The sequence below is a fragment of the Malaclemys terrapin genome, chromosome 3 (assembly GCF_027887155.1).
Source record: "Malaclemys terrapin pileata isolate rMalTer1 chromosome 3, rMalTer1.hap1, whole genome shotgun sequence".
In the NCBI taxonomy this organism is placed as follows: Eukaryota; Metazoa; Chordata; order Testudines; family Emydidae; genus Malaclemys; species Malaclemys terrapin.
This window is the reverse complement of record NC_071507.1, coordinates 195,030,065-195,102,153: the sequence shown is the minus strand read 5'-3', so window position 1 is coordinate 195,102,153 and position 72,089 is coordinate 195,030,065.

The window sequence follows — 72,089 nt, the reverse complement described above, 5'->3', positions numbered from 1 at the left end:
GTAACAGCTTGGCTTTCAGACCAGGATGCTTACACTTTACACAAACTGGCTCAAATATGTTTTAAAAGAAACAAGACTGTCGTTTCAGATGTGGATGCACAATGGCAGGCAGATTTGGTGGATATGCAGCAGTTCTCCAAACACAATGGTGGTTTTAAGTACATCTTAAGAACATAACATAAGAACATATGTTGCCTGTCTTTTAACCATTTACAGATCCATGAGAGAACCTTCCCTCTTATGTCATGATTGTTTACTTTGCTTAAGAGTCTTTGGTGAGGGACCTGGTCTAAGGCATTCTGAAAGTCCAAGTACACTGAATCCAGTGATTATTTGGCAGGCTTCCTGCTTCTGATGTACTTAAAACATTGCTGTTTAGTTATTGTGTCTTTTGCCTTTTGCTCTTCCCATTCTTTTTGAGCCTGCCTAATTATATTTTTACACTTGACGGCCATCATCTATACTCCTTTCTATTTTCCAATTTTTAAAGGATGCCTTTTTCTCTCTAACAGCCTCTTTTACTCTGCTGTTTACATGGCATCATTTTTGGTCTCCTTGCTGTTTGTTTGTTTGTTTTTTCTTTGGTGTATAGTTTTAATTTGAGTTTCTATTATGGTGTTTTAAAATAGTCTTCATGCAGCTTGCAGGCATTTCACCCTTGTGACAGTTCCTTTTAATTTCCATTTCTCTGGCTTCCTCATTTTTGTGTGGTTCCCCTTTTTGAAATTAAAATGCGACTGCGGTGGATTTCTTTGGCAATTTCCCCCCGACAAGGATGTTAAATTTAATCATATTCTGATCGCTATTATCGACCGTTCAGCTCTATTCATCTCTTGGCCCAGATCCCGAACTCCACTTAGGACTAAATCAAGAACTGAACCCTAACAAATGAAAAGTCAGAAAACAAAGAAACCGAATGCCAACCATAGGAACTGAGATTGAAGTTTAAAGCCACTTTTGGGTCCTCCTGATCATAGGCTGTTCCACTGGATTGAGTGACTTCTGGCATAATTTAGACAGCCTTGGAGGCCTATTTAAGTTATGTCAGCCTCATGGAGATGCCAAATGCACTTCATCCCTATGCCCTTTCTATTCCCTAGTCCCACCCCTGGTATGCCCCCCTCCAAGAGGGCTTGTGAGGGTAACCTCAAAGGAGTACCCTTATGGCTGTCTTCCTCAGTGCCTGAGCTGGGGAAATCCTGCCTCTTTGGGGCTTTTAGGTCTTCTTTTTTGCTCTCCGGTCCTTATACCCAGCATTACCAAACAAGACATGATAGATGTTAGCCATGTTATTTAATGCATGACTGCAAAACACTCAGATACTACAGTGTTTACCCCCATATAAGTACCTCCATAGAATAGAATTTGTCTATGGTGTAAAATTAAATTGATTTTTGTGGGAGTGACCAAAAACACGAGACTGGGACGCAGAAGATTTTGGACATTATTCCCAACTTTGCCACAGAATTCCTGAGCTTCATTAAGTCACTTAATCTCTGTGTGCCTCATTTCTCCGTGTGTAAAAAGAGAAAGGGAGCATTATTATCTCTCTTGGTCAAGTCCATTTAGATTATAAGTTCTTTGGAACAGGGACTGTCTATTACTGTGTTTGTACAGCACCTAGCACAATAGCTCCTTGATCTTAGCTGGAGATTCAGGGATACTGTAAGATACTAACCATTCTTTCCTTTGCAGAGTTCAACTGCATTCCCTTTCAGAATAAGCCATTCCCACGTGTATGCACAGAGACAGTGAATATGACTGACCCAAAACCTGGATGAAAACCCCACCAGTGACGGTTGAGGTGCGGGAGATACGAGTACATAGGAAATCTTTACAAATATTCACGAATTAATCCTCACAACCCCCTTGCAGTTAGGCATTACCATCCCTTTGTTACGGATAGGGAAACTAAAGAAGAATGGCTAGGCCTTTGCTTAAAAAATGTTTAGCTTTTGTTCCATAGTCTATCCATCAGAAGAAGGGAACTGAGTGTTAGAGTCTCCTGAGATCTCCAAACATGGCTGGAAAACTCATGAGAAGAGGTTATTTCATGAGACTTATCAGAAATTTCACAAGAAGAGCCATTTTGTGGTATTTTGTCATTTAGGGCTGTTGGCCCAGACTGAGAGAGCACTTGTTACAGCAAGAACTGCCACCATAACTCCAATCAGCTAGGGTGTTTTCCTCAGAGTCCCTAGAGCTGAAGGGCTGGGAGTTGCTAGCAGGGCATTATCAGCAAAAGGCCTTAAGCTTTGGAGTTTGTCTCCCTCACTTGGTCCAACACAGCCTTAGTCTGTTGACCTGCAGGGCACCCTGTAAAGCTCATCTATGTTCTCAGGTTTTGCCTGAGGAAATGGCAATAGGGAACATGACTAGCGTATCCTAAGGGAGTCTATTTAAGGCTGACATTAGTCAGCATGTTTGCATTTTGTATTTAAATTATGTAGATGTGCTCAGAGAATGCTTGATGGGTACATCCAACAAATAAGTAAATAAAAATAGGTAAAATGGAAAAGCATAAAAATTGAAACAAATTAAGTTGGTATCTCAGGAACTTTACAAAAAAAAGCTCAAAATGGGCAAAAGGTTTGGGGAGGTAGATTTTATTGTTCTTTTTTCCCTACAGACTGGTTTACCCAACCCTGATCCTAAGGTACCCAGGACTGCAGTAACCACAGGGAATACATTCTCCCTCAAGGAATCAGCATGCAGAGTAAATGCTTTAACTGGTGCCAAGGGCTTTGGGGTGCCTTGTCTCTTAGCAAACGCTATTGAAACAGGGATTTTCCAAGCTCTTTTCCAGACTGCTTCATAAGAGAGATCTCCTGTCATTGACTTCCTCGCCCAGTTCCCCAGTCCTCTCATTGCTGTGTCTCCGAATATTTCATTATGGAAACTCCCAGGAGGTGTTCCATGTCCCACAGCTTGAAAAACCACTACTTTTAGAACACAGCAGTACAAAAGTCCTGAAAAGCAGGCAAAAATATCCCACAGTACTGAGGCCTTTTCAATAATTTTGATGCTTTTTTCCAATTTTTTTTTCCATGCCAAATTATTCAAAAGTGACCCTTTCCTGTGAAAATTTCATTTTCAACAAATTGGCATTTTATAAGGAGAAAATGTTTTATTGAAAAAGTCCTGGCCAGCTCTGTTTCACATTTTCAGGCTTGTTCTCCACAATCACAAGACCTAGAAACTTTACATCTTTAAAAAAGTGAAAGCTGAGATTCTCAGGTAAACACCTGACTCCTGGAGCTGGGGCTGTAAGAAAAACACCAAAAATTGCAAGACTCGTGGTGAAATAGCAAGAGTTAGTAGCAATGCACTTCTGAAAATTGGAGATTTGGTTTACATAAGCATCCAAAATCCTAGATAATTATCTGATCCTTTTGGAGTCTCTCTTGATGTTGGGACATGAACTGTCTTTACCGAATGAGGTAATAAATACAGTTTTAACCTAGGCCAGAATATAGTTTCCAAGCTCAGTATAAACATTGTTTCAGCTCATCCACATCGGGCCACCAAACCTTATTCAAACTGAATTATTTTCAAGTTGCATTTTAAAAGGGGTTCAGAAAACACCTAGAGTGGATAGGCCTATATCTCAGGAGTCTGAACAAATGAGATAGAAATCTCACAAGAACAGGCTGTTTTGAGATTTAAAATACTTTTTGCTTCTATCTGCCATCTTGAATACCATTAAAATGGCCTTTCATGTTGTAATTTATCCAGCACCTATGCCTCCAATCCCAGCTGGTACCAGAACATGGAAGGTTAGTAGAGAAAGGAAAACAAACCAACCTAATTAACCAATGTTTGCTTCAAGCCTGGTGCAGTTTTAGGGCAAAGATTTCTTCTGGTTCTTACTTTCTCTACAATTTTAGATTTTGGACATTGTTTTTTCATTTTTTGACATCTGAAAATGTTTTGGTTTTTCACTGAAAAGCTGAGAAGTCCAAAGGAAACTAAATATTCTGCCAAAATGTTTATTTTGGAAAGAAGGCAAATTTTCTTTAAAAAAATTTGATGGAGAATTTTTGATGAACTCTCCTTAATTATTCTGTGCCATTTCTTTTTATAGTATCACTCTCCTAACTCACCCTAACTAAAATTACTGACACATAATAGACTTCCTGCTAGATCCCCATGTGTTGCTGTGCATAAACCATCTAGGTATTCCACCGTATATCTGGCAATTAGTCAACTAACAAGCCCATTAGGCAATAGTCACCTATAATTGTGTGGACACAGAGAGAGTTGAATACTTCCCTAATCTTTCTCACTTGTTCTCTGCTCTCAGTTACCTCTGTGGGGTGAAGCACGCTTGAGGTCTGAGACTCTTTCAACTTTCTTATGGAATTCCCAATTCAGGGGCCCTATGTCATGCTTATTCAAAGCCAAAATTTGTATTCTATTAGGTGAGATTCACCCATGTGCCGTGAATGAGCACAAGGTTGTGCAATACTTAACTCCCACTTATGTCCTCAAAATAGGATTCAAGAGATACATAGGTTTTGCAAGTATCAGAGGGGTAGCCATGTTAGTCTGAATCTGTAAAAAGCAACAGAGGGTCCTGTGGCACCTTTAAGACTAACAGAAGTATTGGGAGCATAAGCTTTCATGGGTAAGAACCTCACTTCTTCAGATGCATGAAAGCTTATGCTCCCAATACTTCTGTTAGTCTTCAAGGTGCCACAGGACCCTCTGTTGCTTTTTTTATAGGTTTTGCACTGGCCTTCTGCACTTGAGGATAATTTCAGCCATTGGGAACATGCCATTTCCCACCTCTCATCTCAACTAGTTTCCTTGAATGGAAGGAATCCTGAATTCTTTTTTTTTTTTCTTTTTCTTTTACTCTATCACCCAGAACAAGTCTTTGGTCCCATTGTCATATCACTGTATCCTGAATTTGAAAAGTTCATTAGAAAGACAACTGAAAAATATGGGAAATTTTCCAGATTTTCTGTGAAGAGCATAAAGAGGGCAATGAATGCACAAAGCAACCTCCTGGGTTTGTATCAAAGCTACTTTCCATATGGAAGTTGCAGGCTAGTAGGTGTGACTCTGACAGCCAGATCAGGTCTGAGTCTCAGGACAATTCTCCTGTGTGTGAATGTTGAAGTGTTAAATGTACCAATTGACGTGTGTTTTGATATAATTCAAAGGAAATTTAATGTTATTCTGCTCACTTATCTGTAAACCTGATGATTGCCATCACCTGATATTATATGTATAGCCCTGTACTTAGTTAGTCCTAGATCATAGGATGTATTAGTGTTTAGATGTCAATTCACTTCATGTGTAAAACTTCCTGAAAACTAATGAAAGATTGTTTGAATGGTTGTAATAAATGCATACTGGTACTGTGCCTGCTTATCTACACCCTATTGTCTAAATTGCTCATAAAAGAGGGATATTAGCTTCAAAGCCGGCAGCTTAGGAAGCCTCAATTTCATTTCAAAAGTCAAAACAAAAATAATTGCAATTTTTTTAAATGAAGTTCTCAGCTTTTCAACTGACCTTGTTTTTTTATTTTTATTATTATTATTATTATTATTATTATTTTGTTGCTGTTTTGTTTTTTTTTTTGCCCTGATTGCTCACCAGGAATAGAGTCGGAATTTTTTGTAGTGCTCTTTTTCTGAGAACTGGTAGCGAACGTTGACACCATGTTGTTCACTAGTTTTGATGAATGGCATTTTGATCACATCAGATTTGGCAGACAGGGAAGTACTCAAATGTAGTTGATTTTACAGGTCCTGATGGTGGGGCCCACATGAATGACTGTGGCTCCCCAATGTCCTTCTTACCTATGATATTGCACATGAGATTTGATCTAGCATTTTGATATTGATCACACTGGCTTGAAACAAGGAGGGCCAGATGCTCAGCTGGTGTAAATGGGTGAAGATCCTCAGTACAGTTTCATCCATTTGTACCAGTTGAGGATCTCGTATGGGAGACTTTTACATTTATCTCATAGAAAGTATGTTCTGAAAACAAAGCAGATGGTTGTGTTTGTTACCAGTGACAGTCAAATGAAACTCTCACCAGATGTGAATCACTAGATTCTTCTACCAACGCACTCACTCTAAATACTCATTTCCCTTAACCTTTCCAAAATTATATCTCAGTTGACTCTTTTGTGTGCGTGTCAGTCTGTCTCAAATGAGCCATGATACTTCAGGAACATTGCAGCATGTTTGGAATGGGCTTTGAGGGAAAAAAGAACGAATCCAGCCAACTGCACAGATTCTGTAGATGGTGCAATGTTGTCCATGCTGTTTCATTTGCTTTATGTCCTGACAAAGACACCATTTATTTCAAAGACGCAGCAAAGCCAATCTAGCCCAACGATCAGGAGACAAAATGAAAAACAAACCGCAAACGTGTAAAACTGAAATACTTGTTGCGTGTGTTGGAGTTGCAGGTGCTAGTGGATAAGAGCTTTCTCACACTTTTATTTCCTGCTCTATTTTATGAAGCCCTTACTCTCAAATATGTAAGTAGTAAAAGATCTTTCCCCCAACTGTACAAAAATCTTGGAAAAAAATAAGTATTACACAGAGCAAAACTCATCAGGTTCCAAGTTGTCTTTCAAGCTTGTATCCCAGCCAAGTTAAGTGAAATGTTTGCAAAGACTCACTAGCCTTTTCAGTGAACTTAGCTCCGATTGCTAGCAAACCTGAGAAAATGAGCCACATGGAGTTTATGGTTGCACCTGACTCTGATACAAAACAAGATGAAACTTGCCATTCTCAACTGAATTTCGCTCTGGGGTTTGGGGTTCATTCAAATATGACACCCAAAGCAAAGTTTCTGGGTGCAAACTCCATGTGGATTGAAACCACAGACCATGTCAGTGTGAATCTCCATGATCCAAAATGGTGGAGTCTTGTAGAGCTTTCATAATAAACCGTTCATGGCTGGGCCGCTTTGGACTGATAGTATAAATTGCCTGGCCTACTAGTGTCTGGGAGACTATGCTCTGAACTCTAGAGTTGCCAGAAAGTTCAATTAACAGGTTTAACCATTCTTCACTTGCAGAGTTTAAGCATCCTTCTGTTACTTTGTATCGTGTACAGAGAATGAGGTACATGTGACTATATGGCGTAAAGCCTCATGAAACAGTCTGAATCAGTTCAACAGTTCTGTACTGAGGAAACAAGACCCTGTCCTCTGCAATTTGCATACAGCTGCTGTTAACTGCCAGGTTAAATGGCTTTACCAAACCCATTAAAAAAAACCAACAAACTTATTATGATTTGTCATGAAACGCACTATGGTTTTTGACTTGCTTTCCAGTGCAACTGTTTATACTGACAATCTGGAGATATATTAACAATTCAGGCATTCGGGAGGCTTTTCTAATCCTCGGCTGCAGTTTGTCAGTGCTTCAGGAATATTCCCTTGCTCCAATCCTTCATCCTTAACAGGAGCTGGATTAGTAACATCAGAGTCTGCAGATGTGCATTGTTCCCCATTAGTCTCAGTTTGAGCCTGGTGTTATGTCCTTTTCATCAGGAACCTCCAAGTCCAAGTCAGTGAACCACAACTAATTATCCCAGCCTTCCTGGGAGACATCAGAGCCGGTGTATGGAACGGCCAGAGTCTTTGCTTCTATTGCTGTTAACCATTTAATGTGCCCCTTAAGCGTCAGACCATTTACTCCCATTGCGGAAGTTTCTGGACCTCTTCACAGCATTTCCAAGAAAATACACTTGAATACCACTTTCACACCATCCCTTTGAATTCTTTACCAGGATTTGTAGTTCCAGATGGCAGGAAACGGGGTGGAGGGGGATTCAATTTGCAAACACCTATTCAGTAAACAACACCAACATGGTGTTGCATGGAATATTATTGGAAGAATGTTTGCACATAAGAATTGTTTGCAAATCATTACTTGGTAGGGACAAAAAATGCCAGCATTCACAAAGGTAATTATTATTCATAGAGGATTATTCAGTCAGCTCCACTCACAATATCAGATCAAGAAATGTTTTAGAAAGGGGCACGTCTGTACATTGTCTATCACCGTTTCCTTGCTAAACTTGTTGGCCTATCCTAGACATCACATTCATCTTTCCATCTCAACATAATGTCTGAGGAGCTCTCTTCTGTACTTAGAAACCCTCCTTTTGATCGGGCAGAGGCTATTTCTGTAATGGAACCAGACATTTGAACCTTGTGCTCTGGACTTTAACATGAGGGTATAAGATTTCCCCTTGCTGCTCTCCCATTTTCACTGTCTGCCTAAAGTCGTATGTTTGTGCTTTATGATCCCTGCTGTGTGTTTTAGTGAAGTTTTAAGAATTTTCACAAGTTCCTCCAAAATCTACACACTGTAATATTTCAGTGAACTCTGTTCCTTGATTTGCCAATCTGTTTACAAGGATTGTAATGTGATGTTGGAGCAGGAGAATTTCACTTTAATTGGCACTGCTCCCAGCTATTTAAGCAATGTGCTGAACTGTCTATCATCTAACTTGGGCAGCCAACTACCCAGCAACTTCATTTTATCTACAGTTGAATACTCCATTTGTAACCCAGATAGAAATCTTTATACAAGGTCTGGGACTTTAGAAATCATTACCCATACATCACCCTCATCCATTGCTTACTCAATGGTTCAGCTAGATACAGCTTATTACTTTAGATTTTCGGTCTGTGATTCTTGCAATAATGGTTTCTGGCATTTGTCGTTGTTGTGAACTGTACTGCAATAGCATCCAGAGGCCCCAGTCTGGACCAGGGCCATTTTGTGCTAGGTGCTGTACAAGCATATAGAAGGGAGAGACAGTCTGGAAAGCTTGAAGTATAAGAACTTGCCCTATTCTAACAATAGCACAAGAAGAGTAGTTTTCATTTTGGATCTGTGGGCCATGAGCCTGATTCGGAGCCCAGAGAAGTCAATGGAAAAATTCCCCTTAAATTCACAGGGCTTTGGCTCAGGCCTTATGGGAATACAAAGTACGTTACACTTTCCAAACTATATACAGCAAACTAATCCCGTTGTTGGAAAAATACACACCATCAGCCAGGCTTGGCATTGCAAAAATACTTCTAAAAGTACAAAGCAGCCTAAGTCAATCCTTGCCTGGTCTTGTCTCTTACCAATTCATCTCTTTGTCTCCTCTGCCATCAATGCTGCACATTTGTCCGCTTCTTCCACAAATCTCACTGTATCTTCTTCCATGCTGACCCGTGTTCATGGAATACCCTCCCTGAACTTCTCTGGGACTTCTCTGCCCTCTTCCTCCTTCTCCCCATTCCTAAAGCACCACTGCTGTTGTGGCACCTGAATAGGGTGACCAGATGTTCCAATTTTAGAGGGACAGTCCCGATATTTGGGGCTTTTTCTTATACAGGTACCTATTGCCCCACACCCCCTGTCCTGAGAAATGGTCAGGAACTCAATCATAGGCTCAGGACAGCTGGGTAAAAATCTGTGTCCTATATTTTCATCTCTTTACGGAAGTCTCTAAATGAGCCTGACTCATACCAACTCCTGTTGCCTGGGGGTTTATTGAAAATGCCACTGCCATTAGTAGCACGGCCCTTGCTGTATTTGCTTTTTGGCGTGACTCCTGATTTTGAAATATCTGTGACCTCAGCCACCACCACCATGTTTTTGTGTGTGTGAAAATTACTGGGTCAACAATGTGTGGAGACACAATCCTTTTGACGCATGATATGATTCTGCTGTAGCTCCTAATTAGGAGACTTCCTCCTTTAGCTCACGCTGTACCACCTTAAGCCCTTAGCTTTTTATCCTCTAATGCATTCGGATCCCCCAACATTCTCTGCTTATTTTTCATCACTTTCTTCCTCCCAAGGGCAGTTTAAAATGTCTCTTAATGAACACAACATGATCAGAGGCCAGCTCACTTATCAAGCATGCATTGAGATTCCATTTTAGACTTTTATAATACCTGGACCTACAAATTTACCCTAATTGTGAACTTAACTGTGGGAAAGTGGGAAAAGTTTATGGAATGTTCAAATCACCTACAGTAGAACCTCAGAGTTATGAACTAGACTCACCAATCTACTAGAATTCTTTGAGGGGGTCAACAAGCATGTGGACCAGGGGGATCCAGTGGATATAGTGTACTTAGATTTCCAGAAAGCCTTTGACAAGGTCCCTCACCAAAGTAAGCTGCCACGGGATAAGAGGGAAGGTGCTTTCATGGATTGGTAACTGGTTAAAAGATAGGAAACAAAGGGTAGGTGTGACGGGGTTGAGACTCACCCCCTGGCGCCTCCTACTGGTTGTCTCGGGAATTAGCTCAGTCCAGTGGAGCGCCCTCTCTCGGTGGAGTCCCGCCCATCGTCTCACCCTTGGTTGGCGTCTGAGCCCACGTCGCTCAGCAACTCGTGGCGCCCCCTTCTGGACCACTGCCCTCCGGCAGTGCCCCTTTGTCCAGCCACACCCCCTTCTGGGGAGGGGTATTGATCAGCAGTCCTCTGCACCCCAGCCACCATGTACAACCACACCCCAAAGTCTAATCCCTCTTGTCAGGGATCTGGCGTAGTCCTTGATGGCTGTTCCCTACGGCCGATGGCTGGGTGTACTGCAAGGGGGGGAAGGGGGGAACCCAGGCTGGCCCACTACTCTGGGTCCCAACCCAGGGACCCTCTAGTGGCAGCCATCCTGCCCTCCTTCTCTCCCTCAGTCTGTCCATGTCCCTGGGCCGCTTCCCCTTCAGCTCCTCACACTGGCTAGGCCCTTCCCCTCTGGGCCTGCAGTCTGATCCTCCTGGGCCTGCCCAGCACTGCACTGTTCCAGGTGCTAGTCTCCCAGCTCTAGAGACAGACCTTCCCCTGTCAAAAGCCTGGGACAGACTGACTGCTCTCTCCCTGAGTAGCCTTCTTATAGGGCTGAGCCTGGCCCTGATTGGCTGTCTCCAATCTGGACCCTGATTGGCTCCCAATAAGCCCTTCCCTTATTGGCTGCCAGGCTACACAGGCGCACTGGTCTGCTGCAGCCCTTCCACCCCCAGCATGGGGGTGGGGCAGACACCCCACCACAGTAGGTATAAATGGTAAGTTTTCAGAGTGGAAAGTGGTAAATAGTGGTGTCCCCCAGGGATCTGGTCTGGGACCAGCCCTATTCAACATACTCAGAAATGATCTGGAAAAAGGGGTAAATAGTGAGGTGGCAAAATTTGCAGATGATACAAAATTACTAAAGATAGTTAAGACCCAGGCAGACTGCAAAGAGCTACAAAAGGATCTCTCCAAACTGGGTAATAGAGCAACAAAATGGCAGATGAAATTTAATGTTTATAAATGCAAAGCAATGCACATTAGAAAGCATAATCCCAAATATACATATACAATGATGGGGTCTAAATTTGCTGTTACCACTCAGGAAAGAGATCTTGGAGTCATTGTGAATAGTTCTCTGAAAACATCCACTCAATGTGCAGTGGCAGTCAAAAAAGCGAATAGAATGCTGGGAATAATTAAGAAAGGGATAGAAAATAAGACAGAAAATATCATGTTGCCTCTCTATAAATCCATGGTACGCCCACATCTTGAATACTGCCTGCAGATGTGGTCGCCTCATCTCAAAAAAGATATATTCAAATTGGTTCAGAAAAGGGCAACAAAAATGGTTAGGGGTAGGGAACGGCTTCCGTATGAAGAGAGATGAATAAAACTGGGACTTTTCAGTTTGAAAAAGAGACAGCTAAGGGGAGATATGATTGAGGTCTATAAAATCATGACCCGTGTAGAGAAAGTAGATAAGGAAGTGTTGTTTACTACTTCTCATAGGAACTATGGGTCACCAAATGAAATGAATAGGCAGCAGGTTTAAAACAAATAAAAGGAAGTATTTCTTCACACAATGCACAGTCAACCAGTGGAACTCCATTGCCAAAGGATGTTGTGAAGGCCAAGGCCATAACAGGGGTCAAAGAAAGAACTAGATAAATTCATGGAGGATAGGTCCATCAATGGCTATTAGCCAGGATGGGCAGGAATGGTGTCCCTAGGCTCTGTTTGCCAGAAGCTGGGAATGAGTGACAGGGGATGGATCATTTGATGATTACATGTTCTGTTCGTTCCCTCCTGGGCACCTGGCACTGGCCACTGTCAGAAGACAGGATACTGCTGGGCTAGATGGACCTTCGGCCTGACCCACTAGGACCATTCTTATGTTCTTATGAACACCAGAGTTACGAACTGACCAGTTAATCACACACCTCATTTGGAACCAGAAGTACATAATTAGACAGCAGCACAAACCAAACAAACAAACCAAAAATAAAGAAAAAAAGAAAACACAATACAGTACTGTGTTACATGCAAGCTACTAAAAAAAAAGAAAAGGGAAAGCAGCATTTTTCTTCTGCATAGTAAAGTTTCAAAGTTTTAAGTCAATGTTCAGTAGCAAACTTTTGAAAGAACAACCACAACCTTTTGTTCAGAGTTATGAATGTTTCAGCCTTATGAACAACCTTCATTCCCAAGGTATTCATAACTCTGAGGTTCCACTATATAACAAATGTTGATGGGGAAAGGTGCAAAAGGGAAACAGAGACTGAAATAGTCCAAACAAAAAGGCCTCCTGATGCATTTCAAGGGCTGAGTTGAGATCATGTTTGGTAAATGAGAGAAATGTGGGACTGGAAATCAATGAACCAAAACTGGTGTGTTGAAAATTAGGCCTAATTGGCAGACAAAAATAATATGAGGATGGTCTAGTCCAGGGGTAGGCAACCTATGGCACGCATGCCAAAAGCGGCACACGAGCTGATTTTCAGTGGCACTCACACTGCCCGGGTCCTGTCCACTGGTCCGGGGGGCTCTACATTTTAATTTAATTTTAAATGAAGCTTCTTAAACATTTTAAAAACCTTATTTACTTTACATACAACAATAGTTTAGTTATATATTATAGACTTATAGAAAGAGACCTTCTAAAAAGGTTAAAATGTATTACTGGCACGTGAAACCTTAAATTACAGTGAATAAATGAAGATTCAGCACACCACTTCTGAAAGGTTGCTGACCCCTCATCTAGTCGACCCATCTATTCCTTCTGAGGACCTTAAAAGAAAAGACTTGAGGGAGAAAATGATTGGAGTGGGAGCACAACCACTGCTGACTTAAAAAGAACAGGAGTACTTGTGGCACCTTAGAGACTAACAAATTTATTAGAGCATAAGCTTTCGTGGGCTACAGCCCACTTCTTCGAATGCATAGAATGGAACATCTATTGAGGAGATATATATACACACATACAGAGAGTATGAACAGGTAAGACAACTCCCACCTGTTCATGCTCTCTGTATGTGTATATATATATCTCCTCAATATATGTTCCATTCTATGCATCCGAAGAAGTGGGCTGTAGCCCACGAAAGCTTATGCTCAAATAAATTTGTTAGTCTCTAATGTGCCACAAGTACTCCTGTTCTTTTTGCGGATACAGACTAACACGGCTGCTACTCTGAATGCTGACTTAAAGACATTGAAGGAGCAAATTTCATGATGGCTGCCGCCCTCACTGTCTTCTGGGACTCCAGGACCTACCGTCACCCCCACTGGGCCCATTTATTCCATCACAATTAATACAGGGCTCAAAACCCTTTCTACAAAGGTGCGTGTGGTCTTCAGCTGACTTGCTTTGGTGGGGATGCTCATGGCGTTCAGTGCCTGGATGTACAATTGCTATGACTTCTCCCTCATCTAGTCTGTGCATAATTCTTCCCTTCTTTTAGGAAGTGTTTGCAATGCAAATGCTATAGGCTTTTCTGGACTGTTTGGCATTATGTGAGAAATCACCACTCCTGACCTCATACTGTGAAGCATCAGTAGTTTAACAGATTGGCAGGGCTGGGAGAAAGTGCACTAAAACCCTGGAGGATGTAAGTGGCTGTTTAGCCAACTTGAAAGCAGCTTGACATTCTTTTGACCAATGCCATTATTTATTTTTCTGTAATAGTTCTGTCACACAGCTAACCATAGTAGACAGATTTGCTATGAATTTCCCTTGGTATTTTAGCATAGCCAGAGAGAATTTTAATTTCCATACCTCTTTCTTTGTACAAGAACCTGTGTAATAGACAGCATCCAACTGCTGCTCTGAAATACCTTTGCAATCTAAAACTTGACTGCATCTGTAGCTTTTCATAACCTCAGATCTTGTTTTGCTGGAGATTCAATGCCACCTCCAACTACTTCAAACCTTTAAGATCTCTCCTAGTAGGAGATAAATGACATGTAATTCACACCTAGCAGAACTCCAAGCATTGACTTATGACACAGATAATGGAAACACTGCCAGGTGTTGTTTTTTGCAGCAATTATTCCAAACAGTTAAATAGTACTTAGAATTTGGGATGAGCCAGCCAATTCTGTGGTAAATGGGTTTGTTAGTTCAGCACAATTTAAGTGGTGTCTAGCTCTCTGCAACATTACTAGACATTAGAAGCGTTAACACACCAGGGCCCCAATTCAGGAAAACACTTAAACCTGTGCTTATGTCCATGCCAATTTAAGAAAGCCTTAACATCCATGCTTAATTTTAAGCACATGCTTAAATTCATAGAATCATAGAAGTTTGAATCATATCAATCAAATGCTAGGCGTTTGTAGATTTTGGAGCCTTGCAGGTCAGTTTCCTATTGGGAGCAGCAATGCGTGTTCGCTTAGTGTAGTTTACAACCAAGCATTTAGTTTCCATATTTACATAAAGTCCACGGTAAGAAATGGCATGCAGACAAACTTGCTTTGGCACCAGTCTGGGATAAGGCAGCATGGCTTTGTCCCAAAGAAGCAACTCTTGTCCTCCACCTCTCTCTAGGTTTCTTCTTTCTCCCCACCTCCTGCGCTTTCCAGCTGGGAAACTCCTCTAGCCCCAAGCAACTTGTCTTGGGCCACATGGCCTCCCCTTTAACAGTATGGCCTTTACAACACAAGGACACTTCAAAGGTAGAATAGCTGCATACCAATCTATTTAAGGGTCCTCTGGCTGCAGTTACTGCATGGCATGGTTAACTCTTCTCTGGGGAGTTTCACCCTGGTTCATTACATCAGTGACCCCTAGTGACAAACCATTGCATTAATGTCATTTTATTATTTATTTGTATTGCAGTAATTCCTAAAGGTCCAAATCAGGGATTTGGTTCCCATTGTGCTAGGCTCTGTACACAGACCCTGTAAAATGCTGGCTAATCATCTAACACTTTTTTTCGGGGGAGGGATAGCTCAGTGGTTTGAGCATTGGCCTGCTAAACCCAGGGTTGTGAGTTCAATCCTTGAGGGGGCCACTTGGGAATCTGGGGCAAAATCAGTACTTGGTCCTGCTAGTGAAGGCAGGGGGCTGGACTTGATGACCTTTCAAGGTCCCTTCCAGTTCTAGGAGATGGGATATCTCCATTATTTTTTTTTTTTTTTTTTTTTTTTTGGTATAAAAGAGAGCAGTGGTTCCCAAATGTTAACAACCCACCAACTCCTTTCACAAAAATATCAAATCTCGCGAACCCCCTCCTAAAAATGAATATTTCCAGGGATTTTCTCCCTTACTTGAGCATAAATGATAGAAGCGGTGATCTTGGAAATAATTTATTTTTTTATTACACGCTTATTACACATGGTTTATTATAACATTATTATTTATCATTACATTATTAATTTTATTACATTATGAAAATGGCAACACTCTTCCAAGATTTCACTTTTGTAGCTCATATCACTTTGATTAAGCCTCCAACATGTTTCATCAAGGAGTACCAGACGTGAAACAGCATGAAGGTATTTAAGAAGCCAACTCAAATAAAGAGTTCCCCCCACAAGCATTCGGGTCTTGAGCAGTCCAGGCAAACAACTCAGGACTACAACAAAGCTTAAACTTGTTCTGCCAGGAAGTCATGGTAACGGGGGTCGGGCTGCCAGCCCCCAGGTCCAGGGTCCCTAGGGACGGCTCTGTCCGTCATTACAGAATATTTTTTTCTGAGAACCCCTGATACATTTCACGAACCCAAGGGTTCACAAATTCCAGTTTGGGAACCACTGGAATAGAGGATAAGTGACTTATATAACAGTACAGAATGAGTCCCAGTGTTAAAAGCCCTGTTCAGCAAAGCACTCAGACATGTGCTTAAACCCCACTGAAATCAAATATGCTTTGCTGAACTGAGTCCAGATCTGGGATTAGAATTTAAACATTCTTAGCTCCCAGATATGTGCTTGACTACACACACCTAACTTTTGCCTGTCTTATGTATTTAAATAGGCTTAAATAGACAAGAGAGGCAAAGGATGGGAGAAAGAGAGATGTGAGGTCTGAACACATGCAATGCAAGGGGTTCTTCCATTGCTGTAGTAGCTCCACCTCCCCAAACAATGGTAGCTAGGTCGATGGAAGAATGCTCCATCTACACGCCTGGGATTTAGGTTGTCATAACTGAAGTGTTCAGGGGTGCGGATTTTTCCCATTCCTGAGCGCAGTAGCTATGTTGACCAAAGTTTTAAGTGTAGACCAGGTTTGAGTTTTCCAGAACTTAGACTTAGTCTTAGACTTTAAACTTTTGGAGACAGGAATTGTGTCTTACTATGTGTTTGTACAGCACCCCACATAATGGGGCCCTGATCTCCGATGGGGCCTCTAAGCACTACTTTGCTACAAATAATTGTGAATAATAACACCTGTGTAAGCTAAAACCTGAAATAAAGATAAGAGATCAACGATGGAGAAGCTCCCTGAGAACTTTTGAGTGGAAGACTAAGTTTAGATCTGTACAGAGCAGCCATCCCTCTCTTTCTTTTTAATTAATGTTTGAATATTGCAAAAGAATACAAAGGTTTGATCTTTGTCACTCACATATGAGTTGCCAGGTCTACACTTGATAGGAATGCAGACTTTCTTCTTTTCTCAACACAAGCTTGGTCAAAAGATTTTATTATTGTTATTTATTTATTATTTTCTGGTTGTTTTCAGGGTAGATAACATGTAGGTGCAGCATGGTCACCATTGCATTTTAAAAGCAAGCTGATGCTCATTTTTCAGACTTGGTTTAAAAACAAAGTCAGAAAGCAATCACCCCATTTCCCAGCCAGTTTTGCTTTTGTTATTAATGTGAGAAAGTTAGTCATATTATTATTATTATTTTAAAATGTTAAGTGTTTGGCAAAAACAGATTGTAAAATCTTGCCTCAAATGGTTAGGGTGGCCAACATATGCAACTAATTCTCAGCGAGGTTTTCTAGAAAACCAGTGACAAGATAGGTACTGTGGGCTAGCCCCAGGCAGTCAGCAGTGGTAGAATGCTTCACACAGCCTCACATGTAGAGTTTCTTAACTGACACAAAGCTTAATGGAAGTGAACCCTGACAATTGTGGCCAATCGAGTGTAAGTGACATCCTGCTTGGCATGCCATTATGCATCCCTTCCCCCCTTGAAAGTATAATGTCTCCTGTGGGAAGCCTTGATGTTAAAATGCCATTGTATTCTTTGTCAGGTGATTTCCCACCTACTAACTACTATGCAATCAATCCAGTGACTTGAGAATGGCAAGACACAGCAGATTCCGTTTTAGAAAGAAGCAAGGAGCCGGAGCAAAGTGCTAGTAAACAGGGTTACTGTAAGTCTGTGTCTTAAAGTGCACTTTGTTTACTATGAAATTATTACAGCAAAATAATGCTATTGGGGGGAGGGGGACGGGACACAGTCATCACAAAAATGGAGAGTGCCAAGAAGATCTTTCACAAGTACTTTGCACTGTATAGTTAAGGTGGGATTTTCAAGATCCTGGGCCCAAAGTGGGGCGCCTAAGTCTATGTTTAGGTGCCTACATAGTGGCTGGGTTTTCAGTGGTGCTAAGCTCATCTCTAGAGTCAGTTTTCAGAGTAGCAGCCGTGTTAGTCTGTATCCGAAGAAGTGGGCTGTAGTCCATGAAAGCTTATGCTCTAATAAATTTGTTAGTCTCTAAGGTGCCACAAGTACTCCTGTTCTTCTTTTTTCTTAGCATTTGTGCAACATGCCTCATTTGGTCAGCTAGTTGGCTCATTAGCTTCCCGGGCCCAAGCCGGGTATTGACAGGGTGTGCAACATGAACGCCGATCCATTTCTCCAGTGTAGGTGACTAAAAATGGATTTTTATACAGCATGAACGTGGCAGTTTCTATTTCTATAGCACTTTTCATTAGAGGATTTCAAAGTCCTTCACAAACATTAGCGAAAGCAGTATGTATAAGATCAGGGCCGCATTACCCCTTTACCATAGGCATTGCATGACTATGTAATGAGACAGCCTCTGCCCTGAACATTTCACAATCTGATTGGATAACACAGGTAAAAGTGGGAGGGGAAACAGAGATATGAAGGGACATATGCAAGGCCACAGACCAGGTTTGGGGCAGGACTAAGGGTACATCTACACTACAGGGGGGAGTCGATTTAAGATACGCAAATTCAGCTACATGAATAGCGTAGCTGAATTCGACGTATCGCAGCCGACTTACCCCGTTGTGAGGACGGCGGCAAAATCGACTTCTGCGGCTTTCTGTCGGCGGCGCTTACTACCACCTCCGCTGGTGGAGTTAGAGCGCCGATTCGGGGATTGATTGTCGCGTCCCGACGGGACGCGATAAATCGATCCCCGAGAGGTCGATTTCTACCCGCCGATTCAGGCGGGTAGTATAGACCTAGCCTAAGAGTAGCAGCCAGATCTCCTGTCTCCTGCTCTGGTAATGTGGATTAGTGGCTAGAGCACTAAACTGGAAGATAGAGGTTCTATTCCCAGCTGAGCAGTTCCATTGAATGAGTTGCTTGCTTTTAAAGTAGGTTTTCTGCCCAGATGCAACAGAGATTGAATCGTTAGAATAATTCAATCAAATAAAGGGGATAGGTGGGGTGGAGGGAAATGCAGTGGCTAGGATAAAAATGGCATGGGCTATCAATTCTCATGCTTCAGGGCATAAAGTGATCAAGCAACTGGGGATCAAGGAAATGGTTCTCATCATGGCATTGTATCGTATCGTTATGGAGAATTTTCTCCTTCATTTGAGCAACTGGCATCAGTCTCTGCTAGAGACTAGGCACTGTACCATAGCAGAGTAGCCAAACTACTGCAGTACAGTAACCTGCTCTTAAAAATCTCCAATGACAGAGATTCCTAAATCTAAGTCTTTGAGAATATATTTATGATTGGTTCATTATAAATGTGTCTCTGTGCTGTGATATTATAAAGAACCGGATCCGAAGCTGTGGGTACACCCCCTCTTTGGGGACAGCTTACCTGGTAATTGCTGTGAGTGTCTGGTGACAGGGCTGGATTCTACACAGAATGCTCTGAGGACTCGGGGGTTGGTGTGTCTATCACTAGCCTGCACAGAAAGGGCAAGAGACCTGGAAGTCAGTGCTTGTGCATGGCCAGGGGCTGTTGGTTTCAGGGAGCTGACTTACAGTAGGTACAGATAAGACTACTTCATGCTAAGGGTAGATAATGTTGAGGTGCCTCCCAACTCTGGGTACCCTTGGGAAGCATTACACAGCCTTACACACTTGTATAACAATGGTTCCTACTGTGGATTTTCCAACTTCAAAATGATTTCCCACTGACCGATAGCAATCCAGCAATACAAGCTTCCAGAATGTGATTGCTACTTGCTTCTCCACCGTCAGTGCAACTCTCATTCTAGCGTCCATGCACTGGAGGGCTGGCGGGAGCTTGGCACTCAGACCTAGGAACGTGGTCTGTTGTACCCAAAAGTTCTGCAGCCACTGCTCAAAGTCCCCAAACTGGATTACGATGCTCAGGCTCTTAGCATCTGAGGCATTTGAGCTCTCAGGCTCAGAAGTGGTGCACCACCATTTGCAGCCGTCTACAAACACCTCCAACAATCTTGAATTGTGTTTTTGCTATATCCCTCAGCAAACTGTCCTCAAAAGACATCCTCATTTCCTAGTTGTAGTATTTCCTACAGGTCTGCAAATACAGGAAAACCACACATATGTGAGAATAGCACAGAGCTGTGCAGATTGATGCTTCTGTCAGAGATGATAGAGACCGAAAAGTGCCACACAGGGTTGTGGAATTTTTGTTAAAAAGACACAGAAATTACAGGAGATGGATGTCATTATGGGATGGATAAAGTTGCATGCTGGGAACTTGCGCCTTGGCTCTCAGAGATCCCTGGGCGAGTCATTTCTGTCCCACCACACATTGTGAAAATTTACCAGACGGACTCGTGCTGGGTGGTGATGTGTGGCGTACTGGGATTCCTACCCGTGGTGCACCTCACTTTACATTGACACAAGCACTCCCGGTGAGTATGCACAGCACTGACACAAGTGACCAAGTATGCACACACACACCCAAACAATATACAAACTTCATTGGGTGTACACTGATATAACTTGCATTGACCTCTGTTTGTAGTGTAGACACGGCCTAGGTTCCAGAAAACTCAGAGGCTAAAATTTGCTTGAACAAACATTTCAGACAATTATGAATAATGAGCAAATTTGTAAAAAATCACCACTTATTTGTGGATAAATAACAAGGCAGAAGAAAACACTGCACTAACCCTGTTCACAGCCTATTACTCAATCAGAAGGTATTTTGCCAGATCCTCAACTGGTGTAAATCAGCACAGGTACACTGGTGTCAATGGAGCTCTGTGCTGATTTCTACCAGCTGAAGATTTAGTCCCTTATTGTTCTAGTTGTTTCATGTCTTCCCTTATTCTGAGCAATGTCACAGACCAGGTGAGCTTAAGGGACAAAAGCAAAAAGGAGCCATGGCGGTGCTTGTTCTCCGGAAAGTGATTGAAGTGGCATTTGAGCAATGACTAATTTATTCAGTATTCAAAATTTAGGGAATCTTTTGTCACATCACCCATCACAAATAAAAAAAAAATTGAAACCTGTTTGAAGCCTCAGGCATATTTTAGTTTGTTGTTCAGGTCAGTTCATTTCAATGCTTAATTTTTAATGGTTCATTTCACGTAGCTGTTTTGACTAAAAAGTATTTCTATATCCAAATTGTTTAGGGGTTCAATACTTGACATTTTAGAACATCTGAAGTTCCAGCTAATGGACAGCTAGAAGTTGGTAGGCTGGTCCTGTGGCTAAAGCACTAAACTGGAACCTAGAAAATCTGGGTTAAATTCCCAGCTCTGCCACAGTCTCCCTGTGTGACCTTGGATAAGTACTTATGCCTTGATCCTGCAAACTCTTCAACACATGAGTAACTTTACTTGCACAGTAACTTCTATGCGTATTTGCAAGATCAGTGTTTTAATCTCTCTGAGACTCAATTCCCTAGCTGTAAAATAGGGATAATAGGAGTTCCCTACCACACAAGTTATCGAGGATGAACTCATAATATTTCTGAGATGTCCAGCTACTCCAGTTGTGATGAACATAGGGGCTTCTAGCTGTATATCTATATTTCATGGGCTGTTGCATGCAGGAGGGTAAGCGCTATTTTATGTCTTATTTCATAACATTGTCATTGGTTTCAAAGACTGTTGACTATGGGTGCAAAACTACTCTTAGACACTGGCATAAGCTCTGTTTTTTTAAACCTACATCTAATTTTTATCATTGTTGACAATGGCATCAGTGGCTATTTTGCTCCTGGAGAATAATTTGCCATGTATTCCACTAATAAGTCGACTGTAGCAATGACTAATGAAAAACTGCACTTATGGGTAAAATGTACAAAGGCGGATAAGTCTTATTGACTTTAGGGAATTTTACCCACAGGGCTAAACTTTTTCCTGCGAGATTTTCATTGTAGTTTTCAATGCTGGGAAGTGGAAACTATATATAATCAATAAATATATTGAGGATTAAAATTCACTCCAGGCCTTCTGATGCCCCAACTGTCTGGGTAAATGAATTAGTAAATAAGGTATCTGAATGGAAACAAACAACAGACCTGCTGTCAGCAGGGTTAGATACCAAAGTGTTACAAGAACTTGCCAACCTCTGCATAGCTGAGCTGGTCTTAACAATGGTGGGAGGAATGGCAGAGGCAGGTGAAATGACTTGCCTAGGGGTACCACCAATGGTCAGCAGAGATACTTCAAGCTTCTGTACTGATCCAGCCCTTTTCTGTTATTTATATCAATTTGGGATCACTTGTAGGCTACCAAGATCGTATCACTAACCTCTAGCTTGTCCTGTGCAAATGTGTTTGTGGTGGAACTGGTCTCTCTTGTGGAAAATAATTGTGGGGAGGGAAATGAAAAGTTCATATTTTATTCAAAATATTTTTTTGTGGGGGGCGGGATTTTCTTTGAAAAAAAAATTGCAATGAAATTTTTCATTTTGTTTATTTTGGTGGGAGAAATCCCACATTTCAAATGTCTGTCTCTTTCTTCTAGTTGAGAAAGTGGGGACAAAATGACCCACTCTCACTTCTAATTTGTTTACCATGGAGGGGAGAAAAGTGTTTTTTCTGTCACTGAAAGCAAGAGAGAGAGTTAAAATGAGAGCAAGTGTTGGGGCTTTTAAAAGTGAAAGTGTTACTTTGATGGTAGCATTTTTTACTGTAACTTCAACTTTCCTAGGTTCCAAGGCCAGAAGGGACTATTCTGATCCTTTAGTCTGACTTCCTGTATAACACAGGCCATAAAACTTCCCCAAAATAATTCCTAGAGCAGATCTTTTAGGAAAAAAAAATCCAATCACCATTTAAAAATTGTCAGTGATGGTGAATCCACCCTGCCCCTTCGTAAATTCCAGTGGTTAACTACTCCCACCACTAAAAATTATGCCTTATTTCCAGTCTGAATTTGTCTAGCTTCCACTTCCAGCCATTGGATTGCATTATACCTTTCTCTGCTAGATTGAAGAGCCTATTATAAAATATGTGTTTCCCATGTAGGTACAGATAGACTGTGCTCAAGTCAATCCTTAACTTTCTCTTTGTTAAGCAAAATAGTTAAACTCAAGGAGCTCAATTGCTATAAGGCATGTTTTCTAATCCTTTAATCATTCTCTTGACTCTTCTGTGAACCCTCTCCAAATTATCAATATTTTTCTTGAATTGTCATCACCAGAACTTGAAAGAGTATTCCTGCAGTGGTCGCACCAGTACCAAATACAGAGGTCAAGTAAACTCTCTACTCTGACTCAAGATTCCCCGTTTATGCATCTCAGGATTGTATTAGCTCTTTCTCATAGCGTCACAGTAGGCGTTTGTGGTCAGCTGATTATCTACCATGATCCCCAAATCTTTCTTCTGACTCACTGCTTCCCAAGATAGAGTCCCCCATCCTGAAAGCATGGCCTATGTTCTTTGTTCCTAGATGCCTACATTTACACTTAGCCATATTAAAACTCATGTTGTTTGCTTGTGCCCAGTTTACCAAGCGATCCAGGTCACTTTGTATCAGTGACCTCTCCTCTTTATTATTTAATACCCTCCGTTTTTTTGTCGGCTGCAAATTTTATCAGTGATGATTTTATGTTTTCTTCCAGGTCATTTAATAAAAATGTTAAATAGTGTAAAGCCAAGAACCAATCTGTGCAGGATCCCTGAAAACATACCCACTCAATGACAATTTCTCATTTACATTTACATTTTGAGACTGATCAGTTAGCCAATTTCTAATCCACTTCATTTGTGCCATGTAAATTCAACATCGTTCTAGCATTTTTATCACAATGTTGTGCAGTATCAAGTCAAACACCTAACAGAAGTCTACGTATATTATGTGAGCACTATTCAGAATAGAGAGGTCATTTTACCTCTGTATCTGGCACTGGTGTGACCACTCCTGGATTACTCTCTCAATCAAACTTTTACTCTCATACAAAAAATAAGTTTGATAGGATCTATTTTGTATAAAACCCTGTTGATTTGCATTATTTACATTACCTTCCTTTAATTCTTTATTAATCTAGTCCTGTATCATTTGCGCCATTATCTTGGGGATCGATGTCAGGCCTATAGCTACCCAGGTCTTCCCCTTTATCTTATTTTAAAAATTGGGAAAACATTAGCTTTCTTCCAGCATTCTGGAGCTTCCCCAGTGCTCCAAGACTTAGCAAAAATCAACATTACCGGTTCAACAAACTCCTTGGCCAACTTTCTGAAAACTCTTGGATAATTGTCCTTATTATACGGATTTCTATCCTGTCTAGGAGCCCCGTCATGGACCAGAATCCCACTGTGCTAGGTGCTGTACAAACAGAGAGCAAAAACATGGTGCTTCCCAAAAGGGATTATGCTTTAAGATCGTGTCTATGCAGAGAGCTCGTGCACGGAAAGCTGGCGTGTAAATCTATAGGGCTCTAGCAGGCTGTGCTCTAAAAGCTCCGTAGTGTGCTTTGAACTATTGCTGACTACTGCTTTGAGCCTTCTGCCCACTCTTTCCACCATTGAGTCAAAAAGACATTTTTTGTCAAAGACATTTACTGAAAACATTCAGCCCAGTCCTACATCTGAGCCTTAATTCCTGTTTGTAAAGCATCCTGCGCGCCTCAGATGAAAGGCTCTATAGCCATAGAAAATATTGTTTAATCAACCCATCGCCTGGTTTGCCTCACTCTAACACTGGAGATGAGTTTTTCAGGAGAGGTGGCAATGGGTTCCTGTGTGTGTATCAGCTTAGATTTGAGCACACTCTGCTTACGCTCACCGAGCTGTGCACTGAATATTTCTTATTTAGTCAACTGTGCTGCCAGCTCCTTCGGCGCTCTCTACAAAGCAGAAGCACAGCAGTGGAGGTGAGGAAGGTTCCGTGGGCTACAGCTTGTGACAGCTGCCCCCAGCTCTAGGGAGATTAAATGGCCTCAAAGAGAATAAGCAATGGGCAGGGTCCCCCTCTGAAGGCAGTAAAAGTTCAAGCTCACTCCAGTACCTCCCACTGACGGATACAAATCACTTGATACAGAAATCTGAAATCTCGGCAACCTGCAGAGGGGGAAGAAAAATCTTTAAGGAGCCCTAAAACTGCCCTTGGGCAAATTCTTTTTTCATGATCATAATAATAATTAATGAAAATTCCATGGTTTTCAGAAAAAGACGCAGCTTTTAATAAACAACACCCACCTCCAGGCTGACAATTCTATTTATAAATTGTCACATCCAGTAACATCACCCAGGCTACTGTGGCAATCCTGGGAATTACAGGCCAGTAACCCTACTTCAATACCAGGCAAATTGGTTGAAACCACGGTAAAGAACAGAATTATCAGACACATAGATGAACAAAATATGTTAAGGAAAAGCAACATGGATTTTGTAAAGGGAAATGGTGCTTCATGCATTTATTAGCTTTCTTTGAGAGGGGTCAACAAACATCTGGACAAGGGTCAGCCCGTGGATATAAAGAAGAACAGGAGTACTTGTTTCAGAGTAACAGCCGTGTTAGTCTGTATCCGCAAAAAGAAGAACAGGAGTACTTGTGGCACCTTAGAGACTAACAAATTTATTAGAGCATAAGCTTTCGTGGACTACAGCCCACTTCTTCGGATGCATATAGAATGGAACATATATTGAGGAGATATATATACACACATACAGAGAGCATAAACAGGTGGGAGTTGTCTTACCAACTCTGAGAGGCCAATTAATTAAGAGAAAAAAAACTTTTGAAGTGATAATCAAGCTAGCCCAGTACAGACAGTTTGATAAGAAGTGTGAGAATACTTACAAGGGGAGATATTCAATGTTTGTAATGGCTCAGCCATTCCCAGTCCTTATTCAAACCGGAGTTGATTGTGTCAAACTGTCTGTACTGGGCTAGCTTGATTATCACTTCAAAAGTTTTTTTTCTCTTAATTAATTGGCCTCTCAGAGTTGGTAAGACAACTCCCACCTGTTTATGCTCTCTGTATGTGTGTATATATATCTCCTCAATATATGTTCCATTCTATATGCATCCGAAGAAGTGGGCTGTAGTCCATGAAAGCTTATGCTCTAATAAATTTGTTAGTCTCTAAGGTGCCACAAGTACTCCTGTTCTTCTTTTTGCGGATACAGACTAACACGGCTGCTACTCTGAAACCCGTGGATATAGTGTACTTGAACTTTCAGAAAGTTTTGTCAAGGTCCCACCACCAAAGATTGTTAAGCAATGAAAAGTTGTAGGATAAGAGAGGGGAGGAATAGCTCAGTGGTTTGAGCATTGGCCTGCTCAACCCAGGGTTGTGAGCTTCAACCTTGAGTGGGCCATTTATGGATCTGGGGCAAAAATCTGTCTGGGGATTGGTCCTGCTTTGAGCAGGGGGTTGGACTAGATGATCTTCTGAGATCCCTTCCAACCTTGATATTCTATGATGTGCATATGGGGGGTAGCTCAGTGGTTTGAGCATTAGCCTGCTAAACCCAGGGTTCTGAGCCCAAGCCTTGAGGGGCCACTTAGGGATCTAGGGCAAAATCAGTACTTGGTCCTGCTAGTCAAGGCAGGGGGCTGGACTTGATGACCTTTCAAGGTCCCTTCCAGTTCTAGGAGATAGGATATCTCTATTAATTTATAAGAGGAAAGGTCCTCTCATGGATCAGTAATTAGTTAAAAGATAGGAAACAAAGCATAGGAGTAAATGGTCAGTTTTCAGAATGGAGAGAGGTAAATAATGTGGTCCCCCAAAGATCTGTACTGGGACCAGTGCTGTTAAACACAGTCATATGTGATCTGGGGAAAAGGGGTGAACAGTGAATTGGCAATGCAGACAATAGACAATTACTCAAGATAATTAAGTCCAAAGCAGACTGTGAAGAGTTACAAAAGGATTTCATAAAACTAGGTGACTGGGCAACAAAATGACAGATGAAACTCTGTGTTGACAAATGCATAATGGAAAACATACTCTCAACTATATATGCAACGATTGGGTCTCAATTAGCTGTTACCACTCAAGAAAGAGATCTTGGAGTCAGCGTGAATAGTTCTATGAAGATATTCACTCAATGTGCAGCAGCAGTCAAAAAATGTAACAGAATGTTAGGAACCACTAGGAAAGGGATAGGTAATAGGACAGAAAAATATAATAATACCACTACAGAAATCCATGATACACCCACACCTTGAATACTGCATACACTTCTGGTTGCCCCATCTCCAAAAATATATTCTAGACATGGAAAAAGTAGAGAAGGGCAACAAAATGATTGGGGTATGGAACTGCTCCCATAGGAAAGAGATTATAAAATTGGGAATTTTCATCTTGAAAAAGAGATGACTGAAAGGCGGGGGATATGATAGAGGTCTATAAAATCATGCATGGTGTGGAGAAAGTGAATAAGGAAGTGTTATTTGCTGCTTCACAAGAAGTGGGGTGCCATCCAGTGAAATTAATAGGCAGCAGGTTGGAAACAAATATAAGGAAGTACTTCATACAATGCACAGTCAACCTGTGGAACTCCTTGCCAGGGGATGTTGTGAAGGCCAAAAATATTATTGGGTTCAAAAAAGAATTAGATAAGTGCATGGAGGATAGGTCCATTATTGGCTATTAGCCAAGATGGTCAGGGATGCAACTCCATGTTCTGTGTGTCCCTAAACCTCCAACTGCCCGGAGCTGGAACTGGACAACAGGGGATGGATCGGACAATAACAACCCTGTTCTGTTCATTCCCTCTGATGCATCTGGCTACTGTCCAAAGACAAGATACTGGGCTAGATGGACCATTTGTGTGTGTGGGGGGGGTGGGGAGGTGGGGTGTCTTTTGTCTGCATTATTGAACCATATAAGATTTTTAGAAAATTTCCTAAGAGATCTCCACATGATTGTACACATTTTTGGAGGTGTTTATACCTGTGAATCAACATTTTATCATTTAGAAAGCCATGAGTGCAGAGGACTGGACTAGATGACCTCTCAAGGTCCCTTCCAGTCCTATGATTCTATGATTAAAACTCCTTTTTCATGGATTTTTCAGAGATAGTTACTCCAAAGGGGTCAGTGAGCCAGCAATGAAAACTTACTACACTTATGATTTAATATAGCAATATGTACTTTCTCTTTACTGTGTTGATCTTCCTAAATTGAGTTGTTAATTTCAGTGGAAACAGCCTTCCTTAGAAAGGTAACTTTTTTTAAAGCAAAGAGAGCTGGGGAAATAATGGAGAAAACTATTTAATGGACACTTTGTTGAACTGATAAAACCAGACTCTGATTTGCCACGCTTGAATTCTCTGTTGGCAAAACTTTGTTCAGACCAGCCTTTATGGAACTTCTAGGCCTGCAGCCACAATTTGTTGCATGTCTGGGGCAGGCTGCCATTCTCAAAAGGCCATGTCCACTGAGTTCTTCTAAAACAAAAATTACAGCTCATCTCCCAAACATTCCTCCAGAGAACCCAGAGAATCCATAACACATAGACAGAGTTCTCCCAAAGTATGGGAGTGACTACCAGCACCTCCCTCCATCGTCTTTCCCTCTTAAGAAGTTAGAAGCTACCTATATCCTGCCCAGGCTTTCCAGCATGCCTTGCTGTGGAAATTTCCAAATGCCAGCAGCCCTGGGACTACATTTCCCAGAATTTCTCCTGGTTGAGAGATGAGCTCAATTTTGACTTGCCCATGCTTCAGGGCTCAGTCTTGTGCCCCAGAGAGAGTTGACAGTTTGGGTTTAGTTCCAAACTGCCAACCTAGGAACAACCTAGGACCACTTCCTTTGTCCTTTGACTTCCATTCTTAGTCTTAACAGGACAATATATACCCCGTTACAGTGCCAAATCCTAATTTGTTTCAGGTACAAGCAGTAGTAGCTGACTTCCTGCTTTTCCCAACCAAACTGTGCCCATAAGGATGCTGTTTTTTTCACAGCAGAGCACTATGGCTTGCCAATAGCAGCAGGATCAGGTTGCAATACCAGTGATGGCCAGCTTGGGACTGTCCTCTAGTCTCTGCATGGCCATCCAGTCCCTGCACAGGGCTCATTTGTCTCTTTTTGGCAAACCTTGCTGACAGGCAGACTAATGCAAGGATCCAATTACATCCATCTTCACTGGGACTGTCCACTTACACCCACGCTGTCGTGGGGGATGTTGCGTTGGGTAATTTGCTTGTGACAAAGATTGTGGTGTAGGAGAGAGAAATTTAGAAGCTAGTAAATTCCATAAGTGCACTTGGTAGATACTTAACATTTTGCTATACAATGCTCAGCAACATCACTTCCATCACCCACAGGAGCGACTTTTTCCTCAAATACCATGCCACAGCCCTAGCAGTGTTACAGTTAAACAAGAAGAACAAGTGTTTGACTGCATCCTTATGAGCTAAGGAAATTGATCACAGCACCTGGTCTCTCTTCCATTAAAGATACACTCATTTAATCAGGGAAGGCAAACAATACCATGCAACTATCGTGATCCATCACAGAATGGTAACTAATTCCTAGCTTCAGAGGGGTAGCCATGTTAGTCTGGATTTGTAAAAAGCAACAGAGAGTCCTGTGGCACCTTTAAGCCTAACAGATGGATTGGAGTAGTCTTAAAGGTGCCACAGGACTCTCTGTTGCTAACTCCTAGTTCTGATCATCAGGCTCAAAGGAGGTCATTGTCATTAGCTTTGAGGTACAGACAGGAAAGTGATTCAGGACAGGGACTGGGCTGGGACTAGAATCCAGGTTTCCTGAGTCCCAGCCCACTGCTCTATCCACTAGGTCAGTGGTTCTCAAAGCTGGTCTGCCGCTTGTTTAGGGAAAGCCCCTGGCGGGCCGGGTCGATTTGTTTACCTGCCGCGTCTGCAGGTTCAGCCGATCGCAGCTCCCACTGGCCGCGGTTCGCCGCTCCAGTCCAATGGGGGCTGCGGGAAGTGGTGGCCAGCACATCCCTCGGCCCGTACCGCTTTCTGCAGCCCCCATTGGCATGGAGGGGCGAACCGCAGCCAGTGGGAGCCATGATTGGCCAAACCTGCGGACGCGGCAGGTAAACAAACCGGCCTGGTCCGCCAGGGGCTTTCCCTGAACAAACAGCAGCCTGGCTTCAAGAACCACTGCACTAGGCCACACAACCTTGGCAAATACAGTTCAGACTGAAACTTGTTGACACACAATCTTCAATAATATACAATTTTGTAATAATCAAAACTCTGAAAATTCTCAAAAAGTTACAGTGGAGGTTTTTACATAAGTGAGGTGAATTTGATTTAAATACACACCAGAAAAGGGGATGGAATTATTTGTTTGCTACAAATGATTTGCTCAGCTCTGCTTTTTACTTACTGGAAAACCTAAGCAGTAAAACTTTATCCTGTTCAGGGATTGTTTTCATCAACAGGGGAAAATGGCTGCAATCACTTTCCCCCCCCTTAACCAGAGACAACTCTGTTTTTCAAGCCTAGTTTTACAAACAATGGTGGGTCTCCATTAATTGTAACACAGAAGATAAACATGTCCTTGTGTCCTGAGGTTAAAATATATCACCCTCGATCTTGTCGAAATTTGCCTGCCGAGGGATGATTTATAAATCATTCAGTAACAGATGATGTTATAACTAAAGCAGTGGGAGTTTTGAAATACCTACATCAGATTAGGCTTGTGTTTATTTCAAAAAAAGCTCTGATCTAGCTTGGATTTTTGGCAGACTCAACATGAGCCCAACATGAACTACTGTAAATCAAAGCTTTTTTTGAAAGTCAAACTTGGAATGCTTCCAATCCCAATTAAAAAAAACAAAAAACAAAAAAACCACACACACATTTGATGTCTTTGGGACTTCTATTGTTTAAAATCTTTTCTTTCTCACCAACCCTGCTCGGACCTGTTCATAACAAATCAGTGCCATTAAGAACGAATGAAATGGCAAATACTTTTATGGCTTTTTCTGTTTTTTTAACGGCATTTTTCTCCTTAAAATATTTTTTTTAAAATAAACAAATCAGAAAAAGGGGGAAAAAAGCATCCATGCTCTTCCAGTCTAGATTAAGTAGGATTAAGACTATAAATGCAATAAATAGCTAATCCCAGACAAAAATAATTGCAGGAAAGAGCAATCGGACAGCAATTAAAGTGAAGGAAGTTACTCAAGGGGAGGTTTCATGCTTTTCCCTCTCTTCCGGCCCCCAGAGATTTTGTTAGCAAATTTATTTATGATTAATACCTTCTCTGCATGAATAAGTCTCATAAATACGGCCCAGTAAAAACCCAATTAAATATGCAGCCTAAGTGGTTTTGTATTTTGAGGTTAAATAATTCTGTTCACTTGGCAATGTATTTCTTTTTTTAATGGATGTCAGTTCTAGTAAGGGATATATACATGCAACTGTTTGTTTTTACAAACAAGTCAATTTAATTCGGTCTGAATCTACTACTACAGATTACCACTACAGTAAATCACCTTTGCCATGTGCTCACCATTCTTATGCCTTTTTGGGCAGATCCTCAGCTATTATAAACTGTTAATGGGCCTATGATCACTTACACCAACTGTGGATCTGCTCCCTTATAGTCATGACCTCATCCTATGTTCCTGTCACATCAAAAACACTACCTCTCAGCCTGCCAGGACCCAAACGTATGGTGTGACATGTGGGAAAGACCCCACACTGAGAGACCCGAAAGAAACTTAAAATGCCATGGAATTCATCCCCTTATTGTAAATAACGCTAGTTTCATGAGTCTTTATTTCCGGTGTAAATAATTTTGTATGTAAACTATGGGCTTGATGTACAAATTACTGGGCGTGCGTCTCTGATTTTTGTTTGCAGAGCAGGCGAGATGATCACAGTGGTCCCTTCTGGCCTTAGTATCTAGGCATTTTCAACAATCAAACTGAAAAAACAAGTCTGGTTTTAGTACCTGTGCGGGGGAACAATAACTCCCACAATGCTTATCGCTTCATCAAATAGTTGAAGCTGAATGTGACTCTTAAATTATTATTTTTATTGAGTTCCTTTATATTATATTATATTATATTATATTATATTATATTATATTATATTATCATAACATACTGGCCACCAAACAATTCCTTCCTCCCCATCACCCAAATAGACAATCTCTTTGGCTTTCTGATACCTCACGCCAGATGAAGAGAGAGTTCTGGAAATTTGAGCACTGATGGCAGGAAACAGGTTGAAGCATAAAGGATTTCTTCAAGACTATGCTGAGGCTGTATCACAGGCTAGGAGAGCCTTCCTGACCGTCTCCATTGCAGCTGCCCAGTCCCACCCCCGGAGCTATCCATTTGTCAATTTTGATTCAGAACGGAGCACCAAGCACTGCAAAGAACTACCACACTACTTTGATGAAGAGATTCCATACATTTGGGAAGGCTTCTCAAACAGCATGGATCGGAAGCTAATATCCTAGACCTGGCACAATATGAATTCAGCCCAGGACATGAGTGGAAACAGCCTTGTGTCCCTGATGGATGATCTCCTGCTGTCAGTGGATGGTGGATATACACTCATTCTCAACCTTCTGGACCTCTCTGCATCTTTCAGTGCTGTTATCCATGAGATACTGCTGCCCTAATGGACAAAGGTGGCAGCGATCCAGGCGGATGTGCTAAAATGGTTTGAGAACTTGCTGGAGGGATACACACAAACTGTACCTCAACCACTCAACCCCCGCCCTCGTGGAGTTCCACAAGGAACGGTTCTCTTGTCAATCCTACTCAATAACATCTGCATGCAGCCGTTAGGTGAACTAGTCAGACAACATGGACTCTAGTGCCAATAATAGGCACTTGATGGTGGGTCTGCCTGCTGGGTCTTGCCTACACTCTCATGGTTTAACTAATTGCCATAAACGGAGTCAAGAAGGAAATTTTCCCCAGGTCAGATTGGCAGATACCGGGAGGGTTGGGGTTTCATCTTCATCTGCAACACGGGGCACAAGCCACTTGCACATTTAAACTAGTGTAAATGGTGAATTTTCTGTAATGTAAAGTCTTTAACCCGTGATTTGAGGACTTCAGTAACTTAGCCAGAGGTAAGGGGTCTATTACAGAAGTGGGTGGGTGAGGTTCTGTGGTCTACAATTTCCTCCACACTGTTCTTTGGCCTACTCCGGCCATAGGAGTGTCCTGGCCCACTAACCAGACTACTTTACAGCGTTCCGGGGCCATAAGTCCTTTACCAAAGTCCTGAAGTAATGCATACTAAAACAAAACCTCTCACAGAGAGGGAACTCCCCACTTCCTCTCCTCTGGGTTTCCTCTCCCCAACTGGGCTCTCCCAGTTTTTTACGGAAATAAGCCCTGCTGTCCCCTGCTGGGCTTTATTTCTTATTAGTCCTGGTCCACTCTCCAGGTGCAAGCAGGCAAGTTAATGGCCCTCTCAGGCCCATATTAACCCTTTCTCAGCACATGGGGGGCAAACACCCCATCACAAATCCCAGCAGGATTTTATAACTGCATTACCTGGTGGAACTCCAGAGGGAGATTGGTAGTTATACCTGGGTGAATATTTTTCTGAGAGCGCTAATCCCAGGGAAACAAAGAAGTGTAAATCGAACCTCTTTGTGTAGACAGGAGTGAATCTGGCTCTTTCTTTGAAAGGTCTATGAATCAGTGGAAGCCCTGAACAATGCAGCTCCTTCCAGCAATCCTTCCAACTCCCTCTTATATTTTCTATCATAACAAGAGGAAATTCCATCTGAAAAAAAAAAATGTCAGTGGCTCATTAAAGTATGGCTTCGAAGCTCTGGTGCACATGCTAATGGTAAATCAACTTACCACATGTAGGCAGCATAAAAGAGATGAGTGACAGTAATCATGGACCCCTCTCTGCTCCCCCATGTCTACTACATAGTGATATTTCAGTGTAGAATCATATTTCAAGGTTGTACAGTTGAGCATGCTGGCTGGGATTTTGGAAGCAGTCTATTAACTAACTTTAATGGGTACTGGACATCTAAATGCTTCAAGTATCAGAGGGGTAGCCATGTTAGTCTGAATCTGGGACCCTCTGTTGCTAAATGCTTCAGACACTATTGAAAAATGTCTGCCTCCAAAGCCAGGAAATGTCAGCGTTAAGGTAGTATGTGTCCCCTGTCCTCCACTTCTGACCATGTTTATGAACAAAGAGACAGGGCAAAAGTGTTGCTCTGTTGAAATCAATGCATTGACTTCAATGGAGCCAAGATTTGACCTGCATATTGGATGGGAGTATGCACACAAACATCTTACAGGATGTGACCCTTTGTTAGACACAGATCAGGCGTATTATATATACAATAATGGTCAGAAGTGCAGGGTTCTGTTTGTTTATTTATTTCACTTCATTTGATTTGCTTTTACTTTTCTAAAGAACTTTTTTTTGGTGCAGTGTGTATAAATTGAGAGTAAAACATTACCCACGCCTCAACAAAACGAGAGTATATACCCTTACGTATTTGATCAATGTGTCTCAATGCTTTCTACTAGAGTTACAGCATTTTGTGACATGCAGTACACCTTCTCAGTGAAGTGACTGTCACATCAGTTCACTACCTCTTCCTGACTGCAATGCCCATGCCATCTAGCGTGTGACAATCCTCCATCAAACAACAAAACATGACTGTTTAGTCGATAGGCAATACAGTGCAGTATAAGAAACCGCATAAGAAATGTTGGGTGTTCTCATACATGATGTCCCTAAATGGAAATATGAAGCCTGTAATGGCTGAGATTTCTGAGGTCTAGTAAGGAATTTAGATCCACAGTTGCCATCAGTTTCAGTGGGTGCTGTGGCCAACACCCCAGGTGGTTTGGAAAACAACAACCTGTCTGCATATTTGTTAGCTGTATTGATTCATTCATATGTGTATAGAATTCAATGGTACCCGAGTCTCAGTGTTTGAACCATTATGCTGCACATTATGGGATTGGAAGGATAGTCTAATGAATGGAGCACAGGACTGGGAAGTCAGAAGCCTCAGTTCAATTTCTGGCCCAGATGTGTCCTTCCTGTTATCTTTTTTGTGCCTCATTTCCTTATCTGTAACAAGGGGTAATAGCACTTCCGTACCTCACAGGGGTGATATGAACTTCAATGTGTTTAATGGTAGTGAGCTGTTCAGATACTATGGTGATGAGAGCCATAAAAGTACCTAGAAAGAGACGATAATCTGGTGGATGAATGAAATGGATGGGTTTTTATAAACCTCAGATCTTCTTGTAGAAGGTCCCATAATGTTTCCAAGTGTTGGATTTGTCCAATACCTTAGATGAAAGATACAACTAGACTGCACGCTCCTGGTGGCAGTGTTTAAAGTACGCACACTATGCACCCTCCAGCAAGGGTAGACATAGCAGTGTAGACGGTGAGGCACAGCTTAGGTGAGTAAAATAAAGACACTCAGGGTATATACCCTACAAAGCTCTCTACTTCTTCAAGCAGTGTCTCCCCTTCTACGCTGCTATTTTTAACTGCCTCCTGGCTGTTGGAGTCTTTCCCTGCTACCTCTCCCATGTCAAAACCTTTCACTGACACGTAGCTACACACCACAGCATGGATGCAGCCTGCTTTTCACTGTGGCGTGTAGCTACACATGCCCTACATGCCACTGCAGACAAATCGCTCCATTCAGATCAAATGTTTAAGGAAACACATGTATGGTTTATTGTAGCAAATGTCTGGAATGCATTGTTAGGAGCGCTGTGCATGACACCTTTTTTTTCCCCTCCTGACACAAAATGAAATGAGATGAATAAATGAGGTAGTCAGTAGTCTACCATCTACAGCATATCAGAACATAATCATCTTGAGCTAGGCTTAGATGATTGGCTTTGGTGAGCACCTAAATCTCTGAATGCTTATCTGTAAAATTATGCAGGAAATTTCACGAGAACAGGCTTTTTCAACAGACTACCAATAGTTTCTGCTTTTGGTGATGTGGTAAATATGTCAAGAATAGCTTTTCCTGCAGTATTTTATTAATTCCTAGGCCAGTCTTGGGCAGACGCAGGAATGAGTGTAGGGGGAAAAAGTTAACCAATATTTAACTCCAGAAATCCTAGCCAGGTTCAGTCTGTGATTTTTCTGAAGGATCAGCTTTATCCCAATTCTCTGTGTCTAGGGAACACACTCTCCCTTTCTCAAGTTAAGTACTTTACATTGAATGCAGTGTTGTTGTTGCCACGCTGGTCCCAGGATATTAAAGAGACAAGGTGGGTGAGGTAGTATCTTTTTTGGACCGACTTCTGTTGGTGAGAGAGACAAGCTTTTCAGCTACACAGAGCTGAAGGAGAGCTCTGTGTAGCTCGAAAGTCTTTCTCTTTCATCAATAGAAGTTGGTCCAATAAAAGATATTACCTCACCCGACTTGTCTACTTTATATTGAGGCAGTTGACTTTCATATTTGGCCTAATAAACTTCTAAGAAAACAAGAGAGTCCTGGTGCAATAGCATTGTCATGTAATTGTCTTTAAAATATGCTTTAAAAAAATATGCCCATCTACTGCCCTGGGTGCATGTACAGTCTTTTGAAAACTGCATAATTACTAAAGCTAGTTAAAAGAAATTAATGGGGAGGGGAGAATGTAAATATTATTTTTAAATCTTTTCCAAAATGTTGTTGAAATTTCTAAATTAATAAAAATGTTGGTCCACTCTACTATTTTTAATAAAATAAATAATTAAAAGTTTTTCCTATTTTTCCCCTCCCCACATTTCAAAACGTTGACAATTTCAAAATAAATAAAAAACAAATCTACTAGCTCTAATAATAGTTCAAAGTGACGATGTCCAAATGAAAACTCTTCCGCCCTCCTTCCCAAATGAAGAAAAACCTCTTGTGACGACATCATTCTGTTCACGTATCCCTCCCCGCTAGAGCCAGAACTGAGCTTTCATCCTTGTGAAAGAACTCGGGGGTGGAGCTGGGTGAAATATTTTTGGCAGATAGTACATTTGCTGAAAAAATTCATTCTTCTGGACATTGAAACTATCCATGAATTCAGGTCAAATGTGGGGAATAATTTTGGTAAAAACAATAAATAAATAAATTTCAGAAATGTCAAGTCAGTTCATTTCAAATTGTCCCAAATAAATTTTTTCAGCTTTTTGTTTGGCGAAGAAAAAAACTAAAAAAAATATTCAGTTTCAGTTCAAAACAAAACTTTTTTTTTTTTTTTGGTATAGTCACCAAATTGAAAGATCATTCATTCGCTCAAGCTTCCTCCCTTCAGGTCCACTGGATTTGTGTAGATTTATTATCACAGCTAAGGATCAGGCCCTTTGCTGTTAATATTTACTAGGGCTGTCAAGCGATTAAAAAAATTAGCCATAATTAATAGCGCAATTAATCTTGCTGTTAAACAATAATAGAATACAATTTCTTTGGATGTTTTCTACATTTTTAAATAGATTGATTTCAGTTACAACACAGAATACAAAGTGTACAATACTCACTTTATATTTATTTTTATTACAAATATTGGCACTGTAAAAAAAAGAAATATTGTTTTTCAATACATTTAATATGAGTATTGTAGTGCAATCTCTTTATCATGAAAGTTGAACTTGGAAATGTAGTATTATGTACAAAAAAAATCCTGCATTCAAAAATGAAACATACAAGTCCTACTCCTTGTTCAGCCAGTATCTCAAACAAGTTTGTTTACATTTGTAGGAGATAATGCTGTCTGCTTCTTCTTTACAATGTCACCTGAAAGTGAGAACAGATGTTCTCATGGCACTATTGTAGCCGGCGTCGCAAGATATTTACATGCCAGATGCGCTAAAGATTCATATGTCCCTTCATGCTTCAACCACCATTCCAGATGACATGCGTCCATGTTGATGACATGGGTTCTGCTTGATAACAGTCCAAAGCAGTGTGGACCGATGCATGTTAATTTTCATCATCTGAGTCAGATACCTCCAGCAAAAGGTTGATTTTCTTTTTTGGTGGTTTGGGTCCTGTAGATTCCGCATTAGAGTGTTGCTCTTTTAAGACTTCTGAAAGCATGCTCCACACATAGTCCCTCTCAGATTTTGGATGGAACTTCAGATTCTTAAACCTTGTGTCAAGTGCTGTAGCTGTCTTTAGAAATCTCACATTGGTACCTTCTTTCCATTTTGTCAAATCTGCAGTGAACGTGTTCTGAAAATGAACATGTGCTGGGTGATCATCCGGGACTGCTATCACAAGAAATATATGGCAGAATGTGGGTAAAACAGAGCAGGAGTCATACAATTCTCCCTCAAGGAGTTCAGTCACGAATTTAATTAACTCATTTTATTTTTTAAATGAGCATCATCAGCATGGAAGCATGTCCTCTGGAATGGCGGCCAAAGCATGAAGGGGCATATGAATTTTTAACATATCTGGCACGTAAATACCTTGCAATGCCAGCTACAAAAGTGCCATGTGAACGCCTGTTCTCATTTTTGGATGAGATTGTAAATAAGAAGCAGGCAGCATTATCTCCCATAAATGTAAACAAACTTGTTTTGTCTTAATCATTGGCTGAACAAGAAGTTGGACTGAGTGGATTTGTAGGCTCTGAAGTTTTACATTGCACTCAAAAACAAAACAGTTATGTAACCAAAAAGATCCACATTTGTATGTTACACTCACACGACAGAGATTGCACTTCATTACCTGTATGAGGTGAATTGAAAAATACTATTTCTTTTGTTTATCATTTTTACAGTGCCAATATTTGTAATCAAAATAATATAAAGTGAGCACTGTAGACTTTGTATTCTGTGTTGTAATTGAAATCAATATATTTGAAAATGTAGAAAAAACATCCAAAATATTTAATACATTTCAATTGATATTCCATTATTTAACAGTGCGATTAAAACTGCGATTAATCATGATTCATTTTTTTAACCGTGATTCATATTTTTGAGTTCACAGTCCTAATATTTACATCAGGCCTTTTTCATGTTATTGTCCAATTTTTTCTGAGTTGTCTTGTCTCCTGTTTCCTCTTCTTGCCATTCTCAGCATTGCTTGGCTGGAGTACCATTTACATCATTTATTAGAACATTACAAAAGCTGTGGGTAAAGAATTAGAACAAGACAACGCCAAATAACAATTCCCATTTGTGGATACAAACCATCTTAAATTGCCATTATATATTTTGATGATTTTATAGCCTGTGGGTAATGATACTATCGCTTACAATGTATACGTTTTAATAAGTCAATTATAAATCTAACGTATGCTGCAAATCTCACTACAGTAACTGCTTAATAAATGGGGCGTTTTTAAAAGCTTGTCCTCAAAACAGAGTTAATGTGCCATTGCCCTAATTTATAATCAAAGTGCTAAACAAAATTCAGCTTAACAGTTATAGCGTATCTAAAGGGTTTCATATCATTAACTTCCCACACCTGAAGGCAAACCTGTTTTTTTTTTCTAACTGCAATAATAATTGTAATATGTATATGATTGTGTTTATGTATATAGTGATCTGTCTCTCTCTCTCTCTCTCTCTCTCTCACACACACACACACACACACACACACACCTGTTTGTAGGGAATACATGATGCTCTGGTATGGCATACATGTTTTATCAGGATGTGTTTGGGATGTCTACATTACTCCGGCACAAAGAAGTCACGAGTGAGTTATGAATGTGATAAACTCCTCCAGAATGAGGACCATGCAGCCCATCTGGCATATCAAACTGTCGGAGGTGTGATTGCAGCATGGGTTAGCATACCCACACTAGCTGCAATCTAGTGAGCACGACTAAAAATAGTGGTGAAGATCTGGCAGCATGGACCCTGGCATGGGCTGGGAATGCGAGTACGTACTCAGAGTCCTAGGCGGGCTTGTACCGTCCGTGCTGAAGCCTGAATCACTGCTTCTTCACTGCTATTTTTAGCCCTGTGAGCTGAATTAAAGCTAGAATGGGAATGTCTACCTGAGTTGCAGTGTAGACATACCGTATGAACACATGCTATTACAGAAGTATGAGAGTTTAAAACCCTTTTCTTGAGATGATTTTTTCCCATCATTCCAGTGGTAAAGCCAGGTGCCTTTATTGCCATTTGTCAGGTGAACAGAGCTCAGAAAGAGCCTGAAAATGACCTAAAATCATGTTCCTGTATTTAAAGAAGTCACTACCTTACCTCCAGTGTATCAAGCCCTTCCAGGGCTAGAGGTGAATGCAGTGTCCAGTTTGGAAGCTGGTGTTCTCCTTTTCATTAATACGAAGTTCCTGTTTCTAGACCTGCATAAACCTATTTGGCTTTAAAATGGTGATCTGTTATGTATAGAAAAACTGTTATTGAGCCAGCTCTGAATCTGGATCTTGCATAGGGGTAATAAAGGAAGAGAAAATTGGGGGAGAAGGAGGAAACATTTATTTGGCAGATTCACTAAAGAAATAATTGCATCTGTTGGAATCTGCGCAAGGGTTGGAAGGGCTAGAATGTGTCCTGGAGAGATGAGTTAGTGAGCACAGGTCAGGTGAAAGGTGCATAGTAATATATTTATCGTATGGCTTTGCAATTATCTCGTGGGCATCTCCTCCAGATACCTAATACATGTAAAGTTGAACAAGGCCAGGACTCTGAATTCATCCTGCAAGCCGTGCATTCCCCTCTGCACTGAAACTTGTGGCACTGAGCTAGTGAGTGAGGTGAATTGCTCAAAGAGAGGAAGGCAAGGGTAGTTGCTGACAGGAGAGGTTGTGGAAATGATTCTTTGTATTGTATTATAGGTATGATATATCCCTGCCTCAGGGAACTAACAAAGCCAAGGGCACAACCCTACAATAGTTACTCATACAAGCAGCCTCTACTTACATGAGTAGTCCCATGTCCTTCATTGGGACTGCTTACATGAGCAAAGGTTGCAGGAAAGGGCTCTCTACCTGATATAACAGAGGAAGAGTAGGCAATGAACCAGGCTTAACAGCTTTGCGGGAAGGATCATCTGAGGCCAAGGGATAAAACAATGAGAGATCAGGAGGTGCCTATTGTCACAGAAGCAACTTGGACTCAGTCCTGAAAGGTGTTGAGCACTTCCTGAGTGGTGCTGTGCCCCCTTAAGTCCACTGAAGTCAGGACGAGATGAATGCACAGAACTGTGCAAGGCTGGATGTCTACATGAGAGCCAGCTAAATGGTGAAAAAGTCTGTTGGCAAAGAGTTCCTTGAATTGCAAGCCGAGTTTTTTCATTCACAGCTGTTTTCACCATTTGTAGACATTGGTACAAGTGGATCTTTGTCCAAATGTTCCCTGAAAGTGAATTGGGGCCTGTAACTGAAGTTCATTTAACCACAAAGTGAAACAAGGTTTGACCAAACAAAATTAATTTCTCGGGTGGAAGAGCAAGTAACTTGTACAGACTATCATCCAATCACAGCAGATATTTACCATGTGACTAACGTGCCCAGCCACCCATCAAATGCTAAATATCGAATGAGAGCTTTCATACTCACTACCCACAGTCTGTGAATGATCCACAACTTGAATGTTCATTTAAAAACAAGTGTTGTTTAACACTTCTGAATATCAAACAAACTTTTTAAAATTGTGATCTATTCAGAGACAATTCATGTACAGAAAAAAGGGCTGAATTGTTTGAATGAATTGTTCACAATGTATTATTCAACCAGCTCGAATCCCTTCTTAATTCCTCTTTACCATATAGGTGTATGCATACAGATATATGCTTTGTCTATACTGTATATCTACAGCATGTATAAACATTGGAAGACAGTGATATGAAGTTGAGGCTGGAGGTTCATCCAGAACAAGAATACTGCATTGTGAATATTTACTCTTAATATTGTCTTTTCCTATGTCTGATCCCAATCTTACTCCCATTGCTGTCCGTAGCCAAAATGCCACTGACTTCTATGGGAGTAGGTTCTGTCCAATATAAATGATGAGTGTGGGAGCATGATTGTCTGACAGAATATTAATGCATGTGTGAGGGTGAATGTTTGCATGTCTGACTGTGCAAGTGAGTGAACCAAGAGCCAGGCTGGCCTACTATGGTGGAGACAGATAGAGTCTATGGCCTTTCCAGGAGAATGGGAGAGGGATGGCTGACACACAAGCACTACATCATGGTAAGGCTTTCCAAGGACATCTAGAAGAGGTGAGACGATTTAAAAGTAACAAATGAAGGCTCCCACTGTTTGAGATGTTAGGGGAGAGAAGCCAATGCACCCACTGAGAAGTGGGGGGGGACTGCAGCCATTTTGTCTGTTGCAGACCAGGCATGATGCCTCCCCCAGTGCTTCAGCCCATGTTGTACCCTTTGAAAAAATATATCTTATTTCTCTCCTGGTGCTGTCCAGAGAGGGGATGGTGGGTACAATTTACCTCCCAACATGTTCCCCCAACAGCTGCATATAGGTGCTTTAAAAGACTGGAGGAAAGACCCTGGTCTTATAGGACTCCACAGCCAAGCATTATGGAGCTGGAGGAATATTTCCCTACCATCATTCTCTAGGAACATTCAGAATTAGAGGGACCATGTCTTCCTATGTTTTTGTACAGCAAGTAGAACAATGGGGGCCTGATACAGCCTGGAGTCCTTGGGTGTTTTTCCAGTGGCCCCTGGTATGTCAATGAAGCAGGGCCAGCTCTAACTTTTTTGCCGCCCCAGGCAAAAAAGAAGAGCACTGTCCTGCCGTAACCGCCCCCTCAGCCCGAGCGCCACGCCGGGCTGCCCAAACCCCCGCACCCCCCCCCCAGCGCCGCACCGGGCCCCCGAACCTCCCCCCCAGCACCGCGCCCAACCCCCCCCGAGCACCGGGACGGGCCGCTCAAACCCCCGGAGCGCCAGGCCGGGCCACCCAAATCCCTGGAGAACCGGGCCAGGCCGCCCAAACCCCCGCCCCCACCCCGAGCACCGCGCCGCCCAAGCCCCCGCCAGCGCCGCGCCACCGAAGCCACCACCAGCGCCACGGAAACAAAAAACAAAGAAACAGCGAGTGCCCCCCACCACCCCAACATTGGCGCCCCTTCTAAGGTGCTGCCCCAAGCACGTGCTTGGTCGGCTGGTGCCTGGAGCCGGCCCTGCAATGAAGTGATAAGGCAGCACACAGTGGTCAACTTGGATCTGTCTGCAGTATTGGATCCTGACAATGAAGGAGGATGTTGTCCCCCTTTCTGAGGATAGAAGGTCATCTATCCACACCATCAGCACTGTCTCCCGTCATGCATCTCTTCTGAAACCAGCTGCGAGATTGGCACTGCTTCCTAAAGGTCTGGATTTGGCCCATGTCATTTCAGATCTTGCCATTCAGATTTAGAGAGCCCTCAACCAACTCTCATTGGGGCCCAATGTCCCCTCACTTACATGGGCACAACTCCCACTGAAATAATTTCAATTCAGTGAGACATTATTGGCATGACAAACTATACACGTGTTACCAAAGTGCGAGGGGAAAAGACAGACATGGAGGTGTCTGATCCACCAGGCTAGGACTGCATCCTGTTTTGTGTTTGAACCGTGTGTCCCTTTGTTGTTATTGTCCATCCCTGATCCCTTGTAAGGGCCCAGATATTATGCTGACGGATGCAGTATAAAAATCTAGACAGATACGTGAGGGCACTTGATTCCCTCCCCTCATCCATTTCTCTCTCAGCTCACCCAAAGTTTCCACAAAAACCTGGAGACCTGAATCACAAAGAATCAGAGGTAATTATTTCCGACACTTGCAAAGCGTGACTTGCTTGCCGGACAAGATTTCCTAAGTCTGCCCTGTTCTAGATATGAAACCCTCCTTCACTCTGCCAGTACCATTCATAGCCAACAAGGAAGAAATAGGCATTACACAGTACACTTTCCATTTGCTGTGCCATATCTCATTTACTCTTGCCCATTGAGATACACAGCCTCTAATTAGCTCTCCCAGTTCCGCTCCCCTGTTTTTTTCCAGGGGAAAAGGCATTTATTACCAGCTACTGTTCATTAAAACTTGTAACTAGTTTGTTTATTTAATCCAAACGTCATCTCTTCCTCCCCTCCCCCACCAATCTGTCACCATGCTGGATATACACGTATGGAGCGTAGGTAATTATCCAATGCATTTCAAATGAGCTTTTAAAGCAGGGATGCAAATTAGGAATGTAAATGTGCCTTTTCTAAATTGGCTATGTTAATACAAAATATGATTCTTTCTAATAGAGGGGAAGTAAGCCCCAGTGGTATTGATCTTTCCCTCTTTTCTTCAACCTCCCCACCCGCAGTTAATCAGCACCATAGCTTTTCACCTCCCCTCACCGAGACTCATCTGGTCAAGTCGAACTCTTTCCCCTTATTTTCCTGTGCCGAACCATGAGCACTAAATGAAGCGAGTAATTCGGTGCATTGTTGGGGGGGTAGGATGGGGAGGGGGGCAGCTGACAGTGAATGGTGTCAGCTGCAGAGGCAGCAGAAAAAGCCGACATCTTAATAAAACAGCCTCGGGCAAAATCCCATTAAAGCCTTCAGAAGCTTGTTTCCCTGCAGTTGAGCAGGTAGGCGTCGTGCACTGCGTGGCAGCCCTGAGTGCTCTCTGGGAGCCCAGTTCAAAAAAAAAAAAAATTGAGTGCTTCCCCCCCCGCCCCTCCCCATCTAAATCATCCGCCAGCCTCACTCCTCAGAGTCATTTGCAAGGCAGAGGGGGGAGGAGAGGAGAGAGTGTCTGCCTTGATGTGTAGGGACTAAAGTGCCTGTGCAGTGGCAGGAGTGGATGGCGAGCCGTGCTCTTCCATTAACGATGTAGTGCAGACCTCGGCCTGACCTTTGCAGAGAAGAGGGAACCGGCAGGGCCTGGGCAGAATGACAATGAGGCATGGGGCACCCATGTGTCTCATTGTAGAGCTGCCTCTTTCGCTGTGGGCACAAAGTTTGCTTTCAAATAGTAGCACCTTTTTGAGCATGGCGACAGCTTGGCTAGGCCGGTGGGGACCACAGCGTGTGAGTGCGCTATGATTTGGGGAGTAGGAGAAGATGAAGCGGTTGTGTCTCCAAACTGCTGCTATCATTTCCAATTAATCACAGACACACACACAATCTAGGGGTAGACAGATCCATATGCATACCTTCCTTGATTGTTGTCCACAGCTTATCATCTGGCTTGGAAGAATTAGATTTTTATCTGTAAGTGTCGACCAAACCCACCGAAAAACCCACCAAAAAATATGTCCATCTGCAATAACAGAAATGTACAAATTGGCAAAGGAAGAAAGACGCTGCTTGAGAACATATCAGGGTTGGACTGAAGGCTATTTACTTTGTATATTTTGACACATAATGTTGGACAATTTGTGTTCTAACAGTTATAAAGCTTTAACTTTTTGAGTCTCAACATTTATGGTCACTAAATAAATATTGTCTGATAACCCCCCTCATAATTTCCCACAAGTGTGAAAATTTAGATTGATAACAATAAGAAAATGCTTAGAAATAAACTTCAATAGCAGCTGAAATTATAAGAAAATAAAAACTGAATTCTGCCTACTTATAATAAACTGCGCAAGTTCTTTGTCCGTGTAACTTAATACATTATTCATTATTTGTATTGCCCTAGCACCTAGGCCCCCTAATCATGAGCCAGGCTTTCATTGTGCTAGGTGCTGTACAAACATAGAAGAAAGAGTCACTGCCCTGCACAGCTTGCAATTTAAATAATCATAATAAAAATAACCCTTTTTCTCCCATTAAAGTTATTTCAGACTATGTGACCACTGAGCCGCGCAGTATGAAATTAACTTTCCTTTCGTGTATTTGAGTTCAATGTGCAAAAATTGATTTGAGAATCTTTTGGGACATTGGAATTGGACCATCTTTGTGTGTGAGCTTGTAGTACCCAGCAAGAACTCATTTGGAGAGTGAATGAACAATGCCCAGTTCACCATGTGAACATTTTTTATCCTCTCCCCCCAAATTCATAGCTTATCGGGTTCTTATAAAGTGTAATAGACTATTATAGTCTAATAAGCTGTGGCACATTGTACATTTAAAAGATGAGATAAGCTTCTTTAATTTAAGAAAATGCACATATTAATATACCTTAAGGAACTGAACTTTTCCATAGCATTTTGAACAGTTGACTAGGCACTTAAGGGAAAGAAATGAGGATTTCTTACATTAAGGGAACTTAACACATCTTTCAAATGTTTTGTCTAATAAATCATTCTGTGCTACAGCGATGCCAAGGGCTATCTGCATGGTACTGGGCAAGTAGTTGTTGCTCTCTGCCTCAGTTTCCCCATTTGTAAAATAGGAAAAATAATACTTGTGCACTTTGCAGGGGTATGGTGAGCTTCTATTAATTAGTCAGTGTTTATATAGCTCTTCGAACACATCCATACTATGTATTACTATTATTAAGTGAAAATAGATTTTTTTCCCCATTAACTTCCTAAAAGCTAGGCAAAATTCAGACTGGAAATACGATTCAAGCTTTTAACAGTGAGAGTAATTAGGCATTGTAACAATTTACCATGGTTTGTGGTGGATTCTTCATCCATGGACATTTTAAAATCAAGATCAAATGTTTGTCTAGAAGATGTGTTCTAGTACAATCAGGAACCATTTTGGGGATGTTCCTTGGCCGGCGGTGTACAGATCAGATTAGAAGACCACAGTGGTCCCTTCTGGCCTTGGAGTCTGTGAATCTATAAAAAAACACTTTCCATGTTATTTCCATTTGCAATTAGACTGAAAGACTCTTGCTGGTTGTCATGACAGAAATATGTTTGTTTCAACCTCCCATACTACAGTACACCCATCTCAACATTCCCCAGGATAGTATGTTTGATAAATCTAATTAATAAAGATCTCTCCTGTGTGGGGTGGGAGAAGTCGTAGACTATACCTGAGGATTGCATCTTCTGCTACCTTTTGTATAGCATTGAACATACTGTCACACTTAACAAATGATCAATATTATAACAATTTATAACAGCTCTGAAAAAAAACCTATTCACACTTCTAAATTACTCTGGCTTCCCTGTGCTGTTATGAGACCACATTTAAGCCAGGTGTAAGTGAATGCAAGTCTATTGACTTCAATGGAGTTTATACCAGATCTGAGTTTTGCTCCCTCTCCAGATTGTACAATCTCAAATTGTACTTGTTCTGCACATTTTCCAAAAGGTTTTGAAATTAATTCCAGAACCTTCCAAATTTCCCTTACCACATTTCTTCTTTTTTCTGTCCTTTCCCCTGCCTTCCTTCTTCCTTCTTCCTCTCCCCTCTATCTTCTTGTCTTGCCTTTCTCATGTTATATTTTATACTGTGCTTTTTATTCAGATGAGTCCCAAAGCACTTTACAGCCTGCATAGATAAAGTCAAATTCTGTCCTGCATGCATGTTCATTGGCAGAATTTGAACAAATGGGATCACTCATCCACCTCTGAGATGCAGCCACCTCTGGAATGGAGCAAAACAGCCATTCTGCTTAGCACCATTGTGCCCTGGTTCTCATGGGGGAAATGAAGAATAACCTTCTCACTTGAAAATGCCTCTTTAGATAGGCTAGCTCGTTGGTTTAGAGCTCTTCTTTATAGAGGTTCAGTTCTCTAGCAAGGTGTGGAGTTTTTTTGTTTGGTTTGTTTGCTTCTTAAAGACACCTGTGCATTAACAGAAGGAATGAAAACTACAGGGAGAATGGACATCATTTAGTAGGAAGATTTTGATTTTGGCCATGCCCCAGGGTTATCATTCCTACTGTTTTTGGAAAGGTCTGTGGGTCCTTTTCATTATCAGAAGCAGTCAAGATCTTGGCTTTATGTTCCAGTTGAAAAAGAGTGGTGTTAGGATCACTGTTAATCTTGGGCTTTGTTCCAGTACTGACCGAGGGGGCAAACAGCCAGCCCCACCTTGGGCTCTTGTATGTTTTCAGGGAAAGCTGCAGACCTGGCTCAAGTTGGCTTAGTACATGAGATTTCACAAGGCCACACCTAAATCTAGTTAATAATCTCACACCATTTCCAATTAGAGTGTCCTAAAAATAGATCCACTTGGACATTAAGGATGTTTGAATTGCCCAAAATTATAAGCAGTGTTGTTTTCCCACATTTCTCTAATATTGTGGAATGGTCTCTATTAAGGAATGACCAGAGAACACAGGCAAAAATCTTCACAACTTTGATTGATTCAAGTCTTCCAGACTTTTTTTTTTTTAATATCTGCCCAAACAGTGCATATGGAAAGATTCTTTGCTTGCATCCGATGAAGTGGGTTTTAGCCCACGAAAGCTTATGCTTAAATAAATTTGTTAGTCTCTAAGGTGCCACAAGTACTCCTCATTTTTTTTGCTGATACAGACTAACACGGCTACCACTCTGAACTCAAAGATGTGTGTGTAAAACTGTTTTAAAAAATGAAGGAAGAAAAAAATGTTTGCGTGTGTGTGTGTGTACACATATATATAGTGTGCATGTTTGAATCATCCAAAGTTGTGTATATGTGTACATAATTTTGCGTGATTTATATGTGTGTGTATACCCAGACCCTTTTTCCCCCTTAATCAGATTAAAAAAGAAAAAGGATGGAAACAATTTCTCTGTTTTTGTGGTGGTGGAATTTTTTTTTTAATTATTATTTTTTGGTGAGAAAAGACAAACCAGTGCTTTGACCATTTTCTTTTTTAGGTTTAATCAGTGAAGCAAACTAGCAGTGTTTTTTGCAATTGCTTAGATATATTGTAGGAATTACTTGACAGGAAGCACACCACACTGATTGCCTCTCCAAAACATATGCCATCAGAAGGCTTCATTCAGAAGCCTACACATTGTGGGGAAAGCACATTCTGGACTAGTACTGACCCTCAGAGTTTGCAGAAGCAGCAGAACTCCTAAAGAAACAAGGTAAAAAAAACTACTTTTCAGGAGTGTCAATAAGAATGTGAATTTGGGCAGAAGGCAAGGTCCTCAGCACTTCACAGAATCAAGACCCTTATTTTAACTGATAAATTAAGCAACCAAAATCTACATATAAAAAACAAACATCAGATAAATAAAAGGAACTAGCAGCAAGCATTAAAAAAGAAAAGAAACCCTACAACTACTTCTGAAAAAGAACTGTGGGTAAGCACAGACAGCTCAATGAAACCTCTGGTTAAAGTGTAACAGTGATCAGTGCCCCTAACAAAATGGTAGGATGTAGACAATGGGGTAGACAATAACACTTAATATTAAGGCCCCAATTCTGGAAAGCCTTATTCATGTGCTTAACTTTACACACCGTAGATAAGATTTTTCAAAAGCTCTCATCTGTTCCCATTGAAGCCTTGCACTTGCAATATTTTTAAACTTCCCACCCAGAGTAGTCACACTGAAGTCAATAGGAAAACACGCATGCATAATGTGTATACATTTTTTCAGGATCAGGGACTAAGCAAAGATATCCCTTTCCATGTAGCCTCTTCCTGCTTCAGAAAGCAAAGCTGACTTGGTGAAAGAGGAAATTCCCACTATACCTCTCCACTTGCATTCAGCAATGAAATCCTCATTCACGCAAAAGGACATTAGTCATTGTGCAGAGGAAGGTGAGAGAGAAATATATAAACCTACCTGAAATGTTGTTTAGTCTCAGAAGAGACCTTGGGGTTTGTTACTAATAATCCCCCAGGGTTTATTTTTAACACTGCAAACACAGATTCCTCTCACTTGGTAAATATTTTGGATTGTGTAGCCCCAACATGAATCTATCTCCTTAAAACTCTTCCCTGCTGTGATGCCTAGAAAAAACTCTGCAGTGGTGAGACAACGGGTGGGTTATGACCACTGCTCCATTTTGCTGGCCAGTTTAGTCTCACTGTTATATTGAGCTCCACTTGTCTGCTTGTATCAATATCTTCTCTCTTAGATTCTAAACTCTTTGAGATCAGGATGCCTTTTTTGGGGAGTATGAATGATGAATTACTCTGGCATAATTCATCATGCAATCAGTAGCATCAGAGAAGGGATGAATTTACCTGTGTCCATACATACTATTGCTGTATATTATAAATATGTTTATTACAGTATTGGGAGGGGGGGTTTCAGGGGTATAGCCAACCAGCCTACAGGGGTATGCATACTCTTCTAAGCAATAACCACACAGTAACTGTAAAACAGTCTTGTGTTTTGCTCAATGTTCCCTCTAATTTTTTCCATCCGTGTGTGGAATGAATTTTGTTCTGTGCAGCACCAATATTGAGGTAATGTATGAATGTGCGCCACCAGTAGAAATAAAAACAGAGATATAATATATATTTTTAAAAAGTTATAACCATAACGAAGCTGAGGCAGCCCAAGAGAGAAAAGGTGTCACACTGAAGACCTCTGAGGTGGCAAAATGACACTAGTGGGAGCTGTGGTCACACAGAGAGATGAGCAACAGAGGGTCCTGTGGCACCTTAGAGACTAACAGAAGTATTGGGAGCATAAGCTTTCGTGGGTAAGAACCTCACTTCTTCACTTGCATCTGAAGAAGTGAGGTTCTTACCCACGAAAGCTTATGCTCCCAATACTTCTGTTAGTCTCTAAGGTGCCACAGGACCCTCTGTTGCTTTTCACAGATTCAGACTAACACGGCTACCTCTCTGATACAGAGAGATGATTCTGTCACCTACACTGACCTGGGATGGGGACTCACAAACCCTGCAGCAAGGGGGATGGGAGGGATAGGTTGGAAATTTGAAGGGGCACCCCCCCCAGTTCTGGGGCTGCGGCGAGGAGGAAGGACTCCCCCAAGCCCTCTCTCTGCCTCAGCCCCAGAGCTGGGAGAGACAGGTATCTCTCTCCACTGCAGCCCCAAAGCTGGAGAATTCCTCTTCCTCTCCCTACTGTAGCGCCGGGGCTGGGGGAGAGGCGACTCTCCCCAGCCATCGCAGTCCTGCACGCCCCAGGATCCCCAAACCCCACCTCACTCCATTGCTGCCACCCACCCCGTTTTTCCTCCACCTCACCTTCTTACACGTCCTCTCCAGGGTTCAGACACGCCTGTGGCTGCAGTCCTGCGCAGCTCTATTAATTAGGTATGCGGCCCTGGAAGCTCTCTTATGAGGCCACACAGGCGCGCACCTTAGAGGGAACACAGGTTCTGATTGGTTGGGGCAATTCCATTCTGGTATATAATGTCAGTGGAACGGAACATTGTCCTAGGAGAATGGTCTCCCCTTGCTACATAGTTTTAAGCACCCAAGGAAAATGAAGCATATGTTACGTCTTGTAATGTATTTCTCATTCTTGTATTCTTACACTATTTTCATTGTCATAGTGATCCAGTGTATCTTTATCAACTTAGACTTTTTATATAAGTTCTTTTCTCTCTAAGGTTTATATTTTAATAATTTAGCCAGCAGCCATGTACTATATATTTTCTCTTCACCCAGAAGCATAGGCTTTCTTAGCTGCAGTTCAGGGAAGATAGTTTAGCTACAAGTGTAACTGGCCTACATATGACACAAACTTTGTGTTGCATACTTAATATGTGCTATGTTCTGTAAGTACCATTCACTGTGCAATTTTCACACCAATGACTTTCATGGACTTCCGTTCTCTGGCATGCACAGAGTTGTACGCAGTACTACAGGACATTAGGCATGTGTATATAAGGGTTCAGGGAAAAATGTGTGATATTTTATTGTACGAATTAAGAAATCGTATGATCTCATGTCATCATAGGCTGTAGAGAGGAAGGGTATTCTTATGGTTAAAGCACTAAGCAGTGACTCAGAACATCTGGATTTATTTCCTGGCTTTGTCACCACCAATCCTCGGTTACCTTGGCCAGGTCCCTTAATGATTCATTTTCCCTTTGGTAAAACAGGGATAATGCTATTTCCTTTGTGCATCTTTTCTATTTAGAATGCAAGCTCTTTGTGGGAGACTCTCTTATTTTGTGTGTTTGTGTTTGTGTAAACGTGTCATGTGTAACTTTAACTTTAGCACTTTTTGATTGATCATTGAATGCATATCCAAGCAATGGAACTACTGTCCTGCTTTTTGTTATATATATCTACCTCGATATAACGTGACCCAATATAACACAAATTCGGCTATAACGCGGTAAAGCAGTGCTCCGGGGGGGCGGGGCTGCGCACTCCGGTGGATCAAAGCAAGTTCGATATAACGCGGTTTCACCTATAACATGGTAAGATTTTTTGGCTCCCGAGGACAGCGTTTTATTGAGGTAGAGGTGTATATATATATATGGATAGATTCTGTCTGCTGCAGATGTCTCCAAGATGTGTTGCTGCAAAATCCACTTTAAAGGGAGTTCAAAGCTCTCTATTCTGGATCTTGTTCTTGAAGTCGTCACAAAAATAAAATTACAACATTGAGCAAAGAATATTTGGGCTGAAGATGAATGGGAGAATCTTTTCCAAACTCCAAGGTCTGTTTGATTGGAATGTACTTTCAAGAGGAGTGTTGGGATCCCTGATACTTGAATAATTTCAAATTAAAGTAGACAGAGTATTGGAGAATATCCTTCAAGGATCAATCCTGTATTGACCGGGGATGGACTAGCTGAACTAGTAAGTCTTTTTCATCTCTAATTTGTGTGATTCTAAGAAAGGAAAGAGTTTGTTTTAATGAATGCTGTTATCTCATGGATACAGTGCTGGTAGTAGTAGAGAGGCTTCTGGAATTGATCCTTTTAACTCAGGCTGGAATTTTAAATAACTTATTTTTAAGCATTATGTTTATTTGCTGATTTCACTACTTCACTTAACACATACTACCTTGGTTTTTATGGATCTGTGCACCCCTGCAGAGCTCATTTTGTGATTGAGTAACATCTATATAGATAAATTTGGGGCTAGCCTGTGCCTGTAAGCACATTAGCAGTGTTTTGACAGGTGGAGTGGAAGTTAAAACTCTGGTGATTCACCTGAGGCAGCTATGACATATTCCGTTTGAAGAGCAAGGACCATCCCATCCTACTACTCCCTTTTTGGGGCACCAGCATCACATCCACTTGAGTCGAGCTCAGGTGGCAGTAGCTCCAGCAGTAAGCCAGCTCCTGTGCAGATGTACTAGCCAGAGCTGGCAAAAGACGCTCTCTTAGCTCACTTTTCCCCTTTTCTTTGCACAGCTCTGCAGGAGAATCCATGAGCTGGCCACTTGATTCATCTATGAATTCAGTCAAAGGCAACTAAATGTGAAACTATTTTAAGCCAGTGTATTTTTAAAAAAATCTAAGGCTTAAGCCTTTGACTTATACCTGCTAGATTTTGTTGATGTACAGAATCCAAATCTGGATTCTAATATTGAAAATGATCCTTATTTTGTGGGCTGAATCACAGATTCACATACATGCTATAGCTATGTCACTTGAAGCATGATAGCACAATGGGGCCTGAATCCTTGAATGAGCTTCATAAGTACTACCATAACATTAATTATAATAAATATAACAACAAAAATCCTAGATCCAAATACCCCTATATGTCAGGGTTTCACCATGATTAGGGGTCTGGAGCACATGACTTATGAGGAGAGGCTGAGGGAACTGGGATTGTTTAGTCTGCAGAAGAGAAGAATGAGGTGTGATTTGATAGCTGCTTTCAACTACCTGAAGGGGGGTTCCAAAGAGGATGGAGCTCGGCTGTTCTCAGTGGTGGCAGATGACAGAACAAGAAGCAATGGTCTCAAGTTGCAGTGGGGGAGGTCTAGGTTGGATATTAGGAAACACTATTTCTCTAGGAGGGTGGTGAAGCACTGAAATGCATTACCTAGGGAGGTGGTGGAATCTCCTTCCTTGGAGGTTTTTAAGGCCTGGCTTGACAAAGTCCTGGCTGGAATGATTTAGTTGGGAATTGGTCCTGCTTTGAGCAGGGGGTTGGACTAGATGACCTCCTGAGGTCCCTTCCAACCCTGATATTTATGATTCTATGATTCTATGCTCTAGAGCTTGCGTTTGCTGCCTCTGCTATATCTAAGTGCATTCACCAAGTGCTTAATTTGTAATGAAAGAGGTGTCCAGGCTCAAACAATTAAATGCTGGGGCTCAAGCAATTTTTCTACTTTCATAACTGACACAGCAAGCCCAGAGGTGTAGGGGCTATGAGCTGTCAAGCCTAAAAGTGCCAGGGCTCAGCTCTGGCAAGCTCTGGCACAATTTAAGCCCTGCATTCACTGCTCCGTTGTTAGCATCATCAATAATTTTAATAAGATGATAGCTTGTTTTGCGAGTAACTTTGCCCCAATAAAGTTAGTTGTGGCGGAATGTTTTGATGTAGTGAAATGAAACCAGGTTCCCAAATCTGCCCAGACACTACAGATGTTCAGACAAAGAGGGAAAAAAATATTGGTCTCCTCTTCTTTTCTCTCTCACTTACTAATTTAAAGATGAATGATTTTGATGTTGAGTTCTGTGTAGTGGAGATGAAATTAGTGGCAGACAATGCCCACTTGCCTTCTGTCATTATCCCTAGAAACTATTATCAAAGAACAAATATCTTTGCTCTGTTCTTTCGTATTTATATACCTACTGAAAGGTAAATGACATCACTGTCAGTGCCAGGTTATGAAAAAGGAAAGCAGTTACAAGCTGTTCAGAGCTCAACTTCCCCAATGCACCTTCCCCTGCTTCCAAAAAGTGTCTTCTTCAAAATGTAGCTCACTGTCACTAACTTCTGGAGGCAGGTTGAGTTGAGAAACAACTACAATGATATTCCAAGAAAGAACTTGAAGTCATTGTGGATAGTTCTCTGAAAACATTCACTCAATGTGCAGCTCCTCTATAGGCAAAGCACCCCGATCAGACTACATTTCCCATAATGCATTATGGCCTCTCCTTTTGATGAAGGGAGGTAGTGCATCATGGGAGATAGTCTGACTGGAGAGCCTGTCCGATAGAGAGTTGAGTGAGAGCCTGAATGAGAGTTGAGTATCTATCGATCTCTCAGGGTAAGCAATGTCTTTCTCAATCAGGATAACACCCAGATGTAGGACTCAGTCCAACACCTATTGAAATCAATGCAAGATTTGCACTGTATTCATTGTGCATTGGGTTAGATTCCTAGTCCTGTAATTTTCCACAGAACAATTACAGCAGTAGCTACCTCAGCCTTAACCTGGTGGGGCCACCTCTAGGAGCCTATTCATTTAAGATCTTTGCCATTTTGAGGAGTTTGTCAAGCAGGGTTACCCTTTTAATGGGTTGCTGAGCTGTGAGGACAGGTCTTCACTACGGGGGGAGGTCGATTTAAGATACGCAAATTCAGCTACGCGAATAGCGTAGCTGAATTCGACATATCGGAGCCGACTTACCCCGCTGTGAGGACGGCGGCAAAATCGACCTCCGCAGCTCCCCGTCGATGGTGCTTACTCCCACCTCTGCTGGTGGAGTAAGAGCGTCGATTTGGGGATAGATTGTCGCGTCCTGATGAGACGCGATAATTCGATCCCCGAGAGATCGATTTCTACCCACCGATTCAGGCGGGTAGTGTAGACCAAGCCTGACTATGGTAGAAAGACTGGTAAATGTGTATACTTTTGGCAGTTTGAAGTGTTGTTGGAGCCATATTGGTCCCAAGGTATTAGAGAGACAAGGTGGGTGAGGTAATGTCTTTTATTGGGCCAACTTCTATTGGTGAAAGAGACAAGCTTTCAATCTTACACAGAGCTCTTCAGTTTTCTTCTGTAGTTGTGGCAGGTCCTTGGTGAATTATTGAATTTTGCAAACAGTTGTATGAAGTATGGAGTTCTGATAGAAGGCATTTTTGAGGTTGATAAATTCTCTGTGGAGAACAGGCTGATGGTAACGTATTTTGTGTGTTAGACAAAGTGTATTGGAGTTATGCAGATCCAAAGTCACTGTGAATGACCAAAGTGTGGATTAGGTTTTATTCTAGTTGGTCCAGCCTGGCGCTCCTTTCACAGGGAAAGCGTGTATTGTAGATATTTGGATCTTTGCCTAAGAAAGGAGTGCATGATTCAACCATCCCCTGGTACTCTTTAGTTGAGTTGGGCAAAATGTTTCAGCTGAATAGCTTATTCACTGAAAAATGTGGTTTGAGGTTGATTGAAACTATTCGGAAATTTTTAAGTGGAAATGTTTTATTTCGACATTTTCAAAACAAAATGTTTTGACTTAATGTTGTCATTTTGAAATGATGTTTTGTTCTAAAACTTAACTAGATTTATTTTTTTTAAAAAAGAGAGTAAAAATCCCCAACCCTCCAAAGAAGGAAATGTTCGACCCAAGATTATTTTTTCTGTCTTGTTGAGAAAAACCAAAGAAAGAAAGAAAAAACAAAAGGAAAACCAAAAGAAAAAACAAAGAAAAATTAGATTATTTTAGATTATTAGATTATTTTTCTGACTTGTTGAGAAAAAAACAAAGAACATTTTTTTAGTCAACTTTTTTTTAGTTTCAGTCACAAATTGAAAAATTATTCACCCAGCTTTTTCTTTTCAGTCATAGTAAGCACCCTTGTTCTCCCACACTGTTAGATATATTTTGGTTACCTGGATGATACAAGTGTAATTTCATCTGGAGGTTAAAGCAGATTGAAACAGGAGTGAGACCTCACACTACACTGGCCAAGGAGCAGTGGTGGCTTTGGAGCAGGGCTGCTTACCTGAGCTAGGAAGAACAGAGAAACTCCTCTCTGGCATCCTTTACTTTTAACCCACTAATGCAGATTATTGGAAGGTTAACTGGATTATGTGTTACCCTTTTATTTCATATTTAATACAAATATTTTCAGTAGGGCTCTTAACTAATCACTGTTTACACGCGCAATTAACTCAAAAAATTAATTGTGATTAATCGCAGTTTTAATTGCTCTACTAAACAATAGAATGTCAATTGAAATTTATTAAATATTTTGGTGTAGATTTTTTTGTTACATAACTGCTCTAAAAAAACCAAAACAATGTAAAATTTCAGAGCCTACAAGTCCACTCAGTCCTACGTCTTATTCAGCCAATTGCTAAGACAAACAAGTTTGTTTATATTTACAGGAGATAATGCTGCCCTCTTCTTATTTACAATGTCACCTGAAAGTGAGAACAGGCATTTGCATGGCAATTTTGTAGCTGACATTGAAAGATATTTATGTGCCAGATATGCTAAACGTTCATATGCCCCTTCATTCTTCGGCCACCATTCCAGAGGACATGCTTCCACACTGATGACGCTCGTGAAAAAAATAATGCATTGATTAAATTTGTGACTGAGTTCCTTGGGGGAGAATTTTATGTCCCCCACTCTGTTTAACCTGCATTTTGTCATATATTTCATGTTATAGCAGTCTCAGATGATGACCCAGCAGATGTCATTCATTTTAAGAACACTTTCACTGCAGATTTGACAAAATGCAAAGAAGGTACCATAATGAGATTTCTAAAGATAGCTACAGCACTCGACCCAAGGTTTAAGAATCTGAAGTGCCTTCCAAATTCTGAGAGGGACGAGGTGTGGAGCATGCTTTCAAAAGTTTTAAAAGAGTAACACTCCAATGTGGAAACTACAGAACCCGAACCACCAAAAAAGAAAATCAACCTTCTGCTGATGGCATCTGACTCAAATAATGAAAATGAACATGCGTCGGTCTACACTGCTTTGGATTGTTATCGAGCAGAACCTGTCATCAGCATGGACGCATGAAACTTTAGCACACCTGGCACATACATATCTTGCGACACCAGCTACAACAGTGCCATGAGAATGCCTGTTCTCACTTTCAGGTGACATTGTAAACAAGCAGTGGGCAGCATTATCTCCAGCAAATGTAATCAGAATTGTTTGTCTTAGTAATTGGCTGAACAAGAAGTAGAACCTAGTGGACTTACAGGCGCTAAAATTTTATATTGTTTTATTTTTGAATGCAGTTTTTTTGTACATAATTCTACATTTGTAAGTTCAACTTTCATGATAAAGAGATTGCACGACAGTACTTGTATGAGGTGAATTGAAAAATACTATTTATTTTGTTTTTTTACAGTGCAAACACTTGTACAGTGCTCACTTTATCTTTATTTTTGATTACACTTTGTATTCTGTTGTAATTGAAATCAATATATTTGAAAATGTAGAAAACTTCCAAAATATTTAAATAAATGGTATTCTGTTATTGTTTAACAGTGCAATTAATTGCAATTATTTTTTTAATCGCTTGACAGCCCTAATTTTTAGAATCAAAGTACATTAATTTCCCACTGCAAGTACACTTGAACATTTAGTTATGCTTCTAGGTATATGAAATTAGTGGTAATTACAGGTATAAATAAATGCTACCACACTGGAATAGACAGTAGGTTTAACACACACATAGGGAAGCACCCCATCTCTGAACTGCAGAGCCATGTAGACATAGCTGTACTTAGTCGAGCACTGAGCGTGATGGAAAATTCCATCCTGGAACAATTCCCGACCCCTGTTGACTTGAGTGGGAAAAGCTGGCCATTCAGCATATCTGAAAATGATGCTATTCTTTTAGGTGCCTAAATATAGATATAGGAGCCTAACTTCAGACCCCTAGTTTTGAAAGTCTTACATCTAGATTGTGGATGAGTTCTTCACCCCTTCTCTGGCTCTTTTATGTAACATGAAAAGACCAGAGTGGCATACAGGGGCACTAAAAGCCCCAGTTCCAGCCCAGGGAAGCTGCCATAACTGAGACAAATCCCCACAGCTATCTAAATTACATTGGTCTTTCCAGCCTCCAGAGCAGTGCAAGATTGGGAGGGTGAAAAGGGAGCTTAAAGCTGCTTTAAAGTTCTGTGTTGTGCCTCTTAGAGGGGCAGCCTGGAATCTCACCCTCGGTTTTTATCTATCTGTATTTGTGAGTGTCTCTATAGAGTTACCAGATGGAGGAAGGCTGGGCACTGAGGAACATGGCCTATTTACTAACTTCCCATCAGGGGCTCGTTCACCTGCACATCTACCAATGTGATAGGCCATCATGTGCCAGCAATGCCCCTCTGCCATGTACATTGGCCAAACTGGACAGTCTCTATGCAAAAGAATAAATGGACACAAATCTGACATCAGGAATCATAACATTCAAAAACCAGTAGGAGAACACTTCAACCTCCCTGGTCACTCAATAACAGACCTAAAAGTGGCAATTCTTCAGCAAAAAAAACTTCAAAAAAAGACTCCAACATGAAGCTGCAGAACTGGAATTAATTTGCAAACTAGATACCATCAGATTAGGCCTTAATAAAGACTGGGAGTGGTTGGATCATTACAAAACCTAAACTTAACTTCCCCAATACTAATTTCTCCCTACTGTTACTCATACCTTCTTGTCAACTGTCTGTAATGGGCCACTCTCTTACTACTTCAAAAGTTATTTTTCCTCCCTTGGTATCCTGCTGTTAATTGATTTATCTCATTAGACTGATCTAACACTTGGTAAAGCGACCCCATCTTTTCATGTATTTATACCTGCCCCTGTATTTTCCACTCCATGAATCTGATGAAGTGGGGTTCCAGCCCATGAAAGCTTATGCCCAAATAAATTTGTTAGTCTCTAAGGTGCCACAAGGACTCCTCATTTTTTCCCTCTGTAAGTCTCCAGTTGCAGGGGAGCCACTCTACAAGCAGAATAACTGCAACAGGAAGGTGTCTGTCTTTGGCACAGTTTCTTTTCACTTCAGTTACGACCCCCCACTCCTCCCCCACACACACACAAAATCCAGCCAGTCTCGCATCTAACCTTTCAGAATGTTACTGTGGCTTGAACTACTTGCAGCTTTGCATTCTGGGATGTACAGAGGGTGTCCTAAATGTAGGAACTGAGTCCTAATTTGGAGCGACATTTTCTCCTGATTAAACTGCTGATAATTTGGTACATGAGAGCAGTAGTCCTGTGAAAAAGAGGCACTCCGCCTGCTCTCCCCCCAGCACTACAAAGCTTGCATTTTTCACAGTGGATTAGCAAGTCTAGACATCCCATAAAATGTCAATGAAGGTATGGATCTTCAGTGCATAACTCTCAGGAGAGCTACGCTTGTTTGCAATGCTGCTCTGTCAGCCCAATCAATACAGCCACAACAGCCTTGTGCGTTTTCTGACAGAAACCAGAGCCCCCAATCGTTGATATCCCCCCTCCTCCAGCCCCAAGGCAGTTAATCAAATACTGGGGAAGGGATTCGGGTAAAAAGTGATATCGTATCCTGAGTACCCAGGGAAGTTGTGAATAAAGTATTTTATTTTAATTATTATTACTAGCCACTATGAGAAGAATTATCATGAGGAAATGATACCTCTGGGGCAAGACAAGGATTGGAGAAGAGGTGGGAAAGAAGGCACAGCTGAGTGTTAGAACCCCCACAGGATGTGATTATCTCATGATAACAACATCCCTGAACTTATTGCTATTATGAAATTTCTTTTTCCCCTTTTTTATATACACAGATACATATATAAATTATTTAGGTGATGTATTTCAATTCCCTGCAAACTGCAAGTTTGCATTAAAATATTTCAACGGTGAGATTCCTAGATATATTAATATCCACTTTTTTTAGAATGTTGAGCAGTCCATCAGAATGAGCTCTTCATCCTTGTCTGTTTTATGATATTATTACAATGTATTTCAGTTGTGGAATTGCAGGGAGAGCAAGTTTTCAGAGAAACAGGCTTGTTTGGGTTCCATTGGGTTGCTGGAGGGGAAAACTCTACATAAAATAACTCTTGAAGCTCAGTAAGGCATCCTGCTTTCTCATTATTATTTTTCTCCCCCAGCACAGCTCTATTTTTTTACTCCCTTTTAGAAATCAAAAGTTCCTGCCTCACTAGCTTAATAAAAAGTGAGAGGATAGTGCAGCCAAAAACTAAGGGGGGGGGGGGGGGGGACAATCTTTAGGTTCATACTAGGATTAGGATTTTGCATCTTGTTGTTCAGGGTAATTACATAAGAAAGTAATTGGAGAGGTAAAATGTGGTGTTTTAAACATCTGATTCATGAACACTTGGTAGTTTAAAATATAGAGGACTGAGAGCAAATAAAAAATGAAGTAGGAACGCTCTGAGATTCTGCCCAGATTCGCTTTTTACTTCCTCAGGTTTTTACACCATGTTAATACCATTCATTTCAGCACAGTTAATGACTGATTCAAAGCCCTTTTGGCAAACCAGCAGGGGCAGTGCCATGCCTTCTCCACAACAATCTTGAATTGCCCATAGGCTATTGTTCACAGCAATGAACCCTCAACTCCTAGGACCTGATCTAAAGCTCATTAGAGACTTTCCATTGATTTCAATGAGCTTTGGATCAGTCACTTAAAGATCAGAGGCCACTAATCCAGCAACTGACTCCACACAAGAAGGATCATTACAGCCATGTGGAATCCAATGGATTGCCCATACACAATCGATTGCAAGATCCAGGGCCTTAGGTTGTTCCCTTGCCACTTGTTTCTACACAAGAAGGAATTGTGTGGACTCTGGTCCTTTCTTTCTCCTGATTTATTTTCCTGATTGCCTTTAATGAAACTTTCTCTCAGATTGGCCCTTAAGAAAAGTCCTATATATTGGTCTAAATCAAGAGAAATAATGCAGAAATTAATAGAATGTGTTTCTATAGAAAAGTCATAGGGTTCTAAAGAAATCACTCTAAAAACCTAGAGAATTAAATACTTTCTATAAGGGGGGTGTGTGTGTGTTTGTTTTGAGCCATACATAAAATTCTATAATAAGGGGAAGTTCTCTGTTATCCTATAGGATGACTTGTGAAATCTATAGAAAGTTGATAGATTTCTGTTAACTTCTACAGGGGTGGGATAGCTCAGTGGTTTGAGCATTGGCCTGCTAAACCCAGGGTTGTGAGCTCATTTTTTGAGGGGGCCACTTAGGGATCTGGGGCAAAATCAGTACTTGGTCCTGCTAGTTAAGGCAGGGGGCTGGACTTGATGACCTTTCAAGGTCCCTTCCAGTTCTAGGAGATAGGATATCTCCATTCATTCATATTAATTTATTGACCTGTAGAATAATACTCCTGCTTTTCCCCTTCCATTAGAAATTGTCCTAAACCAAATTTTGAGACAACACCCATATAATCCCATAGATTTCTATTTTCATGGTCTCCCTTTTACCGCTATGTCTTTTTTCTTAGATAGTATCCAAAACTGAATCCTACTCAAGGAGAGGAGACCTTCATTTATATAATGAAATTATAATATTTATTTCATGCTGGGTAATTCTTTTTGCCTAAAGCAACTAATTGACTTTGGAGCCTAAGTCTCACTGAAGGTCAATGGGTTTTGGGCTCCTTGGGGATTTAGAGAATTATGGGTAAAGGTTTTCAAATCTCCCTTCATAATATTTTCTAAATTCTTAATCACACTTTGACCACTGCTGCTCATTGAGCAGACATCTTCACTGAGCCGTCCATGCTGACTCTCAGAGCTCTCTAGTGATAGAAAGTCATTAGTTTGGATCCCATCACCACATATGTATAGTTTTTAGACTGTTTTTCCCGATGCACATCACCTTCCACTTGTCTATGTTGAATTTCATCTTCCATTGTGTAGCCCGGTTACCTACAGTAGTTTTGTTAGGTCCAGCTGGAGTTCCTAACAATCCTCCCCGGCCTTGATTAACCTACATCATTGTAAGCCTGTGTCGTCATAACCACAAAATAATCCTGTGTTAAAACAATTTTGTAAATTTGTATTTCAGCATTTGGCCTGAGTGCGGCTGAATGAAACTCTCTGTGGATAGCTCAGATCTTTCTGCCTCAAGGACTCCCCTATTGTACACCTGCTCTTGACAGATTGAGGCCTAAAACAGTATAGCTTAGTCACTTACTAACCAGCATGAAGTAAGTCTCTGCCTTTTATTAATGCCTGCATACCAGCTCAGTGTTTAGAATTCAGTTCTACCTATAAATCAACATCAGAGCATACAACCCAGTGTGTTCAAGAGCTTTGTTTAAACATCAAAAGAAGAACACAGACAAGCACTATGATAGAAATATAACTAATCACTTGCAAATACATCTTTCCTGTCAGTAGGAGCTTAACCTTTTTGTTTAATGTTAGAATGGAAATAAGTGCATTTTCCTCCAGTATCTCTTTTCTTTAAAGCTATATACAGGTTTGCTGTGAAAAAAGGATCATATTTGTTCTTAATGTAACACAAGCCCAGGCAACTGTATTTTAGAAGTATTCTGTTGAAGCACGATAGATGGAATCCTATTTGCAAAATTTAAAGGCTATACATAGGATGATTAATGACGGGCACAAAGCACAAGATTGCCAAACATTTCTAGATAACCCTTCACTTGGTAAAGTGGCAGTTTATTAAGGAGGGAGAAACATCTGGGGCTGTAGCTTGTTTGTTGACTAGCGATGAATACAACATGATTGCATGTGGCACATTGATTGGATCAATTTAACTTCACACTCTGCTTTTGGCTTTACTTGTTCCTGAGGGACACTGGAAGGATTTAGCCAGGGTGTGCAGAAAATCCTAGAATCTATAGACCATTCCTTTTAATTTGAATGCTGCAGATTATGGATGAAAGTTTGGTCACCTGTAGGATTTAAGACTTCAAAGCAAATGAAAATAAAAAGACACGTAGAGGAGAAAAAAAAACAAACAAAGAACCCCTTGGAGAAAGAGGTGGAAATTCAGCCTTTTATGAGATGCAGGAGGTGGTTCAATATAGCCATTGGAACTGATTTTCCTCACACTCAGATTGGTTATATGCTGCTGGAACTCCATTGACTTCAACGGCATTATTCCTGATTGATTCTGGGGTAAGCAAGTGCAGAATAATGCTCATTGTCTCTAATCTAGTGTAACCTACTCCATGAAAATGGACTTGAAAGTGGTCACTACATTTACTGCTGTTCATACATCGTTAGGGCTTGGTCCTACTTCCATTCCAGTCAATAGGAGCAGGATCAAGACCATTATATTCCTCATAATTCATTTACTAAATAATAAAAAAGTGCATTTCTCAATGGATATGTTTTGTAACACTTTTATAGTCGCTATGAGGCCAGAGCCTCAGCTGGTACAACTTGTCACAGCTCTGCTCAAGTATAAACTCCATTAATGTGGGTGATCAAATCCCTAGGACTAAAAATCTAAAAAAGAAATATAAGGCTCAGTTTTCAATCTCAGGTACCTAAATTGGTTTCTCAGTGGACTCCCCAAGTCCCAGATCATCGGACATCAGATGGTAATGAAAGCTGCTTCACCCCTCTCTCATACACACCACAAAGAACAGCCACCTCACCCCCATCCTCTTGGTTTCATCATCACATCAGGTTTCATTTCTAAACTGCCCTCCTTGTTTGCGACAGTCTCCATTAACTTGCTCGATCATCTCAAATGGACCTTATCTCACAGTGGTCACTCTAATCACTTAAAGCCAAATGTCTACCTACTTATTTAAATCTGGGTATGAAGGTTGCAGATCTCTAGAGACATCTAAACAGGCTTATGTGCAGAGCTGGGAAGGAGTGATGACTGGAGGATAGCTAATGTGATACCAATTAAAAAAAAAAGCTTCACAGGTCATCCTGGCAATTACAGGCCAGTAAGCTTAACTTCGGTTCCAGGTAAATTGGTTGAAACTATAGCAAAGAACAGAATCGTCAGACACCTAGATGAACATGATTTGTTGGGGAAGAGTCAACATGGCTTTTGTAAAAGGAAATCATGCCTCAATCTACTAGAATTCTTTGAGGGTGTCAACAAACATGTGGACAAGGATGATCCAGTAGTTATAGTGTACTTGTACTTTCAGAAAGCCTTTGACAAGGTCCCTCACCAATGGCTCTTAAGCAAAGTAAGCAGTCATGGGATAAGAGGGAAGATCCTCTCATGGATCAGTAACCGGTTAAAACACGGAACACAAAGGGCATGAATAAATGGTCAGTTTTCAGATTGGAGAGAGGTAAATAGTGGGGTCCCTCGGGGATCTGTCCTGGGATCAGTGCTATTCAACATAATCATAAATGATCTGGAAAAAGAGTTAGACAGTGAGGTGGCAAAATTTTCAGACAAAACAAAATTACTCAGCATAGTTAAGTCCAAAACAGACTGTGAGGATTTACAAAGGAATCTCACAAAACTGGGTGACTAAGCAAAAAAATGGCAAATGAAACTCAATGTCGAGAAATGCTAAGTAATGCACATTGGAAAACATAATCCCAACTATGCATACAACATGATTGGATCTAAATTAGCTGTTACCATTCAAGAAAGTGATCTTGGAGTCATTGTGGTTAGTACTTTGAAAACATCCACTCAATGTGCAGTGGCAGTCAAAAAAGCAAACAGAAGATTATGAATCATTAGGAATGGGATAGATAATAAGACAGTAAATATCATGTCACTATATAAATCCATAGTATTCTCACACTTTGAATACTGCGTGCAGTTTTGGTCAACCCATCTCAAAAAAATAGATTGGAATTAAAAAAGGTGAAGAGAAGGGCAACAAAAATGATTAAGGGTACGGATCAGCTTCCATCTGAGGAGAGATTAAAAAGACTGGGACTTTTTAGCTTGGAAAAGAGATGAGTAAAGGGAGATATGATAGAGAGCTATAAAATCAGGAATGGTGTGGAGAAAGTGAACAAGGAAGTGTTATGTACCCTATCATATAACACAGGGGTAGGCAACCTATGGCACGCGTGCCGAAGGCGGCACGTGAGCTGATTTTCAGTGGCACTCACACTGCCTGGGTCCTGCATTTTAATTTAATTTTAAAAGAAGCTTCTTAAACATTTTAATAATCATTTTTACTTTACATACAATAATAGTTTAGTTATATATTATAGACTTATAGAAAGAGACCTTCTAAAAACATTAAAATGTATTACTGGCACGCGAAACCTTAAATTAGAGTGAATAAATGAAGACTCGGCACACCACTTCTGAAAGGTTGCTGACCCCTGGTATAACACAAGAAGCAGAGCTAACCCAATGAAATTAATAGGAAGTAGGTTTAAAACAAACAAAAGGAAATATTTCTTCACGTAATGCACACAACCCGTGGAATTTGTTGTGATGTTGTGAAGGCCAAATTATAACTTGGTTCAAAAAAGAATTAGATAAGTTCATTGAGGATAGAACCATCAATGGCTATTAGCCAAGATGGTGAGGAATGCAAACCCGTGATCTGGGTGCCCCTAGCCCAGAGATCGGCAACCTTTGGCACACGGACCATCAAGGTAAGCACCCTGGCGGGCCGGGACGGTTTGTTTACCTGCCGAGTCCGCAGGTTCGGCCGATCGCGGCTCCCACTGGCCACAGTTCGCCACTCCATGCCAATGGGGACGGCGAGAAGCGGCGGCCAGCACATCCCTCGGCCCGCGCCGCTTTCCGCAGCCCCCCTTGGCAAGGGGGTGGGGTGAACTGCGGCCAGTGGGAGCTGCGATTGGCCGAACCTGCGAACGCGACAGGTAAACAAACCAGCCCGGCCCACCACGGTGCTTACCCTGGCCGGCCGCGTGCCAAAGGTTGCCAATCCCTGCCCTAGCCTCTGACTGCCAGAAGCTGGGAATGGTTGACGGAGGATGGATCACTTGATGAGAACCTGTTCTGTTCATTCCCTCTGAAGCAGCTGACACTGGCCACTGTCAGAAGATGGGTTACTGGGTGAGATGGACCTTTGTTCTGACCCAATATGGCCATTCTTATGTAATTCCCACTGAAGTCAATGAGAGTCTTTCCATTCAGATCCTTAGTGTAAAACTGCAGATTTCTATTAAAGTCAGTGGAGCTATGCCAATTCCGAGCTAGCGCTACAGCAGTCTTCATGAACGCAAAATTCACTTAAAAGTGCAAAACCAAATTGGAAAAAACAAGTGGCATTTTGTAAACAGGAAATTGACATCCACAGAGATTTAAAGGCACAGCCCTGAGTTGTTTAAACACTAGATATTGCAAGAGGTGAGAGCTAACAGTCTTATCCTACAAGGTGCTGAGCTTCAGTGCTGGGTACTTTTGAATCCTGTTGAAATAGCTGGGAAGTGAAAGCAGGAAAGCCCAACCCACTGAAGTCAATGGCAACCCCCGCACCCTACATCAAACTTAGTGGAAGCAGATCCGACCCCACCCCTCCCTTGTTACGGTGACAACGCTATGAATGCAATTGAAACATATTGAAAGTGACACATTCAAAGGATGTTTAAAAACATGTTTCAAAGTCTAAGGGAAAAGAGAAAAATCTAGAACAGCCTCAGCAGCAGTGCAAACTGCCATGGACAAAAATGGCACCTCATTACAGCGGCTGCTTTTTTAGCAAAACCAAGTCCACACTTTGGGAGGCACATTTCTTCACAGCTGGCCTGATTGTATTATTTGCCTCTGCTGTTAAGGTCAGCAGGTCTACACAAAAATACAGAAAGAATAAGATGCCAGAAATCTTATAATTGACATAACTTATCTCAGCCATACAATTTGGCCCTGCTTAAATAGAAGCAGTATGTTGATCAACACATGTGCCATAGTCAGATTTAACTCTAGATTCCCCCTTTGCCTACTGGAAATCTACTATATACTCTGGTGTAATCTACTTTCATTCAGTCTTTGGGCCTACAGATGTATTGTCTGGGATACGGTTACATTTTGGGGCCTATAGATGTGCTATTCATGCTCTCACATGCAGCCAGATACATAAGGAAAGACACTACTGAGCCTAGCCCCAATCCTACAACCACTTATACACATGCTTACCTTTAAGCATGCAAATAGTCCCATTGGAATTATTAGGACTACTCACGTCCTTAAAGCTAATTGTGTGCATATGTGCCTGGAGGATTGGTCACCCAATGCTAGGGTTACCAGGTGTCCAATTTTTGACCGGAACGCCCAGTCGAAAAGGGACCCTGGCAGCTCCGGTCAGGACAGCCGACCAGCCTGTTAAAAGTCTGGTTGGCAGTGCTGCAGGGATAAGGCAGGCTAGTCCCTACCTGTCCTGGCACTTCGCTGTGCCCCGTAAGCGGCCAGCGGGTTTGGCTTCTAGGCGTGGTGGGGGGAGGGGAGAGGGCATGAGGCTCTGCACGCTGCCCCCACCCCGAGCACTGGCTCTGCATTACCATTGGCCGGGAACCCCAGCCAATGGGAGCTGAGGGGGACGATGCCTATGGGCGAAAGCAGCGCGCGGAGCCTCCTGCCTTCCCGCTGCCTAGGAGCTGGACTTCCGGGGTGCAGAGTGGAGCCAGGACAGGCAGGGAGCCTGCCTTAGCCCTGCTGAGCTGCTGACCAGAAGCTGCCTGAGGTAAGCCCATGCCCTAACCACTAGCCCCAGCCCCCTACCCCAGCCCTGAGGCCCCCCCAAACCTGGAGCCCCATCCTACACCTCAAACTCCTCATCCCCGGCCCCACCCCAGAGCCTGCAACCCCAGCCCAGAGCCCTCACCCCCTCCCATACCCCAACCCCCTGCCTCAACCCGCAGCCTCCTCCCACATTCCGAAGCCCTCAGCCCCACCCCCCAGCCTGGAGTCCCGTCCTGCACCCCAAACCCCTCATCCCCAGCCCCACCCCAGATCCCTCACCCCCAGCCAGAGCCCTCATCCCTTCCTGCCCCCCAAACCCTGTGCCAGCCTGGAGTCCCCTCCTGCACCCTGAACCCTCATTTCTGGCCCCACCCTGGAGCCCACACTACCAGTTAGAGCCCTCACCCCCTCCCACACCCCAAACCCCTGCCCTATCCCCGTGAAAGTGAGCGAGGTTGGGGGAGAGTGAGCCACCGAGGGAGGGGGAATGTAGTGAGCAGGGGTTGGGGTGTCGGGGAAGGAGGCGGGACTAGGGTGTTCAGATTTGTGTGATTAGAAAGTTGGCAACCCTTCTCAATGCCAATTAATTCACACATACAAACAACTGCCTGCTAGGGTGTTTCCTTTCATATGAATCCTGGTGACCTGTTGCTCACTGTATAGTAAATATGTTAATGGCTCATTTATTCTTCCATTGAAATAAAGTGCAAACCTCCCAGTGGGGCAGGATTGGACCCCGTCATGCTAATTCTTGGTGAGGCAGCAGGGGGCGTTATTTCTGTACAGCCGTGATTCTGAAACTGTGGTGCTGAGTGAACACATGATGCTGGCACCTCCGTGTTTCCAGCTGCTAAGCGCATGAAAAGAACACTGAAATGACACTACATATTTCCCTTCATATTCTGTTGCCATGTATGCACTTGCCCCAGGAATGCCGAGTCAGATCTTCCCTGGGAGTAAATCAGCGCAGTTCCGCTGAAGTCAGAGGAGCTATTCCAATTACACCAGATGAAGATCATGTTCGTTATGTGCCCAAGAAGGGGCAGGGTGGTGACCGGTAGGATGGCCAATGGGCAGTGCCCTCAGACGACACGGATGAGGGCAGGGGAAGGCCGGAATAGAATTCACAGGAGATGGCTACAAGACATCTAAGAGCAACATCTATTTTTGTGCCTCAACCTTTACAGTGAGAAAAAGTGGAAACTCTACATTTTGATTTATGTCCTGTGACTCTGCTGGTAAATACTCTTGCTAGCTAGTAGCCTGAATGTACGTTCCAATGATCTGGAGTAAATGAAGCTTTAACTAGAACAGGAGTACTTGTGGCACCTTAGAGACTAACAAATTTATTAGAGCATAAGCTTTCGTGGACTACAGCCCACTTCTTCGGATGCATATAGAATGGAACATATAATGAGGAGATATATATACACACATACAGAGAGCATAAACAGGTGGGAGTTGTCTTACTAACTCTGAGAGGCCAATTAATTAAGAGAAAAAAAAAAAAACTTTTGAAGTGATAATCAAGCTAGCCGAGTACAGACAGTGTGATAAGAAGTGTGAGAGTACTTACAAGGGGAGATAGTCTTTAACTAGAGACAGCCACACTGGGATGTTAATCGGATTTCGGAGCCCTTCGAGTGCAGTCAGTATATCTAGTGGCATATAGCAGTGGAACAATATGTGCCTGTGCATAAACACTCCATCCACTTCTTTCTCGCCATGAGGCAATTGCCTGCACATTGAGAACAGGAAAGTCTCTGCCATTCCAATTACCACTCCAAACTGGAGATGCTAAAATTGTGATACACAGTTAAACCTGGGCAGCATGTTTTGAATTCATGTTTCTGGTGCTAAAGCCTTCTACAGTTATTGTATTAGAATATTTCTTGGAGATTACGCTGTGAAGACCTGTGCTGATAAAGGGACTGATCCTGCAAGATGCTCAGAACCCTCAGCTCCTATTGACTTCAAAAGGCACTCAGCACTTGCCACGATTAGGCACAGAATAAGCCAAATTCATCCCTGATGCAAACATAACGGGGCTACATCTTCAGCTGGTGCAAACCAGTGTGTGCGTCAATGGAATTGCAACAGTTTACACCAGCTGAATTTCTGGCCCGCGGATGATAATGGAATTATTCCCATGATGAATTTGGTCCAGTGTGTTTCTGTAGGCATGGGTATTTAAAAGGAACCAAACCAAAAACTGTTTAATTGCATAAGGACAACTAACTAAGTATCCTTTTCCACATACTTAACTATTGTTATTGTTTAATTGTGAATGGCTCCGTTATTTGTATTTCCCACTGATGGGAATATTTTAAGAGCACTGCCATTATCCTTTTAAAATGAAATCCATAGCCAAAGCAAAAGCCACTCAGCCCGAAGCCTTTTCCCATTAGCCACAATAAAGAGTAGCTAATCTTTAGCAACACTGAAGGACGTTCTAGTTTGCAGACTGTCAAATCCATTAAATATGTTCTCAATGAAGAAAAAAAAAAAGATGATAGTATTACACACAATGCATCTCCTCCTAGTGGCAGCACAAGGGAAATCACAAATTCACTGAATTGTACCACTGTGACAGAATGTCATTCCAATTGCCTTATTAACCATATGAAAAAATATATCACAACAGTGCGAAAACTTCTCAGTTATCTATATCTTATGCCTTAGGCTATTGTCATGAGCCAGTGGCATACTAAGAAGACAGTACTAATTCAGTTGTCAGCTGCCTTGCCTATTAAACGGGGGGGGAGGGGGGAGGGAAATACCAGCAACAAAATTGAAACAAGTAATATGAATAAGGGAAAGGTCTGACTATACTTGTCCACTTGTATTCTTGAATTAAACAAGCAAACCTGTTTGCATCGTTTTCCCCATCACTTAGCATTGTACCAATACCAGAGTGTTATGCTGTAACTGAGTATTTACTGTGTTCCAAATGCAACATCTATTGCACTTTAAAAGCGTAAGTCCTGGAATATTACATTCCAAGTTCATGACCTGCATTGTAAACAATAAGAGGATCTGCTAATGCAAAACATGTTCAAGATCTGGAAAGAGCAGACTCATACAGCTAGTCAAGGATAGAAGGAAGCAAGTGGTTTATCTAAACCTAGCTTAGACTGTTCTGATTAATGGTACATTGACTCTTCATAACTGAACTAACTTCTGAAATATGCTGTGCACCTATCCCTGTGCTCTCTAAGAAAAATACCACAGGCCTGATTCTCCATTACTTAGCATAGTCATTTACAATGACATGTACAAAGTGGTACAAAAAACACCTAATGTCTAGTGTAACCTGCAAACTCTTTCTATAGTGACAGAAGTACAACAAAGCTCCAGGATCAACTCAGGTACTTAGTCTGAGAATATGCACGGCCCAGTCCACAGCTAACATACGTGAAGAGGCTGCAGTATAATCCCTTCTTTCCTTAAAGATTAGAAATGCATTACGGTGACTGAATAGAGCTACCAGAAAAAAGTCGATTGGAATTTCTTGTTGGGAAAGGGTCTGCATGAAGAACAAATTTCCCAAATCACCAAGAGCAAGAGCCACTGTGACTGGGCTTGAACGGAAGGGTGGTTTTGTGAGTAAGGCACTGTTAAGAACTGAGACTCAGAAGAGCCGGTTCCATTTCCTGCCACAGGCTTCCTGTGTGACCTTGGGCTAGTCACTTCGGGTATGTCTACACTACAAGTGCCATAACAGCACAGCTGCAGCACTGCAGCTATGCCACTGTAACTCTGTAGTGTAGACAGACTACACAGAAGGAGGGGATTTTTTCATCGCTGTAGTAAATCCACCTCCCTCAAGAGGCAGCAGCTAAGTTGTAGAATCCTGTGCGGATACAAAGTTTGTATCGGTGGATGTGGATGTCCACAGATATAAATTGGATATCCGTGGAGCTGCAGGATTCCACAGGGAACTGCAGCGGCGAAAGCAGCAGCATGGCGGGCCGCCACTTGCAGGAGACAGCACCCCACATGGGCAGCTCCTCCAATGTGGCTGTACTACCCCCAGCCCTGCCCACTGTAGCAGGCATCAGTCCCTTCCATGCATCATAGAATCATAGAATATCAGGGTTGGAAGAGACCTCAGGAGGT